General features: G+C 39.9%; 9 protein-coding genes across 10 annotated transcripts; 5 read left to right on the top strand and 4 right to left on the bottom strand.

Annotated features, from left to right (window-relative positions):
• Positions 1-7,572: 7,572 nt before the first annotated feature.
• Positions 7,573-10,505, top strand: LOC102699271 (SUN domain-containing protein 1-like). The gene is made up of 2 exons (XM_015838230.2): positions 7,573-8,720; positions 9,609-10,505. Exons 1-2 carry the CDS (start codon positions 7,680-7,682, stop codon positions 9,918-9,920), a joined length of 1,353 nt encoding a protein of 450 aa, XP_015693716.2. The 5' UTR covers positions 7,573-7,679; the 3' UTR covers positions 9,921-10,505.
• Positions 10,506-12,110: 1,605 nt separating this feature from the next.
• Positions 12,111-14,830, top strand: LOC102705018 (cell number regulator 5). Of its 2 annotated transcripts, none has more exons than XM_015837812.1 (4): positions 12,111-12,416; positions 12,775-12,967; positions 13,465-13,691; positions 14,423-14,830. In XM_015837812.1, exons 2-4 carry the CDS (start codon positions 12,796-12,798, stop codon positions 14,570-14,572), a joined length of 549 nt encoding a protein of 182 aa, XP_015693298.1. In that variant the 5' UTR covers positions 12,111-12,416; positions 12,775-12,795; the 3' UTR covers positions 14,573-14,830. The 2 variants fall into 2 exon arrangements, with proteins under 2 accessions (XP_015693298.1, XP_006644037.1); XM_006643974.3 differs by having other exon boundaries at positions 12,112-12,416; positions 12,794-12,967.
• A 421-nt stretch (positions 14,831-15,251) lies between these two features.
• On the bottom strand, positions 15,252-16,781 carry LOC102704746 (putative serpin-Z12). Its single transcript, XM_006643973.3, has one exon. The coding sequence runs from the start codon at positions 16,779-16,781 to the stop codon at positions 15,429-15,431; it is 1,353 nt and encodes a 450-aa protein (XP_006644036.2). The 3' UTR covers positions 15,252-15,428.
• Positions 16,782-18,595: 1,814 nt separating this feature from the next.
• On the bottom strand, positions 18,596-22,508 carry LOC102704461 (26S proteasome non-ATPase regulatory subunit 14 homolog). The gene is made up of 6 exons (XM_006643972.3): positions 22,313-22,508; positions 22,015-22,192; positions 19,807-19,888; positions 19,291-19,467; positions 19,037-19,204; positions 18,596-18,921 (listed from the first exon to the last, which is right to left on the bottom strand). Exons 1-6 carry the CDS (start codon positions 22,437-22,439, stop codon positions 18,730-18,732), a joined length of 924 nt encoding a protein of 307 aa, XP_006644035.1. The 5' UTR covers positions 22,440-22,508; the 3' UTR covers positions 18,596-18,729.
• A 956-nt stretch (positions 22,509-23,464) lies between these two features.
• Positions 23,465-28,097, bottom strand: LOC102704187 (N6-adenosine-methyltransferase non-catalytic subunit MTB). The gene is made up of 7 exons (XM_015832699.2): positions 27,928-28,097; positions 25,463-27,151; positions 25,266-25,349; positions 24,883-24,987; positions 24,662-24,770; positions 24,036-24,187; positions 23,465-23,935 (listed from the first exon to the last, which is right to left on the bottom strand). Exons 2-7 carry the CDS (start codon positions 27,128-27,130, stop codon positions 23,789-23,791), a joined length of 2,265 nt encoding a protein of 754 aa, XP_015688185.1. The 5' UTR covers positions 27,131-27,151; positions 27,928-28,097; the 3' UTR covers positions 23,465-23,788.
• Positions 28,098-36,770: 8,673 nt separating this feature from the next.
• LOC102703908 lies at positions 36,771-42,238 on the top strand. The gene is made up of 13 exons (XM_006643971.3): positions 36,771-36,883; positions 38,174-38,425; positions 38,557-38,599; positions 39,372-39,398; positions 39,487-39,585; positions 39,930-40,120; positions 40,311-40,482; positions 40,557-40,676; positions 40,759-40,875; positions 41,254-41,274; positions 41,453-41,511; positions 41,631-41,721; positions 42,155-42,238. The coding sequence occupies exons 2-13, from the start codon at positions 38,187-38,189 to the stop codon at positions 42,230-42,232; spliced, it is 1,257 nt and encodes a 418-aa protein (XP_006644034.1). The 5' UTR covers positions 36,771-36,883; positions 38,174-38,186; the 3' UTR covers positions 42,233-42,238.
• A 4,282-nt stretch (positions 42,239-46,520) lies between these two features.
• LOC102703624 (peroxiredoxin-2F, mitochondrial) lies at positions 46,521-50,150 on the top strand. The gene is made up of 5 exons (XM_006643970.3): positions 46,521-46,795; positions 46,921-46,950; positions 47,895-48,053; positions 48,573-48,667; positions 49,808-50,150. The coding sequence occupies exons 1-5, from the start codon at positions 46,601-46,603 to the stop codon at positions 49,911-49,913; spliced, it is 585 nt and encodes a 194-aa protein (XP_006644033.1). The 5' UTR covers positions 46,521-46,600; the 3' UTR covers positions 49,914-50,150.
• Positions 50,151-52,620: 2,470 nt separating this feature from the next.
• On the top strand, positions 52,621-55,657 carry LOC102703344 (uncharacterized isomerase BH0283-like). Its single transcript, XM_006643969.3, has 6 exons — positions 52,621-52,834; positions 52,918-53,148; positions 53,226-53,522; positions 53,957-54,118; positions 54,950-55,033; positions 55,306-55,657. Exons 1-6 carry the CDS (start codon positions 52,805-52,807, stop codon positions 55,411-55,413), a joined length of 912 nt encoding a protein of 303 aa, XP_006644032.2. The 5' UTR covers positions 52,621-52,804; the 3' UTR covers positions 55,414-55,657.
• A 41-nt stretch (positions 55,658-55,698) lies between these two features.
• LOC107303823 lies at positions 55,699-56,448 on the bottom strand. The gene has a single exon (XM_040520228.1). It carries the CDS (start codon positions 56,174-56,176, stop codon positions 55,919-55,921), a length of 258 nt encoding a protein of 85 aa, XP_040376162.1. The 5' UTR covers positions 56,177-56,448; the 3' UTR covers positions 55,699-55,918.
• Positions 56,449-65,252: the final 8,804 nt, after the last annotated feature.

Raw genomic sequence — 65,252 nt, 5'->3', positions numbered from 1 at the left:
TGACATCTGCAAGGTGCCTCATCTATAATCGCAGCTTTGTCTCTAATTTTTTTCGCCTTCGGCTATATGCGACTACATCAACTACCATGTCTACAACGACCATGACTACCACATGATCGACTACCTCGACATTACAACAAGTCATCCTCGACAACTCCAGTCAAAAGCGTACGTGTCCTCGCTATCTTCTATGACACTCCCGCTGTGACTATGGGAGAGAATAGAGGAGAGAGACGAGAAACGACATAGAAGGGGATGCGAGGATGCAGTCAATCAAGGTGGAGGACTAAGACGATACAGAAGGAGACGCAGTCACCAAAGTGGAGGACTATCCATTAGAGATGCAATCGATGATGGAGAAACAAAAAAAAAGAAGATGGTGAAACATAAGATTTCAAATCCAGTTGTAATCGTTCGCTTTGCTCCCGTTACGACTGAGGGGGAATGTTAGAGATATGGATACATACGGTTAGAGATAACAGAGTCCAATATAAACTCTAAAGATAAAGATAAAATCCTAGAGAGATACGATAGAATATTTATCTTGTACTTCAAGTTTCTATCTCCTATGTACCCTATAAATATACCCACGAGGATCAGTGTAATATATAATAGAATACAATAAATCACAACAGATCATAGATTTCTCTTCCGTTCGATATTTTCCACACCCCGCACACGCGTGCGCAATTGTATTTGTTGTTTGATGGACGATGAGCACTCCCTCTCCTAGGTGTGGCTATCATGAGCTAGCTAGTTGGTGGTGCTGACCGGTTTACGAGTCGACGGGGCCAATGATTGTGTCCTCCACATCCGCCGCGCGCTATACGCTACGCTACCTTTGGAACGCGCGCACGCGAGGATTATGTGCCAACGGTAGCGTATATAGTGTAGTAGTGGTCATCGATCTCATTGAGATGAGCAGGGAAGAAATACTACTATTCTATATAAGAGCATCTCTAACCGCTCATTCGTCCTATGCTCCATCCTAAAAATATCCTAAAAATAGAGGATGAAGAGTAAAAGTTGAGCTCTAGCAGAACATCTATCCCATTATCTATTTTTGGATGTCATCCATATTAGAAGAGAGAAACTCTATATTTAAATGTTCTCTCTTCAATCCTCCAAATAAATAGATATGAAAGATGTCATATATACAGATGATCTGCTGAAATACAAACAGATATGAAAGATAAAAGTGTTTTAGATGATTATCCAAATAAAGATATGGATGACTAAATTTAGATTAGCTGTTGGGATGCTCTAATAGCGTGTTTGCTGCGCATGCAGACGCAATATAGATATTCCATTCAATCTAAAATTAATAAACCTAGCGTGTCTAGATTCACAGTACCATGAAACATTTTTATCTGATTTTATATTTTTTTAATTATTGAACAAAGTAAATAGGTCCATATAAGTCTTGTTTGAAATAGCTTAAGATAATAAAACCCAACGGCTAAGAAGTCGGCTTCCTAAAATCTGAAAAAAAATAAGTTTTTTTTACCAATTGACTTCTATTCTTAATTTTTTTAGTTCTATGACTATGAATTTTAATTTTCAGAAGCTGAATGTTATTTAAAAAGCTTTGAGCTTTTCAAAAATTCCGTGAGAAGTTATATTCATTGGAACATCCATAAAACATGATCATGGTGTGTGTCCTCACCAAGGACCACGGCTAGCGACGAGTGGGTACGTCTACGACGACGCGTGCGGGGGGCACTTAGCTGCCAAATTAGACAAGCCAAACTGTACGTGTTTTCCGGTTTTTGTTCAGCTTGTCTGTCTTGCTCCCGCAGGCAAGCTATGTTAATTATATATATAAGCAAGCTGCTTGCATTGTTAGCGTTAGCTAGCGTGTGCGTGGGATTGTCAGGTATCCTATGCTCTTCTGTCTCATGGTCATCATCAGGGGCCTGGAGATATATGATGCAGTGATCACACGCTAGCTGTCCATATGTGTGTCCAGGGTTTGATTTTGGGTTAATTATTATGTATCGATCGGTGGTGGCATGCTTTTTTTTAGAAAGATAATGGAAGGTCGGGTGACTGTGGATTATAAAATCATACTACCTCCATATTTTTTTTATATGACACAGTTGACTTTTAGACCCACGTTTGACCTTTCGTCTTATTCAAAAAAATATATAATTATTAATTATTTTTTTATAATATGATTTATTATTATAGAAACTTTAAGTATGCTTTATAATTTTACATATTTAGATATAAATTTTGAACGAGACGAATGGTCAAACGTACATTTAAAAGTCAACGGCGTCATATAAAAAAAGTATGGAGGGAGTAGCATATGGTTAAAACGAATATAAAGATAAAGATAAAACGTTTATTTAGAGTTCATGAGAAGTTATATAATGGTTGTTTATCTAGTGGCATGTAATTGTACGTAGTCATTGAATTTCTTAAATTAGGAAACAAAATCTCCAAAATCTGCAACTAACCAATTGATCGAATTTCACTCACATCACTATTGATGAAAGACACCAATCAAATTAATTTGGAAAAATAATATCGAAGAGCCTAGGCATGTTTAATAGTACTCCCGGGTTTAGCTCCACCAAAAAAAGAAATGAGAGAGTTGGCAGGATTGATTGAAAAAATGAATTAGAATGAGTAGAGCGAGGTTCGAACTGCTCTACGGCTCCACTCTACAGCAAGCCTCAAGCTAAACTTATGTCAAATAGACCCGAGCAGTATATCAGTGGGGCATGTTTGGTACGCTAAATTGGAAGGACAAGCTTGTCCGCTTTGGTTCGATTGTTTTGATCAATGTCAACTGATCAGTCAATTAACCCATTCCCAGTGGCTAGATTGGGTTAATTCCTCAAACGGAACAGCTTAGCAATCGAAACATGAATGCCTGCATTTAACGCCGCCCAAAAGGGAGACGAGTTATTTATCTATATGCCTGTTTTGGCAAAATTTGCTACAGGGCATTGAAAAAACATGTAATTAGCCGGTAGATACCATAGGATCACGAATTTACTGCAAGGGCAGCATAAAAGTGTGGTAATTAGCTATAGGGCACTCCGGCCAATTTTTTATTATTTTTCGAGTCAAAAATTCTGAAAAGACGAGATTACCCTCGGCGGCAAACCCATTATGTCGACCGGGTCCAGTCAAACCAGACCCAGTTGGTCTCGGCGCCACATCACACCCGAACCCTAGCCTACAGGGGCAAGTGAACAGGTGGCGACAGTGGCAATCCAGCGGCGATAAGGGCGCATAACGGGTTGGCCACCAAGGGCAATCTCGTTATTTTTAGATTTTTGACTCCGAATAATTAAAAATTGGCTGAAGTGCCCTATAGCTAATTACCACACTTAACTTTTGCGATGTCCTGCAGTAAATTTATGATCTTACGGTGTTCATCGACTAATTACGCGTTTTTTCGATGGCCCCGTAGCGCCTATTTATTTTGTCAAACGCCACGGCACGTCGGCACGTATGTACCATCGATCGATCGCGCACGAAACGGGTGTCCGTAACAATCAGTTTTGACCCGTAAAAGCGAGTCAGTGAAACCGCCTACTACAAAAAACCGCGACATTTTCCTGCCTGCGAGATTGCTCGCCATCTTGGCCATGTCCGGTACGTAAGTCGACATGCGTTGCCTGATTGATTCTCTTGGAGCTAGTGGTCGCTCCTGCATACTCCCTCTGACCTAAAAAGAAATAAAAAAGAAATAATGAAGAGCGCTTGATCGTCCATCTTATTTAAACTTTTAATTTTTTTTAAAAAATAGTCATACGTAAAATATTATTTATATTTTATCATATAATAAAAATAAACATATTAATTATAGTTTTTTAAATAAGACAAAAAGTTAAACATTATATATGAAAACATAAAGTTGTCTTATTCTAAGACGAGGAGAGAGTACACAAACAAGTTGTGCACGCACAGGCACAATTGTGTGTACAGTTGCACATTTCGTGGTTCGTCCCTCGGTTCACACAAGTTGCAGTGGATTATCTTATTGTATATGAGTAATGTATATCTTTTCTTCGTTACTGCATATGCATATATTTATAAACTAAATTTTAAAGTTAGTTTCGAGGGTTTTTATTATAATTTATTTTTGGATTTTGTTTTTATATCGGTAGAAACACTTATGTAAGTTTTACCCATATATTTCTTTTTAATTATTAATAGGCCGTTTTCGCTTATGATTAATATAAGCCAAAATAAATTTGTGGTCCTGTTTTTTCAATGTGGGATTTTGGATTTTCAAGAGTAGGCTTAGCTAGATCATAAGCCATATATATTTTTTAATTAAAAATTCCTTATATGAACTTACTAGGATAACAATTTTACTTTGTATTAGTTAAATTCATCCATTTATATATACTATAGACAACTATCACAATTTTCTTATAGATAATCATTTAATTCTTTAATGCCAACTATCTCTGGCACTACATACGTGTTATGTGATGATAGATTGATAGTAAGTTACCTATACTTTGCAACGAGAAATTAAGTTATAATATATTATTGATTATTTTATGAGTCTTAGAAATTGATCCAATCGATAGACCGAGTAGACAATAAAAACTTTATTAGCACAGTTTTCTTCTTGAAGATGGTGTGGGGCGGCATAGTTATACGTTGTCATTTAAGTTTGGCATTGTCTGGTTACACGAGAAAAAGGAGAGCAGATGGTGTGTACAGTTTGTAGTATAGATTAGTAGTAGTAAGAGTATCCCTAATAGCTCATTTAAATTTGATTATCCATATTTTTATTTAGATGATCATCTAAAACAGTTTTATCATTCGTATCTCTTTGTACTTTAACAGATCATCTATATATAACATCTTTTATATCTATTTGGAGGAGATCATCCAAACATGAATGTTCTCTTTCCTAATATAGATGACATCTAAAAATAGATGATCTGATAACCGTTCTGTCGGAGCTTAATTTATAGTCTTCATCCTCTATTTTCAGAACAGAAGATGTGATAGATAAGCTGTTAGAATGCTTATATGTACGGTTACAGGCTGACAAGATCAATCAAGGATTAAACTATGTGATGCCATTTCCAGTTGAGTTTAATTCATCCATGACTTTGGCTCCAGTCTGACGAACTTCTTGCCGAGATTGGAGGTGATTTTATCAGATCGGATGTATACGATGGAGATGGTGACGTCCATCACAGGCTCACAGCTATCAGTCTCGGGTTGCGTTCGGGTGATGGAATACCTAACCATTCATTCTTTTTCCGTACTTTTTCCGTAAGTACGTTTTCTGAACGGCTCAATATTGTGTTTTTTAAAAAAATTATAGAAAAATTGTTTAAAAATTATATTAATCTTTTTTCATTTTTAATAATTAATTATGTGTCAATCTATTACTACGTTTTTCGCGCCAGATTACATACCTTACGCCGACGAGAGAGAGAAAACACTATTCATCCGGTTCATTAGTTGACTTCATCCATGATCCAAAGCATCACCTGGCTTTTTCCAAATAATCCAAACAACATATTTTAAAAAAATATGAATAAAACTTTTGTATATATATTTTTAGTGACCTGAAGCCAATACTGAAAAATAAACTTCGATAAAAAAATCTCTAAATCAACTCTAAATTTTAAATTTTAAAATAATACAAATTTTAGTTTATAAGTAAAAGTATATAAGCAAAGAAAGATGTAATAGAGGATCATATGGATCCATGGTTTGACCTTTTATTCCTTTCTTTCCTTCTTCAGTTCCATGCTTGGGCTCGAAAAGGCCGTGATTGGGCCAAGAACCTTGTTGGTCCCAAAAGCCTGACAGAAAATACAACAAGTCTCTCTCTCTCTCAAAAAGGAAAAGTTTCGTAAAAATGTTGCTTGTGTTGTGGATGTAGCTGCGGCGACGCCTCGAATCATTCTTCTCCCTCGCCGCCAAGTCATCTCGCGATCTCGACAACTTAACGGCTGACGTGTTTGTGCAGCCAACGGCCATGCCTCCGCCGTGAAGGATGGCGGCGGCCGCCGCCGGCGACGACGACGAAGGATGATCACCTGAGAAAGCCCAGCAAGAGATATAGCCCAAAACGTTACAACCTGAAGGTCAGTATCGCAGAAGCTTGCCTTGTATGGGCCCACGAAGAAACACAAACAGATTTTTTTTTTCAGCCTCAGCAATACTAAAATTCAAATCATATACTACAATATATAAACATTTCTTTGCTAGTTACAGTAATTGTAATCCTTTCATTGGTCGCTAAGCCAAAACCTAATCGATTCAAAATTTGGCAACCAATGACTGAAAATAAATCATTTGATCCAACGTTAGTATTTGCTAAAAACCAATAGATGCTTATATCTAGTCTAGAATGAAGAGACTATTACGTATTTATCAGCTAAATTTGGACGGTCTAACTTCGGTCCCATGAGATCAAGTTTTAGTTGAGAAAATCTAACACATGATATTGACAAACACTTAATTCTAAGAAATATCATTGACGAGTATAAATTCTATAAAATAATATCATACAAACAAATTTATCTAAAAAATATTATCGTCGTTAGGGTTCCGACAACATTGTTCCGTTAAGTGATATAGTACGAACAATGTATTTAACGACAGTAATGGATAGAAACTCTAACGGCGATGACATCTCTTAGACAAATTCGTTTGTACGATGATATTTCTTAGAATTTTCGTCAATGGTATTTTTTTTAGACTTAGATGTTTGCCAATAACATTTTTTAGATTATCTCTTTTATGAAGCGGTAGCACCCGTCTCTAAATTTATCAATATAATCTACTCATTGACTAGGAGATGATATATACATTACCTCTAGCATATATCCTCCAATATAAATAATTTCACTTTGTTTGTTTTCTATTAATCCACCTCATCATCATTTGAGCTTAGATAGTAGCTTGGGAGAATTGCTTAGAGACTTAGGGGTTATCTCTTGGCTTTTAAAAGAAAAAAAACCAAACGACATATTTATAAATAAAAAATAATTGACGGATAAAACTTTTAGAGGAAAATACATTATAGATGTGTTCATATTGATTAAAAGTCAAAATTGAAAAATAATCTATAATAAGAAAACATCAAAATTTACTCTAAATCTAATGTTGAAAATGTAAATTTTGGCTTATAAACATAGGCAAAAGCAAAAAGATATGGTAGTTTATTTTCCAGACTTACCTTTAGATCTTTACGAACACATATATAAACTTCTATTCATAAATTATTTTTCATTTATAAATATATCATTTGACTTTTATCATGAAAAAACCAAATAATCACCTTTTATACCACTTGTTCCAGAGCAAATCACCCTAAAAAATCATAGGCATATGCAAGCAAATTCACCAAAATCTCCTCTACAAAATTCATCGGTGAAAAAAATAACAACTACTCCATAAATTAATCTTGTTTGCAACTTCCACCTCATCCTCCCATCCAGCACCTGCTCATGTGCACATGTGAATGCGATGGCAGCACAAAACCCGGGCCCCACATGTCAGCGACCCCATCACGCGCCAGAACTAGCGTCCCCTCCCCTCCCCTCCAACTTCTTCCTGCGCCTTCTCCTCTTCCGCGCCCGCTCCATTCGATTTCGATTTCGAATTCGCCCCAAAAAAATTCCCCACCGATTCGCCGGGAGCCCAACCGCCTCTCCGCTGCCGGCCGCGCGGATCCCATGGCGTCTCCCTCCCTCGCCGCCGCCGCCGCCGCGGCCTCGCCGCTCACGTCGCTGGACCCTAGCCCCAGCGCCTCCCGCCCCGCCGCCGCCGCGGCGGCCGCGCTGCGGAAGCGCCCGGTCCTCCTGCTCGAGCAGCGCCCGCACCCGGCCACCCCGCCGCTCGACTCCTCCTCCGGCCCTAGCCGTCTGCCGGCGGCCGCGGGGGCGGGTGTGGCGCAGCCGCTGCGCCGGAAGAAGGGGCACACGTCGTCGTCCCGGCCGAGGTGGCAGACGGCGCTCAGCGTCGCCGCCAAGAACGCGGTCCTCCTCGCCGTGCTGCTCTACGTCGGCGACCTCGCCTGGCGCTGGGCGCACCCGTCCCCGCCGCAGCCGGTCGACCGGGCCGCGCTGGCCGACTACGACGCCCGCGTCGCCGACGTCGAGGCCTCCCTCTCCCGCGCCTTCCGGATGCTGCAGGTGCAGATTGAGGCCGTCGACCGCAAGATCGACGGTCAGGTCGGCACCGCCCGTGTGGAGCTCGCCGCGCTGCTGGAGGAGAAGAGGCTGGAGCTCGAGGGGCACCTTAAGCGGCTCGACGCCAGGACCGACGAGCTGGACGACGCACTCGCCGGGCTCAAGCGGATGGAGTTCCTCCGGAAGGACGAGTTTGAGAAGTTCTGGAACGAGGTCAAGGAGACCCTGGGTTCGGGTTCCGGTACTGAGGTTGACCTTGATCAAATTCGCGCATTGGCCAGGGAGATCGCCATGAGGGAGATTGAGAAGCATGCGGCCGATGGGATTGGTAGGGTAGACTACGCCGTGGCGTCGGCCGGGGGAAAGGTTGTCCGTCATTCCGAGGCCTATGATTCTGGGAAACGTGGTGGTTTCCTTTCTACAATTCTAGGTGGAGATAGTGCTAACCCACAGCAGAAGATGCTTCAGCCAAGCTTTGGAGAGCCTGGGCAATGTTTTCCTTTGCAGGGAAGCAGCGGGTTCGTGGAGATCAAGCTGAGGAAGGGAATAATCCCTGATGCAATTACACTAGAACATGTTTCAAAGGTAACTTTCTTGAAAACCTGCTTACAGAACTATAGCAAATTTGCTTCCTTGCATGTTCGATGGTTATTCTTTTTGTAGTGGCCATCCAAATTCTGTGACTCGATGTCGGTCGAAAACTAAGTTAGGTTTACCTGAAGGGATGACGATGAGTAGAACGAGACGTTTGTTAGGAAAGGCTTATGAATAAGCTTGTAGCATTTGAGCTCATTGTAGTGTAGCGAAGGTGACTCCAATTTAAGAATTAAGAAAGGCACTCCGTGAGTAAACCATTATAGAAGATTACTTGCTCATTTATCTTTATTAGCATTATAAAGCTTTTATGTTTTGTCTGCAACTAGTTATTGTTCCATATATCCATGCTTTATGGTCATTGACTCATCTTAATCATATACATAGAGTACCCACCGAATAGGAATCATATGACAACAATGCTGCTGCTTGTATGAACGTTCTCTTTGTTGTATGTTTGCTGGTCATTGAACAAGACACACACTGAACATCTATGTTAAATGGGGGTCGAGTGTATTGTGATCTGGTGTGTGTCATGTCTCTTCCAGTGGCCAATGATAGGCTTCCCTTGCTCATGAATAAGTACTCTTTCTAACAAATTTTGAATATTTCTTTAGTAAACAACCTCAGGATTGAACTTACTTTTTCTTTTTGTAGTTTGTTTCTAAAACTTTCCGCAGCATCTTATGAAGTAACTTCAAAGAAACTCATCTTTTTATGAATGACCAATCTGGTTGATCACTTCTTTTCATATGCCTGGCTTGAACCAATGGAAATCTTTTATCTGAATATGCTCCCATTGAAGTCTCATACAGTTGTCTAGAAGGGATTTCCTAATAAATTCACTTGATTTAGTTACTTGGGTTGCATGTCATGCAGGATGTAGCATATGATATGTCCACTGCACCAAAGGACTGCCGGGTGTCTGGATGGTATCAAGGGACACCTAATGAGGCTCATTCAGGTCATGCTGCAAGTGCAAAGATGCCTGTCTTGACTGAATTCACGTATGATCTAGACAAGAAGAACATCCAAACATTTGATGTTACAGCACCAGATGTAGGCATCATCAACATGGTCCGACTAGATTTCACTTCAAACCATGGAAGCTCTGCGCTAACATGCATTTACCGCATCCGAGTCCATGGTCATGAGCCAGTGTCGCCAGGGATCACCATTTCTCAGTCCTGAGATGGGAATCCTTTTGTTTCTATCTTTTGTAAGTGTTTTGGGTTTAGGGATCTCCTTGTGCCCTTGCTAGCTTCAGCGTAGGATGTTATCATGTACACTCTGTAAAGGTAATGATTGTTTGCTGCAATCTTCTAGTCCAATGACATCTTAGATACCATGAGTTAGACATTAAACATTAAGTTCGTTCCATCAATGGATGGAAAATTGCGTTGTGGCCAGTAAGATTATTTGCAGGGCTGTTGATGGTTGTTTCTTGTTTGGGCTTGATTAATTTGAAGGTCAAGCAAGTGAACAACAAAGGACATCTTGCAAAATGGGAACTGGGGATGGGCTGAGAAATCATACTCAAATGTATTTTTATTAACAATTCTCATATAGTCTCCCCGAGCTTGGAGGGAAGTGGACTCATCTGGTTGGGTGTAGGCGTTGCTAGTAGCCACATTATTTTCGGTTCAGTGATAATGTTCTCAAATCTGTAAAGTCTGACATCAACTCCCGAGTTAATCTCGCCCCTAACCTTCTAAGATCGATTTCTGTGGTTTATTTGAGATATTTCTTCGTTCCTGGAGTGTAAAGTACATTGTTTTTTTGAAGGTAAGATATTTGCATATGCTCGTGATTATAAGCTAAAATTTAAATTTAAAGTTAATTTTAGATGGTTTTTAATTATAGTTTGCCCATAAATTATTTTTTATTTTTAATATGTCGTTTCTCTTATGGTTAATCTCAGCGAAACAATGAGGCTCTACAAAGAAATAAGATATGGTCGGAAGATGGTGAAGCGTGGACTCGGTTTGCAATTACTTAGTCAGACATTATCTATAAATGTGTGTGGCTCCCATTGTTTTACTTTTTAAAAGAAAAAAATAATTACAAACATAAACTAATTTATGGTTAACACTTCTATATACATGTCTAGAGGATTTAAAATAAATATTGTAAAATAAACTATGATGAAAAACCATAAAATTAAGTCTAAAAGTAAATTTTAGAATTCAAATTTTTGCTGATGAGTAGTGTTTGGATTGGATTAAGCTTAGCAAGACTTGCCATCACATGAGCCCAAATGCCCAATGCTTTTGAGCTAGCATGTACTTACTTCGTTTCAAAATATAAATATTTTTAGGATTCAAAATTTTACCGTAATATAAGTATTTCTTAACTGATTCATATGATTTCAATCATACTATAATCCCAGAGCCGATCGTATATCTAGAAAGAGAATATAATCAATTAAAAAAATTGATCACCGAAGTGACTAAAATGATATCTTAAGATATATCCTTAATCTATAATAAACAATATTCAATGCTTATATTTTAAAACATAGGTAGTAGCTTATGACCTGTTACTAAAATTTAAAATTTAAAACTTAATTTTAGAGTTAATATCTAGATCATGTTTTAGTTTTCAGCGTTAGCTTCTAAGCTATTAGTCGTTCTACGGCTTATCATCCGCTATAGACCAAACACTAGGGTTGGAAATATCCTTTTTTAATCTATCGTGGGTTTGCTGCAGCGAGAAACATTTGCATATTTGACATCGAAAATTTTGTAGGGAATCCTTTATTTAAAAGAAAATGAAATATACGTACGTAGACATATATATGTTTTTTTTTTGCTCCATTCGTTTTCAACCGAATGATTTGGAATTTTGTATGCACTTACAGTACGTCGTACGTCTAGAGGGAAATGGATTTAGTGGTCATAGAAAATTAGAATTTTCAATCACATAAAATAAAAAGAAAAGTTAGAAATTCCAACTTTTATTAGTGCTCTGTACTTGAAAACTACTACTACGTGTGCTCATCTATTTTTTGTAGTTCGTGTAGAAAAATAAAGTTTTTTAGCCGTGAGTAAGAAAATGCTCAAATGACAAGTACTCACTCCGATCAAAAATATTTATCGGTTAGGACAAAATTTAGTCAATCATCTAATATTGTGATCATCAATAATCTTAAATGATTAGTTTAAGCACACAAGACAAATAATACATATAAATTCTCCTTAAGTATTATTATCGTAATATCATAAACTCATTAGATTTTATAAATCCATTATAACATAATTATTTATCAAAATTTCCAAAATTTAATTAGATCTTATTTAAATAATAAATATTTATGTCGTAATACTCCCACCTATTACGCGTCTCGCAAGTACGCCCCTTGTGTGGCTTGGTCTCCGTCCGTCACCTTCCTTTTTCCTCTCCGTTTCCGGCGGAGGCAGCGAGGCGCCGCTCGGCCTTCTCCCCCCCGCGTCTCGCCTCGTCGCGCGCGCGTGTGCCCGGCGACCACGGCATCCCGGGAGGCACGGGGTGGACGCCCTCCTCTCCTCTCCTCTCCGCCCCCGCCCTCTCCCCTGCGCGGGCCGCGTCCTCGCGCGGCGCACGGCCGGCGCGGCGAGCAGGTTTTGAGGTTGAGGGAGAGGCGACGCGGCCGCGGCCTCGTTCCTTCCATCAGCCTCCGCCTCGGGTCGCGGCGGAGTCGAATCGAAGGTATCTATCCTTCCCTCTCGTAGCCCTCCCTCGCCTCCTCCTCGCCGCCTCTCTAGCTTGCTTGCCGTAGTGGCCGAGACGGAGATCCATACGGCCGGGCTTGATTTCGTATCATGACTCCCAAAATTGCAATATTTCTGATCATGACTCAACCACTAGTGAAGGGGATTGCTCATTGCGTTCTCTCAGCCACGTTTTCGCTTATGCTTAGTAAGGGAGGATTCCATTCGAAGTAGCGCAATAGATCACCCCATCTCCACCATCGTTATTGTTATGCCATCAATCATAATTGGGCACGGTAGAAATTCAATCCAGTAATGCTAATACTGCTCATTACAATGCTTCTGTGTCTGAACAGCCTTCCGATTCTGCCGCAGGAATGGCCGGAAAAGGGAGCTATGTTCCGCCTCAGTATGTACCTTTGTATGGCCTGGATACTGAGGAGGACAGCCTTCCTGCGGAGGAGAATGATGCTACGCGCCACAAGTTAAGCCGGGATCCTACACAATGGTCTTCAGGCATCTGTGCTTGTTTTGATGATCCACAGAGCTGTATGATACTTTCTGACCCGTGAATCCTTGATTTCAGAAGGAAAGATGAAAGGTGCTATTTGGTTGCATGACAGGATATATACATAAGAAAATAAACATTACACTATACCTAGCTGCTTAGTTAATATCATTTTTTTTACTACTATTGGGTTTATCATACTACAAAGCATGGCATGTAAGAAATAAAAGGGTTGGATAGGAAAAAAAAAATTTTTTGATGGTCAAATTGCCAAAGTGGTTTTTCAGCCACATGAGGCCTGCTATGTAAAGTAGCTGTTGCATCACCTAACCGCCTAGTACTTCTGCTTCATAATACTTCAGTCTTGAGTGACCTATTGCAGTATTGATGTACTTATTAGCACATTCAGGGTTATCATAAGATGTATAATCAATTCAATATGATAGTTTTATCAGAAAATATGAAGTGCAGCCTGCTGAAAAAAGTCACTTCACTTTGAATAAACAGGAAACCTATTATTAATTTATGATTTTTGTAGGTTGTATTGGTGCAATTTGCCCCTGCTTCCTTTTTGGAAGGAATGCTCAGTTTTTGGGATCTGGAACTCTTGCTGGATCATGCACTACACATTGTATGCTTTGGGGCCTTCTTACAAGTCTCTGCTGTGTGTTCACTGGGGGCCTTGTATTAGCAGTTCCAGGGTCTGCCGTTGCTTGTTATGCTTGTGGATATCGACAAGCACTAAGAACAAAGTACAATCTCCCGGTACGAGGTTTAAACTTGCTCTGTTGATTTATTAATCTTTAATCTTCTCTATTTTTTAACGTTTCTTGGGTGTTACTGGTTAAGGGTTTTTGATTTAGTAGAGACAGCTTCTCATGATATATTATTAATTTATTATAAATGCATTATATTTCCTACTGCACAATTTAATCAATAGGATTTATGGTGAAAATGCTGTTGAAACTAAAATCTACCTCAGACATGCGAGGACTGCATATAAGGTGATCCTTCCACTGTTGCTAGCAGCCTAACATTTTGAGCTCTGCTATGGTGTCATGTCCACCAAAATATTTTTTTAATTACAAGCAGTAAAGTTAGTGAATGAAGCCGTTTGCTGTCAATTGAAACAGCACATTTGCTTGCTCGGTTCAGTATCTTGTGTATAATTTGACTCAGAACCTGATGCAATGATGAAATTGTTAGTCTTACAGTCTCAATAGGAGTCAAACTAGGCTTCCACATGACTACGATCTTTTGAGTGGTAGATTCATTGCTCGTAAATAATCAATAAAGCATAGGAATTTGTGTTTAGTGACATGCATCAGGAACTGTATGGTTTGAAAGCTTACAAGAGCAAGAGCTGGGATAAAGGGATCTGTATGCAGTTGGCTAAATTTGATAGTATACGTCACTAGGGCTATGTGGTTGTTGAGTCATAGCAAGTCTAATTAACTGGTTCTAACATGTTCATCCCACAAATTTTCTTTTTGCAGGAAGCACCATGTGGTGACTTAACGACACACTTATTCTGTCACTTGTGTGCTATATGTCAAGAGTACAGGGAGATCCGTGAGAGAACAGATAGCGGCTCCTCTTTGGCTCCCACTGTGCCACCTCCAACCCAGACAATGGATAAGCCTTGAATGGAATACGGATGAAACATCTCCATCTGAGTTCTGACAAATTTATGGTTTTTGTTGCCAGTGTTTGACATTTTCTTTGGTTGTGCTTTCACGGTAGTACCACGAGGTTGGTTCCATGTAGTTGGTGTAAAGATAATTTTTCGACAAATGAGCAAATCACACAGTTTGCTCTTGTAGCTGTATCATTGGACTGTATCACCATTGTTACGTGTTAACAGTTTTTCATATATTGAGATGTGATGACAAAAGTAAAGAACACAAGAAAAGCTTTCCTCTGGTATGTATTGCGTCATTACTTACCCTTACTTTTATTGTCCATTGCCTTAGTTTCTCTCATATCCTGCCTCTTGTATAATATTGTCTCCTAATATGATGGCCCATAGGCTGTGTTCTTTCTGTAGATGATTGATAAAAGATGAAGGTTTATATAATTTTTTATAGCTATTTAACAGTATAAATGATAGAATTAAATACAACAAAGTTAAAAATCTGCTTTAGAAAATGGAATATATGTTTATGTAGAATTGTTTTAAAAAATATACCATTTAATAGTTTAGAAAGGCTAAGTGTAAATGTCTAGAAATAATCTGGCTAAAAGAATGTGGTCTATAGTCTTCTAATGTTAAACCAACCTAAGTCCTGTTTCGAACGAGAGAAATTGTGTTCATATTTCCTCCAGTTTTGAATTGTCTAGATCACATGATTATTGCACAAATGTTTCATGAATTACTTATAAATTTGAGTTATTCAATTCAAATGCAGAATTACAACTCGTTTCGATTTATCACCTTGTCAGTTCCCAAATTCCAACTTGTATGTTCTTTCTACTTTGATTCACTGGGAATCTGGGATTCATTCACACAGCAAGAGGGTTCATCACATGCCCAAGAAACAGCACGGCGCCAGTGATCTCCTCGACGACGGCAAACAAGAACGGCCGGTCGGCGACGAAGTCCATCGGCGGCCGTGCGCTCGCTTGCTGGCTGATGACCACGGCGGTGGATGCGGCAGCCACGGTGCCGAGCTCGTCCACCTCGATGGTGGCCTCGTGGTACACCCCGCTGATGTAGAGCCCCTTCCCACTGGTCACCATGCCGGAGAAGTCGCCGTCGACGAAGGCTCTGGTCACGCCCAGCTTCATCATGTCCGGCGATGCCTCGAACCTGAACGAGAACTTGAACGTGGGGACCATGAAGCGCCCTACCGGAACCTTCGCCGTCGGCGTGTGCTTCTTGATGAACTCCGGCGTGGTCACGGCCATGTCGTAGAGATCGGTGAGCTTGAGGGCGCCGCTGCTATCGGGGAGGAGCAGGAGCATGTAGAACGCGGCTTGGGGCACGCCGTCGCCGCCGTCGTTCTTGTACGGGAGCTTGAGCGCCGTGAAGCCGGGGAAGGCGGCGACGTGCCGGTCGAACGGGATCCTCGTCGTCATGAACGGCGCACGCACGGCGGTGCCGTCGAGGAGGTGGAACGGCGCGTGGAAGGTCGCCGACGGGTCGAACGGCAGCGACCACGTCCCCTTGAAATAGACCGCGTTGGCGAGGACGACCACCGTGGTGGAGTCGACGGAGCCGGGAGGGAGGACCTCGCGGATGAGCTCCCTCGTCGCGTCGGACACGAAGGCGTTGACTCGCTGCCGCGCCTGCTCGGGCTGGGAGACGAAGTCGGCGAGCTCGGCGACGGCGGCGTAGCGCGACGCGGCGGCGTCCGTGAACTCCGGCGTCAGCGCCCATCCGCGGTCCACCCAGACGCCGCAGGCGAAGGACGTCTGCGGGATGCGGCGGAGCCTCGCGACCAGCCGCGCCGCCGGCGCGCCGTGGAGCTCGTCGAGCGACGACGACCCCAGGAAGTCCAGGACCTCGCGCTGCGTCTCGCCCCGCGCGCCGGCGGCCACCAGCGCGAGCGCCGCGAGGAAGGACGGCGGCGAGACGACGAAGTTGCGCCCCTCGCCGGGCGCAGCCGCCCGGCAGCCGACCTCCCTCGCGAGCGGCAGGCACGACACCTTGGCGTCCGCGTCGCCGCCAGCCTCCGCCACCGCCGCCGCAGGAGCCACGTCGCGTGGGACTGGGAGAACGTCCCACACGCCATGGTCTCCTCCCAAGCGTGCCACGTGAGGGGGCGTCCGGTCAACGCCGGACTCCGAGGTGCGGTAAGGGTGGTGGCGCCGGCCCTGGGCGTCACGGCGGCGAGCTGCGGCGTCGCGACCCATGACAAAGGCGGCGGCGGCTGCGGCGAAAGTGAAACCAGAAACAAGAAGCTCTCGGTCTCGTGGAACAATCCGGGTTTTATGGCTTAGTTCACAAAAATGACAGAAACATGTAATAAAATAAGTCTTGTCGGGTTATTAATCGTGAACGTTTCGTTGTAAATCGGATAGTTAAAAATATCTTAAAATCACGGTACTATTTATCTCTAACTTTTACGAACAAAGTTAGAGAATCCCGTTTTTGCTCGTGGAGGAGATGAAGAACGGGTGCGCCTGTTTAATAGGTTTTCAAGTCAACTACCAGGTGACCGAGAGGGTGTTTAGCTTGACCAAGCCTTGACTCCGGGCGAGTTGACTAACAGCTTATGGCTGGGGATGCCTTGGAATCCTTAGGCATTTTCTGAGCACGTAAGCAAAATGCTCTAGGCAGCAACCACACCACCCTATAAACATGATCCATTCATTTTAAAATATAAATATTTATATTATGATTTGAATTTTTAAGTAAGATATAATCATTTCTATTAATATTTACGGTACTACTTATCACATCAATTAAAACATATCCTAAACTCTTTATACTTTATTCTCATCTATCCTCTACTATTATCTATTTCTCATTTATTAAGGAATATCATAATATTTTTTCTTAACCTTAACCTATACTGAACAACCTAAAAATACTTAATTTTAGAATGGAGATAGCACATAAGTAATGTTTGTTGATTATAGTTATTATCAATTTTCAGCATTGTGGTTGGTCCGTGTAGTCTGAATGCACAATGCTTTAGATGAAATCTTACTGATCTGATGCATTTATTATCATGTTGAGCACAACAGTTTTGCACACTTGAAACCCACTTAATAATCTTAGCCCTGGGCTAATAGCCCATCGATAATGGTGGTTTCAGCATGAACTTAAATAACTCATCATTCATTTCTGAATCAATTTGAGAAAAAGGTCGTTCCATGAATCTAGTGAACAGTGAACACCTACCTCTAGCTAAACCAACTCTCCCTTCTTCGAAGGCTTCAGTTCTAGATCCTTTTCTCTACAGGCGCAACCAAGCATTTTTAGGTTTCGCTAGCTAGGGTATTTTTTCTACCAAGGTAAAAACCGAATTAGGCTTGCAATTAACGATGGCCTATACGTCTGTCGATCGCATCAGGTCATTTTTGGTGTTTGCTGTTGAGTTATGATTCAAATTTAAAATTTATTTGTATTAGTATAATGGTCGATTTCGACGAATCGAACGTCCGTCAGAAGGCTTGGGCTGGAGCGAAATAAGTGGAACCTCTAAGCTCAGACATCTTAAACACATATAATATATTAGATTTACCATTGAAGATACTCGCTCCATTCATGTTTTAATGTACGTCATTTTAACTTTTAAAGTTTAATCAGCTTAACCATTCATCTTATTGAAAAAAAATAGCATATATATATTGCTTAAAGTACTAATAAAAATAAAACAAGTCACAACAAAATAAATAATATCTTTAATTTGTTTCAATAAGACAAATGGTCAAACTTATGTTTAAAATTCATTTAAGTATGGAGTATATATGTTATGATTTGTTGCTTTCGTTTTCTTTGAGCATGAGTTAGGGTCATTAGGGACGCACTCATGAGTCATGAGCACGCTTGTGCATCTTCCATTTATTGTAAAAACAAACAAAAATATAAATATTTCTATATTATTAAACAAAGATAAGGGTTAAGAAAAAAATAGTATGATGCCCCGTTTGGAATAAGAGAATGATACAGTGACTTAAAAATGAGCGAAATCATTAACACTACAGCGTGCACAAGTCGGTGCTGAAAAAACAAATTCATCAAGTCGAACTGTTAGAATCCAAATGCACCTGGCACCAAAAGTTACGGCATTACGGCAGGCGTAAATAATAATTTGGGTGGGTCTGTATAGTGTTGACACACAGTAGCACGAGACTAGAACACAACCGTGTCGAGCATGGTCCCTAGGGTCTGAACTATGTTTGACGACATCAAATTTGAGACATGCTCTTCCAAGTGCTTCTTGGCATCCTGCCGTCCCACATTGGCAATCGCTAGTTTCTCAGGAGGCAGCTCATCCTCCTCCTGCACTGCCTTGTTGTATTTGATGGCTAGGTTCAGCATTTCCTGCACGCGAGAACACACATATAAGTAGCCAACAAGCACGACAGTTTGCAACGTGAATTAAATGGGTCTTCTTAAGGATCAACTATGATAAGGTTGAAAGTAGAATACCACACACCTGAACAGTCTGCTCGTTGGTTTTCGAATGAGTGTCAAACCTCTTCAAAATCAACCCATCAGTCCATTTCTTTTTGTGTAAGTTAAGCAGCATTTTCTCCTCCAGTTCATTTTTGCGGTAATTGATTGCAATGGAGTAGTAATGTCTGTTCAGCCCGTGAATAAGAGCCTTACAACACAAACAAGTTTGAATCAAATATAGAAAATGGATAGAGCAAAAGTTCATTGGCTCCATATTATTAACGAGAACTTTACCTGAATAGATGGTTTGTTTAGGTGTCCAACATTTGATGTTGTCTGTCGTGGTTCCTGGCCAAGCATCATGGTCTGAGGATTAATGAGACGAAACGCATCGATGACCACCTTCCCCTTTACACTCTGTATCGGGTCTATCACAACTGCGACAGCCCTGGGATTTAAAGCTTCAAAACTCTGCAAAGTTCAATTAAAGCTGTTAGACACTAATATTACTTTCAACATGCTAGTGAATGGAAGATCTATGCAGATTCAAAACATGGTCAATTAATGCCAAAAGGGAGGTCCAATCCTTGCAGGTCTAGTTACCACGGATATAGGCATATAGCTACTTAATGACAGTGGAATAGCACAAGAAACATATGGCAACATAAAAGAAACAAAATGTATGCCATCATTGAATTGACATGCTGCATACAGTGCAACTTGTTTGGACACGTGATTATCTCTATTTGTCAAACATGAGAAGAAGTTCTCCTTTTAACAGATCTTATAAAAGGTAGAATAAACAAGCACCTGTTGAGTGTTGATATCAACACCTGAAAGCCAACAACCAAATCCAGGATGGGAGTGATACCAGCCTACCACCATTTCTGGCCTGCAAAGGTAACACAGGTGCCAACAAAATTATGTTAAATATACTAGATCATCAGACAGAAGATGTCAATAAAAGGAAACAGATTTAAAACTATGGCTGGTATTAAACTATTGCTATGCAGACAATTTTCTGGAAATGGGGAATAACAGATTGTAGAAACGCATAACAATTCTGGAAAGTATTTCATTTAGAATGTATCTGCCTTTGAAAGCAGTTTCTAAAATATTCCACTAGCACAAAGAACAAGTAGGCCCAGTACTCCAGTAACCAAAACCAGATCTACAGTTCTACTATTTTACTTACTACACACATTAGAAGTTTAGGACATAAGATGTGTAAGCTGTTCAAGGCCCGATAGAGAAACATATCAAAACAGTCTATCAACAATACATATATGTTAGGCCGATGCAATTTTCACTTGTCCATGGAATATTTTCTGATGAAACTAGGTGCAGATGGCATGAACAGTAACTAGAAATGATTTGCGCATGGAACATTGAATCCCACATGACTGTTGGGATTTCACCAGGATTGATAAACAATCCACGCACATTATCTCATGGAACAAAGAGAACACAAGAAATTTGTTGGTAAGAAACAACTATTACCGTGTTTTTCATCTCTCCTGAACTACGCAAAAACTGATTACACAGTTTCACTTATGTACACAGCACCACCAGGCTAATACAATTGTTTTGCCACACAAGCCCATGCCCAGAATGTACCAAAAACAAAGACCGACTCATGTACTTGTATGTACGTGTCCTGGCCAACATAAACAGACGTGATGCAAACTCTCTCTAGACTCCAGTCAAAATAGTTATCCTAATACTAACAGTACACAGCAAGATTGACTAACAATGACTCCCCTGCATGGGTGTCTGTTTGTCATAATTCATAAAGCAGACGAACACACTTGATCTTAAATACGTAAACAAGTCAGCCAATCAGTAGGTTCAGTTAGTAAATGACAGAAGCATATTTCAGGACTACAAAAAAGTTCAGGCCATATATTTGTGAATTGATAAAACCAAGACATGATGTGTATATGCAATGACTAATTAGTGCCATGGGAATTGTATCTTACGTGTAAATTTTAGAGGTCTGAAGCTGGTAATTACTACTGCTGTTATGTTACTTTTGTCCCCAACTTACTTATTTGCTAGATATATTATACTACTAACCATAGAACTATGATGCACGTACAAGAATATGGTATCAACAACAACAAAAAGGTGAACCAATGGGTCAGTTCTACAAAGTCATACAACCTGAGGATACCATTGTTACCGATGTATTACATAACACAACTGATAGTTTAGCTGCTAATGAACAGAAAGTCGGTGCCTTGTTTAGAAATAGAAACAAAGGCCTTATCTCCAGCATCAATTTGATCATTATTTATATTCTCAAACTTTCCACAAATTATCCAAGTTTGCTCTAGTGGAAAACTTGTCAACTATTCAAAGGATTTACTTGGAAAATTCCTACGTTTATTGAACGGTCAGGCCTAGTTAACAGAACAGTTGTTAAAAAAAGCTAAACATACATCATTACACATCATAGGAACATATTAGGAATCTACAAAACTAGATTCCTTCAGAAGGATTGTATTCGGCCATTGATTCTCTTCAGATGGATCTTTGGATGCAACAAAGAGCAAAAACACACAATTAAATTGTAGAGCTATAGGACCACAGTCTTTACTACCACTGAATTATATTATTGGCTTCCAAATTCAAGCGTGTAATCTATGAGCTGGGTTCTGCCGTTCTGATGACTGCACAAGGCCCAACAAAGGTACAGAAAGAGATAGCTAGTTGTTATATGGAAAACAAGTACACAATCAACAAAGCAGACTAATGTTACTCTACTCTGAGTCTCTGAGCAAGTATAAATCATGTGAGACGTGTTCTAAAATGACCATTTTTTCTAAAGGGAAAATAGTACCACAGCAAACAATGTATGATGTACTTGTGTATACGGATCACTAGAGCAGGTCTAAGTGGCCTGAAAGAGGGGCCAATCCTGCGCAGATTAACACACCAAATCTGAACAAAGAGAGAAGTGCAGGCATTCGACAGATCCGCCTTTTCCTAGATCGGCAGCGGAGCCGGGGGGCCTACCTCCCGGTCTGCTTGAGCATGTCGAGCATGTTGGTCTGGAAGACGTGGTCGACGGCCTCGACGCTGACCCCCGTCCCGCTCTGCGGCATGGCGAACACATCGACCACCCGGACGGTATAGTCGTCGACGAACTCCCCGAGCATCAGCCCCATGACCTCCATCGGCACGCCGGCCCGCCCTGCGCGAAGAAGCCCCTCCCTCGAGTGAGCGACGGGGTAGGTAGAAACCGCCGAACCCTAACCCTAATTCCCCTAGGCCTCGGGGGAGGAGAGGAGGAGGAGAGAGCGACTGGCTGTACCGTGCTTGAGCATCTTGAGGAGCGCGAGCGAGGAGATGTAGACCTGCTCGGAGGAGTCGAGCAGCGGCGAGTCCGTCGGTGGCTGCCCCATCCCCGACGCCCCGAAGATCCGCTGCAGCCGCTCCATGGCGTCGAGGTGGGGGCTTCGCGGCGAGGAGAGTCGAGAGAGGCGGCGAGGCTGCGGCTGCGACGGCGAAGAGAGAAGACGGCTTTTGGTTTGGTGCGGCTCCGCACAGCTTCTTTCTTCCGGCGCACGGCTTGCTCGTGGGCCTCTCGTTTGGGCTCGGTGTACTTCTCTTTGGGCCCGTGGGTACAGTGGGCCTCGGCCCAATGGCCCATTTTTTCCCATGCGAGCCAAGCTCTTTTTCCTCTCGCCAAGCGAATGTTAGAAATTGGTCTACTCCATCCTTATGTATGGAAATAACTTTGTTTTCCACGCATCACACATGAACCAATATAAAAAAGACTTTAACATTTTTTTATTTTATCAAATCTCAATGAAATTATTCCTTACTTATCAATTTTTAAGAGTAATGTAGACTATAAGTTGATGTAGAGAAAAGAGAATGAAAAGGAGGTGAGGTTGGCTCTCATGCAAGAAATAACTGTACACATGCTTCAAGAAAAATGCATTAAACCCAACTGTTTGAGAAAAATATAGGAGATGAAAATTATAGCGAACCTTATAGTCAATCTATAATATAAGCTTATATCTAGTAAATCGGCTTTACTTTTGCAAACTTCAATGCAATAATTACTCAGAAATAAATTTATTTTAGGATTAGGTACCCTCATCTGGTTGTGACAACACCTGAGATGAATTAATACGTATGTATGGCATCCAAAAACAATTTCTTACGAAAACATATGGAAAAATGTGTTATAGATTTGTGGGACCTATAGTTTCCCTTACCGCTATAACCAGGTCTATCGCCACTGTGCGGCAACCATAGGTTTAAAATAAATTTCTGTTAATGTTCATACCGTGTACCATGATAACTGTCGGGCGCGGCAACCATGTTAAATAATGGGAAAAACATAAATTTACCAGAAATTTAAATCTACTAGAAAATGGTACGGACAACTTCAAGTTTCTTCGCCTGCTTCTCTGGCCAAAAAGACCACAGGTGCAGCCAGCATCCTTCCAGCAGCAAATAAAACGATCATGGTAAATAGCATCGGCAGACAAAAACAAGCCGCCAAATTGTCAAAGTGACTTTTATATCAGATCAATGTATCAACAAGACAAATACTGAATGATTCTCTGAAATAGAGTTGCCAAATTGCTGGAAGCTGAACCATCCTGTTCGAGCACTACTACAATAAAGCATTCTTTCTGCTAGACTGGAGTGGCAATGCCAGGTATTAAAGGTACAGGTACTTGAAAAATTAGCCTCTCAAATATGAACCAATCACGGTAACTGATCTTGGGGATTTTCTACCGGGTTGCTTGTTAGTGCCCATTGGCTGCTGCCCTTAGTTCTTCTGTGGGGGTGACTTTGGCCTGAGACCCTCAATCTCAGGTGTTGTCACAACCAGATGAGGAGCCTCAGGAGGAGGATTTCGTCCACCACCTCCCTGCCATACTTTCCCATCCTTGTCCGCGAAGTTCTTAACATATGACTGTAAGAAAGAATGTCAAAAAAGATCATTATATGAGAAACTCATGGAACTCATTGCTCAGGCACATGTGCATAAAGTTGGGTCTTTCAGTTTTTTTTACCTCTTTGTTGAAGTTGGAATACGACAAACCTTTCCCAAGAGTAAGCCAACCTGGACGAATGTTATGATCCTCTCCAAAGAGTTCAAGGCGCCTCTTTCCAAGAGCAAAATGCTCAATTATCCTGTACATGTCTTCAGGCTTTTTAGTTGAGCCTGCATGATAAGGCAAACAATTTGAGGCGTCAGTATACAAATATTTCATTTGTTGTTAACCATACTCAAATAAATAGTATGCTTAGGAATATGCACTATTCAAAATGGCTATGCTTTAAAATAAGAAATGAAGAGAATTCTATATTTCTTCCCAAGCTGCATTCTTGAAAACTATTAAGGACATTCATAAACTGTTCTGTACATATACAAATGAATGGCTAGCATAACCAACAAGAGAGAGGTTCATCTGCTAAGGGGTATTTTGGGGGGCAACAAAATCATGCATAACAAACAGTAGATATAAGAATTACATATGAAGTGACGAACATAACTATTCATAAAGGTGCAAACTGACATTCTCAAAGAATAATGGCATAGACTAAATCTAAGTCTTCAGTCACAAAGCAATTTTAGTACACAAAGCATATATGAAGAATAACAAGCATCTCTAAAACAGAACATAAGAAGCAATACCATCAGTTGGTTCTTCAGCTATTATAATATCTGTGTCAATATTCGCATGGATGACATGTCCATCAGTGCTACGTCGCACTGTTCCTTTTATACCCATCAAGCAATGCTCCTACATAAGGAAAAGAGTGAAACTTCACAAGAAAGACAGAGGAAAAAAACAGGGTAAAAACAGAAGATAGATGTTCTGGATCATGAAGTATTAAAGTCAAGCATAACACTACCTTTGAGTGTTGCAGTATTGTATGAGAATCATGCCGCAGACTGGGTGTTGCATTTTTTTTGTTGGTTTTCACCCAGCAAACATCCTCACATCTACGAAATCCCCACTGGATAAAGATGAGCTTCAGTCAGGTTCCATTTCATCCATGAGTTGAATTTTTACTTAATTTTAGGTGAAATCATTTACAGCTCTTGAATTAAGGGGTATTCAAAGAAAAGTGAGAGTTTGACATCGAACTATCCAGAAGCAACACAAGCAAACAAATGAAATGTAACATGCCTATCATTTTTGTACAGAACGACAGAAGCCTGGATAGCATGACACAGACAAAAAAATGACTATCACTACAAAGAATAATTGCACAATTATCAAAGTCCATCTCACCTTCTTTAAACATTGACGGCCCTGCTCAAGACCTACACCATCACCAACCCAAAGGAAGACAAAGGAGGGAGTATCAGCTATAGCCTGTATGTTCATAAAATGCACAAGAGAACATTAATTTTGTGCATAAATTGAACACCAAAAGAAGACGTCAAATCCAAAAACAAAAGATGAAACAACTAAACAAAGAGAGCAACCTCAATCTTTAAATTCATAATCTCCTCAGCATTCCAATACTCTATGTGATCTGTGATTCCTGGTGCCCGGTGAACATACTCCTCCCATGGAGGATCCACAAGAATAACATCAAACTTCGTACCAAAAAATTCTGGAGAAAGAACATGTTGCCTCAGATCACACTTATAATACATTGGTGGTGAAGCAGACTTGGCAACAATTTCATCTTTCCTCTGTATGAGTTCTCTCAATTTTGGATAGTCCTCTGCTACGCTTGTAAGATCCAGTTCTCTAATGAAATTTTGAGGCCGCATGCCAGTGTCCACAAAGTTCTGTGAATAATCATTCTGTTCACCTCTTGAAGGAGCTTTTCTGGTTGGTCCACTGTTTCTATGTGGTGTCCAACCACCACCAGCAGGCAGTTTGTCATGTGCCATTTCACGACTTTGAGTGCCCAATTGATGAAAACTCAATCCAGACACATTTGTTGGAGCACCTATTCCGGAGCCGATTTGGTTTAGATGAATATTATGACCAGGTCCAGGTCCCATACTTGGAGTGAATCTATGTTCAGCAGCAACTTGAGGGGGGATGGGAAGGTTGGGTGGAACAGAAAGCATATTCACATCAACACCTCGTGCCCCAGGCCACACAAGAGGCCCAGGGAATGGCGGCACAAAAACACCAGGTAAAAGAGGGCCTGGAGAGTGGGGAATATTTGGCCCAATATGTTGCATTGGTCCTGGTGGAAGACCAAGAGGACCAAAAGGAGGGGGCATAATTGGTAATGTGACTCCAACTCTTTGAGAATCCCTGCCATTTGGTCTACCCCTTCCTCCTCTGGAGGGTCTATCACCTTTAGAACCTTGTTGAGGATATTGAGACATCATGTTGCTGCTACCACTTTGGTCTGCTTCAGGATTGGCACATTTATCACCATTTGTTCCAGGTGTTACATCCCGATGAGCTCCCACGTCAGATCTTCTTCCAGAAACAGAGCCCTCTCGTCCAAAATCAAGATTGTTATTTGGTCGGATCTCTATTGAATCAGAACTGTCATACCGACCTCCATAGGTTGAAGAACCTCTAATACTTTCAGATCTACCCCTAGAATCTCGCCGGTAACCAGCTCGCCCATGGAAACTCCCACCATCTAGTCTTTCCTGCGCATTCTTCCATTCAGAGTCATTTGCCTCCTTGGAATCTTGCCACTGACGATTCCTTAAATAGTCCTTAGATCCTTCAGGCTCCCGTGTTTTGTCGGTCCAGTTTCTGTCCTTCCCGCTGTCTAATTTGTCATCTCTGTGAACATCCACTCTTGATTTATCTCCTGTACTATTCCTTCTTTCACTTTCCAAGTCTAGTTGGCGTTGAGCATAGTCACTTTTTTCAACTCCATCATGCAAAATATCTTTTATCTCTACCGTTTTATCCTGCCTATCATCTCTTAACACATGCAATTCAGTTTCATGACTTCTATCCACTGATCTGCTGCTGTCAACAATATTATCACCCATGGCAGAACCCTTCCTCTTATTGTTGTCGGATATTTCATCCTTGCAATCAGTCTCAGAGCCATATGTTCTTGATGAGTCCCAATCATTCTTTTCATCTCCCCTGTTCCTATCGGAGTCCTGATCCTTGGAATCAGGACTTCTCCTTGGAATTTTCGGTGATCGTGAGTCCATTCTGAAATGATATTTAGCCAACTGCAAGAATGCAAACATTGTTATCCCTCCTTCGAATAATACAACTGATCTCAGAAACCTTGGCTAGAAACTTTCAGGTTTCAGTACATAAAAGAATGGTAAAATATATCATATTTACAGCAGATAATAGCATTACAGGATGTTTGTACCAGACAAGTGAGCTTGCGAAAAATAACTAATTGAAACAAGGTCTTCAATGCAAAGGAAGGATATGAAAACATTTTTTTCAGGGAAAGTGATTTACTTTCAAACCCAAAAAGATAGTGCACTAATGTACACATCTACTATGCTCCTCGTCCTCATAGTACAACACTGTATAGATCAAATAAGATGCAAAACTGGAGCAAGATCTAAAATTAAGGTGGCGTTTGGTTAGAGTTTCTAACTGCAAATGGTAATGGAGTAAAATACTCTTAATGGAATAACATTAAGCAACCGAATCCTTGGTTGGTTTGCTGGTATACTGAAAACCATTTCCCTTATTGTGTTTCGAAGGAATACATGTAGCTGTAGTAAGAAGGGAATAGCATAAAAAATCTTACAAATTTTGGGAATGAAGATGATGTGCGTATACAATTTCAGATTTGGGAGAATCAGAATGTGAGATTTATGCACATTGTACACTTCTACAGAATTACAAATATGTGGATACGCATGAACACGAAAAATGAAAAACATCAACCAGAGAAATACAGGAAATCAATTAGATTCTTCCCTGAAATTCTTTATAACAACGTGAACCACCCAGTAAGAAAAAAAATGGTTTAGTAAGGAACCTGCGGGATCCAGTCGTCACGTCAGAGAGGAACTCCTCGGGTGGTGGCGGAGCGGCAGCCGCGGCGTGCCGGCCTTGCCGAGAGGTGGCCAAGCTCCAGACGCGTTACCGGCAGTGGACGGCCCACCTCTCACCCCCGCTCGCCTAAACCCTAGCGGAACCTCCGCCGGTGGGCGAGGGCGGCGGGGGCTGGCGCCGCTGCGGCGGCGGTGGTGGTGCGCCCCGGCACCGCCAACACGCGCTCCCCCGAGGAGCTCCTCCGCGACTTCCGCACGCGGGGGCCTGGGCGGGGGGGGGGGGGGCGGAGCGGCGGTGGAGCGCGTGGGGCGGGGGAGCGGTGGCAGGAGGCGGGGCGGCGACGCGCGCTGGCAGTGGGGGGGAGCCGCGGCGGCGGCGATCGATTCGGGCTGCTCCCTCACGCCGTGTCGGTAAGCTTTAGCACCCGGCCCAGAGCGGTACAGGACTTCAGTTGGGCCTGATCCGATAACGGCCCATCCGAAATAAACGTGTCTGTAAGGGATAAAAGGCTGACAACGGCCCAACCAAATGGCGTGTCTGGATAGCCCAACCAAACGACAAGTGGCCCAATGAGCTAAAAAAATTAAACTTAGTTTATTTAGTTACTAGAGGTTGCCACAAATTTACCCGTGGGTCATCCATATCCATTCCTATACTGAATCAACACAACTTAGGGCCTCTTTGGTTTGGAGAAATTTTGAAGAAATTGAATTTTTTCCTATGAAATTCATATGATCCGAAGAAGCCCTTAGGGGTATTGGCTTCAGGAATTTTTCATTGGTCAGTCCTATACAATGCTCCAAAACGTCATATTATTATGAATGCAATATACGTATAGAAAGTTTGCTTAAATCATAACATAAATATGGAAAAATATCTCATCACATCATAAATCCACTAAAATTCTTAAGTTACATAAGAATATAAGGTAAAATATGAATTATTATATATAAGGGTGTTCATTTAGGTCAAAATGGAGGGTGGTCCACGGACCACTCAAAAACTGCCACACTGTGTTTCAATCGATTCACCCTGTAATTGAAGAAAAGACAAATAAAAGGTCTATTTGCGGAACTTTAGATTTTGAGAAGCAGCTTGGTAGTCAGCTTCTGAGAATCTGGAAAAGCTTCTAAACCCAGCTTCTCCAAATTCTAGATTCTTAGTTCATTTTCCAAAATCTATAACTATAGATTCTCAGAAGTTGTAGACCGTTTGGGACAGCTTCTGGCAGAAGCAACTTCTGGAAAAAGCTGCAGCTGGGAGAAGCTCCCCAAACAGCCCCTTTAGCATCTAATGTTAGAGAAGAGGATGAAGGATGACATTTCAACGTTCACAGATTGAGAATGACATTTCAGCGAAAGTCATTCATGAGTATTCTAACAATGCTCACTTCTGACAATAGAAAATACCCAAATTTCCCCTTCCCTGAGTCTAAGAGTATATCCGAGAGAGCTAATGCTTTGATTCTCAAAATTCTGTATTGGGTTAAAAAATATTGGACATAAAAATTAAATCCTCCTCCAAAAGAAGACTAAAACTAATAACTTATATTAGGACATGTCTATCCCAAATATAATAAGAAAGAGTTGATTTTAGTAATGCATAAATGTTATACGTATACTTGAAAACTTATTAGAGATATGTTTTGTAGCCTAATTTCCAAAATCTAGTTTTAGAAATCAAGGGGATGATTGTTTGACGTTTTCATGACGATATATTTGTAAATAAAAAATAATTTATGAGTAAAACTTCTATATATGTGTTATTCATGATAAAAAAACAAGGCTGAAAAATAAACTTTGATAAGAAAATATCAAAAACAACTTTAAATTTAAGGTTCAAAATTTAATTTTTAGCTTAGAAGCATAAGTATAAGCGAAAAGATAATGTACAAATTTAGACACCTATTGAGTATGCTCCGTGCGGTGATAAGAGGCAAAACGCGTAATATTCTTGATGGCTGGCAAAGTAGTTTCACTGATTGAGTGATTCAACGGCTAAAATTGACCGGAAGAGAAATGGGCCGTCTATATTTCATGATAGCGTGGCGCGACGAGAATGGTTAATCTTTTCATTCGCATTAGCTTAGATTAAATAGATAATACGATGTAACTTTGGCTATAAATATGTACTCCGATACTAACGAATATATAGAGGTGAAGAGAGTAGCTATATTTAATAATAGGATCTAATTTATATATATATATATATATATATGAAAATTAAATCCTACTACCAGGTGTAGCTACTCCCTGCATATATATGATTAAAAATATTTTTATAACTGTTTCTGCTTCCATCCAACAGAAAGTATAGACACTATTAAATCTCATATGAATGATACAACTACATGTATAGAGTTTGTACTTTAGAGAAAAAATATGTATAAATATGTTTCTGCACCTTAGACGTGAAGGGAGTAGCTACACCTGGTAGCAGGATAGAGGCTTCCTATGAAAATTAGATCCTACCACTAGGTGTAGCTACTCCCTGCACGTCCATGGTGAAAAATATTTTCATAACTGTTTCTGTTTCCACCCAACAGAAAGTATATGCACTATTAAATCTAAAGTGAATGATACAACTACATGTATAGAGTTTGTACTTTCTGTTGGAAGAGAGAAAAAATATGTATAGAGGTGTTTCTGCAGCTTACACGTGAAGGGAGTTGCTACACTTGGTAGTAGGATAGAGATATTATATATATATATATAACACCTTGATCAATAATTTAGCTTCTCTGCCTGATATATACGGAGTACATAACATGCCAATCAAAACACAACAAACAAAATCATGCTGCAGCTTGCAGCTGGGAAGCGGCGATCGAGCGAGCTGAGCTAGCATCAGAACATGGCATTATCGGAAAGGTCGATCCAAGCAGGGCCCCGACAATTCGGGGATGAAATCGCAACCAACCAGCGTACGTTATGTCTACCCTAATCCAGCTTTACACCATGGCATCTGAGTTTCTTATCCTCGCATATTCTTGCCCATGAATTCAGGCAAAAAAAAGAAGAAAGTGGCCAAAAAACAGCTGTGGCAAGCTAAGCTGGCTGTTTGACATAAGTCTTTTCGCTTCTAGCTATAAAAAAGTTTAAAATTTCAAACTAATTTCGAGTTGATCTTGGAGTTTTTTCATCGTAATTTATTTTTCAGTCTTAAAATTTAATGGTTAAGAACATATATGCAAAATTTTATTCTCAATTTTGTTCGTTTGCAAGTATACATTTAGCATTTTTCCATGAAAAAACCAAACGATCATCCCTACTATAAATTTCCAACTTAAATACATAAATAAATTTAATATTTTTAAAAGCAACTTAATTAACTGTGAAAAACAAGTGACCTGAATAATATAGTTCAAAATGTTTTTATGAGAATGTACGACAGGCCTCAGGTAGGAAATTTTTTATTAAATAAACATTTTTAGCAAGTAATTTTATTACTAAACTACCAAGGAAAATTTTTCCAAAACTAAACCTTTTGCCACGCCAGTGTTGATGACGTGGCAAGACAACGCTGTCACGTAGTCTGGTCGGCGTGGCAAGACAATGCTATCACACCACCGACAATGACGTGGCAAGCCGTTTCGTCACGCTAATATTGGTGTCATTATCGGTGACGTGGTCAAAAGATTCGTATGATAAAAATATTTTCGCTAGAGATTTAATAGTAAAATTATTTATTAAAAGGTTTAAAAAATAAAAAAAATTCCTCAGATAGCTGCTGCTCGTGGGGATACATGCTGCTACAGCCCAGATCCCAACGGGGCATCATCCTTTCGACTCTTCGCGATGCGAATGGATATGCTCTGATGATTCATCAACCTCTCTTTTTTCCTCTCTGATATATCTTTACGGGTTTTTTTTCATTATCTTCTGCAGTGATACATATGATTTCTCCTCATTATTGTCATTATCAAATGGGTTTAAGAGCATCCCCAACAGCTCATCTATTCTATCCTCTATTCTGAAAATAGAGGATGAAGAGTATATGTCATCCATATTAGAAGATTGAAATTTTATATTGAGATGATCCCTCGCTATCCTCTAAAAAGGTATAGAGCATGTTATATATGGATGATCTAGCAGAGTACAAAGAGATATAAAGGATAAAACTAGTTTAGATAATCATTTAAATAAAGATATGGATGACCGAATTTAGATGAGTTGATGCTCTAAAGCCATAGGATTAAAGTGGCCTTCCCCACTACTGACGAAACTGCATGTATATAAGTGATGGTTTGGAGAAAAGATGATGTTGGTGATGGCATACGTAGACAGCCAGCGCATGAAATTTTTTTCAGAAAATTAGTTTTGGTATCATTTTCATGTGGATCAATCATGTTGGGTAATTGGGCCTACCTTGGTGGACGAACTGAACTTGAACCCCACGAGAACGATCGATTATTAGGTTTATGCGAAGTAAAAAACAAGAACCGGACAGCTCAGGTAATGTCTAATTGTGCATCATTATCATCTGGGGAATCATTTTTATGCCATGTGCTGCTAATTACTTGGATGGCATTTATCATCATGATTGTATTAATTTGTCAGGTCATTTGACATCCTGGAGTACTTTTTTTTTTCTGGTGCAAACAGCAGTTGGTATGTGGATGCTTAAATTTGTGGAGCTAGTAATTTTTTCTCACTTTCCTGCGTTGAATTAGATCTGAAATTGCGATATGGGCATCAAGAGCAGCAATGTTCGTGTCTATCTCGTATGATTGCGATAACGTACTGAACTTATCCTGGTTGGTGGGGAAAAGATCTGAAAATGTGAGAGCAAGCTAGTTAGTTTTCGATGAGAATTATCTGTTTCAGATAGGAACGACAGAGTTTCCAGTGGCGTGAGAAGCCTAGAGCTGATTGGATTGCTGCTCCCTGCTGCTCTATCTACAGCAAGAGCAGACAAATCAACTTATACTGGCCTGTACTGCGCAGTGTTGCTTGGATGGCCTCGTATTTCGGCTCATATTAAGCATAAGCAAACTGGTTTTTACATATAAAAAATAGTACATTGTTAAAACTTTTATATATATACATATTCGTAGCGATCTAAATCTAAATGTTAGAAAATAAACTATGATAAAGGAAAACTCAAAATCAACATTAAATTTAAATTTTTGTTTAAAGCATAAATATAAGTGAAAAAATAATTTTGTAGGAGTAGACGAGTACTCCAATATATATGTTTTTAGATTTTTAAGTATAGATTAAGATTAACAATAGAAGATTATGTTATCCCTCGATAAATAAAAATTAATAGAAATAAAATAGAAGTTGTGTATAAAGCGAGGACAATTTTACATGAAGCGAATGCTCCGATAATTATTTAGTAGTATAAATAATAACAATGTTTTAATTTCTATAATATATTTTAGGATGGAGAGAATACTACCTCCGTCCCATAATAACATCATTTTTTGTTTTTCTGTGTCCAACATTTAATCATTCGTCTTATTTAAAAAATTTGTAAAAAGAACTTAAAAAAATTAGTTACGCATAAAGTACTATTCATGTTTTATCATAAAAATATTAATAAAAAAATTTAAATAAAACGAAGAGTCAAAACTCTTATTTCGGGACCCAAAGACAGTAGCACGTAAGTATAGCCCATAATGACTCCATAACGGTGTACGGGTTGAATTCTGGCTGGAATTCTGTCGGCTGTTCGCTCGTCGTTTCCTCTCAGCTGGGACGCCGCGACACGACATCGCCGCTGCTTCATGCGGCGGCCAAGGGTGACACATCACGCTCCCCTGGCTGTTCCTACCGAACCGTCATTTCGAGGGGAGGCTGGCGAGCTGCCACCCGAGTAGGGCTGCGTTCGCAAGTGACAGCAGTGCGAAAATTTTGTATCTTTATTCGCGTGCAAGTTTCCAAACTACTACACCTAGATAGGACACTTCTTATAATAAAACTATATAAAAGTCTCTAAAAATCAGATTAATTTATTTTTAAGTTTACAAAAATTAATACTCAGTTAATCTTATACTAATAACTTTTCTCATTTTAAGTGCTTTGATTTAACTGGTGGCCACTGTTACAGCCTAGGACTAGGACAAATAATTTCATAACTTGTAAAGATAATTAGGGGTATTAAGGTTGTGTTCGTTTGGTGAGCTAGTCGAGTAAGATTTCTTCTTTTTCTACGCACACTTCTTGAACCGTTAAACAATGTGTTTTTTAGAAAATTTTCTATAGAAAATTTGTATTAAAAAATCATATTAATCTATTTTTCAATTTTTATAATTAATAATTAATTAATCATGTACTAATTTATTGCTATGTTTTTTATGCGGGTTACTCGCCCTTTCGCCGAACATGACCTAAGAAAACATTTTTTGTACTTGAGAAGAGAGGATGAGAGAGATAATGTTGGTAAAAAATACAAGGTATATGATACAATTAGATAGAGAATGTATAATTGATTAGGATAATAAGATAATAGAGAAATTATTATATTTTAGATAAATGATAGTGATAAAAATAATTTATTTTAGAACAGATATAACAATGAGTCAAAGTTTAGCTCGTCAGGCAACCAACCAACTCGTACTAGCTCATGTGTCAAATTAGCCGCTCGAAAACCGCAGAGGGCTTCATTCGATTTGATGGAGTCGTCCACAAGCCCCATTGTTCGTTAGGCATAACAGCGGGAACGAGCTGGTTCCAGCTAGCAAGGATATTAAGATAATATATTTAGGCTATAAGAATTAGCCTACTATATTTATGTATATTGGATGAAAAAAAATATAAGAGCTAGAAAATCGAGCTATAGGAGCACAGACTCTAGTGATTCGTGTGAGAGAGAGGTTGGCAATATCATAATATCAGGTGTAGTTAATTTTTTCACATCTAAGATGTAGAAACATCTTCATTTTTTCTCCCATCCAACAAAAAGCACATACTTTATATAGTTGCATCATTCATATGAGATTTAATCGTATCTACGTTTTCTATCAGGTGAGAGCAAAAACAAATATGAATATGTTTTTGCACCTTAGATGTAAAGAAATTAACTACATCGCGCGCTAGCTGTCGGAGCGTGAGCTCTTCAAGCGGGGTTCCGTGGGACCCTTTTATGAGTTCGGCCCAAGGGTGAAGAGTTGGGGCCCGAAAGCCTCAATGCGAATATGAGAGTGAATGCGAGAATCGGCTCTTCACTGACTGGCTTCTAGGAAGACAAAGGAGAGTTATACAGGTTCAGTCCGTCATGTGGCGTAATATCCCACTCTTGTTGTTTGAGTCATATAAGAGTGAATGTGTTACAAGCTTTCTTTTTTTCCCGTCGAGTCTCTTTCTAAGTTAGCAAGGGGACACCACAACGGCTACAACCCCTATCCACAGCAGCTACATAGGTAATCATTTGGCCCGCAAGTAGGCCCTCGTTCTCCCTAGGATACGCGGCAGCGCCTTGCTTACGCCGCCCTTCCTTCATTCAGTCTCGTCTGTCAGGGAATGGGTGAGGTGTGGCAGCCATATCCTTCCCCTCGGTCCTATCTATCAAGGAGGGTGAGGCACGACAGCCACATCCTCTCCCTCCACTCCAGTCTCTCAGCAGATAGGTGTGAGAGGGGGCACTCCTTAGAACTTGCTAACTTGAGCCGGGTAGCCCCTCTGCCTTCCTGCAGCCGTCCATCGCATTTAATACGACGACGACGGTGGGGGACATACCATCCTTGAAGTGACAGGGATGTTGCTGTGCTGTTAGGAAATGCGGTGCTAGCACGTGGACGTGACGTGCCAAGCACCCCTCTTTCGCAACGAATGTGGTTATGAGGTGTTGAGGCCACGCCTGACGCGGAGTGAGCCCGTCGGCCGCACTCCACCCATCCTAGGGGGTCGGGGTGCCCCGACCTGCTGCTCTTGCTTGTGGCCTTCCTTTCAGGCCGACCTTGGGGGCATACGGTTCTGTCGGGGGCCGACCCCCTTGCCCCCTCCTTTTTGGGGTTCGGTGTTAGACCCACAGTGGTCGCGCGCCAACCGTGCGCAGGGGATATCCTCAGGCCCACATATTCGATAAGTAGGATCTTAATTATTATACGGCTTTGTTGTTACACTAGCTATAGACGATATATTACTTTTAAAATAGTATAATTAATTCTACTATTGACCTTACTCTCGCCGAGCCGTTTCACTTTCAGCTCATCTAGAGCATGTATAATTAAAATGGCATAACTAGACTATAAAATTTATCTCAAATTGCTAACGTGTTGGATGAAATAGTATGAAATAGCATAGAAGCGGACTTTAAATTTGTAACCGGATATAACATATTATGTGACTGAACGTGATCGGTCTGGATATTAATAGTCTAACGTATATCTACCACTAACTGTGTGGATTATTAAATTGATTATAATAAATAATATGATAATTCTAGACATAGCAGTCGGCTACTCGTTTCATAAAAAAAAAAAGCCCTCAATAAAAAGATGTGATTTTTCATTATACAATGAATCTGGACTGTTCACGAATCTAGACAATTTTTTTAAAGACGGACACGGACGGAGTATACCGTATATATCTCTGTCGGAGCGCCTGCGAAACGTGGGGAGCCCGCCCACGTGTCCAGCCGCGTCACGTCCCGCCCTCCCGCCCGTCCAATACACCAACACCGAGTCCACCACCACCACCGCTACTACTACTACTACACCGTAAACCTGCGGTACGTCGTACGTGACTACGTGGCACTCGCCTCGGCGACGCACGCAGCGGCACGGGACGACCGCGCGGGGCGCCACACCACACCACACGTCACACCGCACGCCGAGGCGACGGCGATAAATTCGCGGCGAGCGTTGGAGCGGAGGGAGGAGGGATCGAGACCTAGGGGTCTCTCGGCTTCGTCTCGGCTCTTGCCACCTCGCCGTCGTCTTTCGGAGAGAGTGACGAGCAGGAGGGGGAAGAGAACGAGAGGCAGCGCCTCCGGTACGAACTCGGTCTCCCCTCCTCCTACCTTCTCCTCGTCGGCGTTCGCCGGAAGGTTTTCTGGTCCGCGTTTGTTTTGTTTGGTTTCCCGGGAGGGAGGGGGGAGGGGGGGGGTACGTTCTTGGCGGCGAAGGCGGGATTGGTAGGTCTGTTGTTCGTGCTGTTCTTGCCGGCGACGCATTTGCCATTACACGGCCTCCCCTTATTTTTTCATGTTCATGCGCGTCTTGTGTTCGACGATTTATCCCCTTCGTTTTTGAAGCAATGGTTCGTGGCGATTACTGGATTAATACATGATGTTGTGGTGTTATTTCTCGATGTGTCTCGGACTCTCGGTTGTTTGATGCCTCCATCGTAGTATGGGCGGAGCAATTGCCATGTTTAGGCTTCCTGCTGCAACAATGGTGGAGAGAAAAGCGGGGTAGATTCAGGGGAGGAAGGACTAGGAGAGCACGGAAGCCATGCGCGCGCGCGCGCGCCGCGCACACACACAAAAAAAATTCTTTAGGTTTTTGTTATGCCGTTCGGCTCGGGTTGGTTTGTATGGACAGAGTGGAGAAGAATAGTCCAGAATCTCTAGACCACTAAACACATCCCAAGTCCCTGTCAACAAGATCTCCAAATTCTGCTTTAGATTTGTGCGCTAATTAATTCTGCCTTTGTGCTCCATGTTTTGTGCCGGGAAACAAGCTCGAAAATTTACTTAATTTACGGCTGATAGTTTTTCTTGTTCGTTTCAGGCTACTTCACGCTTTCTGATAAATACTATGAGAATATCCTCTTCTCTACTTTTACTTTCCCACTTTTCTATAGCTAATGACTAATGATTTGGTCGTTTTTTTCCTTTACTTTTGTCTGTGTTTACGGTTCCTATATTTTTGCCTGTTTTTATGGTTGTTGGCTGGTAATACTCTCTGTCTCTGATGACTAGTGATTGCCTATCATTGCACTTTTTTAATCTGTGTGATGGCCAGTAATTTATGTCAGCTTTCTGTCTTTTCGGAAGTATGAAGAGCCGATCCTTTCTGTCCTTTCTGATAAGTTTAGCACTCCCTCCGTCTGATAAAACGAATTTCTAATTTGGACATAACCCAGAAATTCGTCTTTTTCTGGAAAACAACGATATATTTCTTTAGCGGCGAAAGAAAAACTTAAAGTTGTTTTTTTTTTCAGATGTCAACATGATAGCTCTTTATATAAGCAAGTAGTTAGAGTGTGGGTGTGAGTGTGGGAAACATCAAAGTGGCTGTACAAGCTTTGGCATTTTTCATCCTTGAAATCTTGCTTCAGGTTCGGAGCACAGATGGGCATCTTCAGTGCAGCACATCGTCCTAGCTGCCCGTCGGCAGGGCATTGTGCAGAATGGGCTCAAGCCTACCTGAAGTACTGCCTTTGTAGCACGAGGGATGGCATGGCGCTGACACTTGGTCTGTTAAGCGTCATCAGCTGGGGTGTTGCCGAGGTGCCACAGATCATAACGAATTACAAGCAGAAGTCAACAGAAGGCCTTTCCCTTGCTTTTCTGATGACATGGATTGTTGGGTGAGCCATCTCATCACGTTTCTCATGTTTCTCGGAGGTTTACAACTTTATACTATAATACCATAGCTGTAGTTGACGGTTTTATGTGGAATTCAGTGCTTGATGTTCTCTTGTCTTGTGCCATCATGCAGGGACTTGTTTAACCTTATTGGCTGCTTCTTGGAACCCGAGACTGTAAGATTATTTCCACAGCTTCTTAATCATCTACAACAGTAGCTTACCATGTTAAGATGCTAAGACCACTCGCTTTTGCTCTGATTGATGAACGTCTTTTATAATATTTATTATTTCATTTCGACAGTATAATGAGTTGGTATCATTACTAAACATGCAAAAACAATTCATTCATTTTCTGACACCATGATCTCCTTCGACACAGATACACTGTTAGACATACTGAATTAGGCAGCGTTCGGCCGCATGGCTAAGTTAACTTAGCTCTCTCGTTTTCCAACACGCACGTTTCCCAAACTGCTAAACGGTGTATTTTTTGCAGAAAAATATAGGAAAGTTGTTTTAATAAATCATATTAATCTAATTTATATATTTTTTAATATTTAATAAATAATAATTAATTAATCATGTACTAATCTATATTATTACGTTTTTCGTGCCGGGTAAGTTAACTTATCACCCCAAAGAACGAACGTGGCCTTAGTATACTCGAGTTGTATAGTTTTTGAATATAAGTAGATGAGGCGTAATTAAACCCTATTGAAAATGACCATTTACACAAGTGTCCAATTCTAGTCCAGAAAAGGAGTACCAGATATATCATAAATCTATGGATGACATCTATGGCAGATAAATCTTATTTTGTTTGCTTATCGTGTGATATGCTAAAAAAATGTATTTCATGTGATAAAAATTTCTCCTAAGGTTATATTAGAACATTTCTTCAAATCATCCTAATCTAATATTCTAATTATTTCTGTATATTTTTCAGCTGCCAACACAATTTTACATGGCTCTGGTAAGACACCGAACCAGGTTTCTGGATCTCTGCTGTTTCATTTCTTGTTGTGGTTGTTGACACCAAAAACTTGCCTTTCGGAATGCAGCTATACACCATCACGACTGTGATTCTCACTGGACAAACTATATACTATAGCCACATATATCACCGTCTTAAAGCAAAGAAAGCCAGGTCAACTAGCAAGGTGACTACATCAAATATTGCATATTGCATATTATTATGTTCTCAGCCGCTTTTGCATGGACATTTTAACTGCAATGCCTTGTTAACAGTACTGCCACTTCAACCATCATATACTAATTGTACTACTGCCTTGTGTTTGTAAAGTGCATTTTCATTTTCCTTTTCTTGGAAAACCATGAAATACATTGCTCCCTTAATTGCTTAGTCGTTTTAGTCATATGCTGTTTCTGTACCATTGTATTATCCTTGATGAATCTCCTTAAAACTGTTAAGGTTGATTTGGCCGTGTCAGACAGCTTTAACTTCTTTCATCTCTTCAAATTATGTATATTCTGTTATTTGCAGCCTCAGAGGCATCAACGCGCTGATGCTTCATTGAGAGAAAAGCTTTTGGCACCCAAGGTTATTGGGGAAATCAGAAACAATAGCCACTCAGGTGCAACCGTCCCTGTTTCAAGCTCTCCAATTACAGTTAATACAGAAATAATACGACATCGGCATGGCCCAAGCAGCCTTGGAATAGACTATTACTACACGTAATTTCTTGAATCATAATGTTTCCTGATATTCCATCCTTGAAAAAAGTTACCATCCTTCATATGCTTGGATAATTGTTTCATCCATATGGTACTTATTGGCTATTGATAGGACAATAACTTTCTGGTCAAGCATTTGTCCAAAAATGTATAAATTCAGAAGCATTGAGGTGCTTGTTTTGTTTTGCAGGTCAGCAAGATCTCTATCAAGCAGCCCAGTGCCAATGGCAGGCACATGGTCAGCTAATCATCATCCAACAAATTCTCCACCAGAAACAGATGACCATAAGGAATCTTTGGTCAGTGAGTTTACCCCAGCTCAATATGCACCATCTCCTTTAACAAAGAATTCTCTCTCAGTGGTAAGCTAAATCCTGTAATACCTTCATTATTTCATGAGGCTTGAATTGCTAAGACATTTGCAAATTGAATTAAGGTACCGTGGATGGCCCTTCTCTTGGGTATGAGTCTTTTGCACTTTTTGGTTGGAACAACCCATCAAGAGGTGCCAAACGGTGTTGTCATACCTGTTGGGAGAAGGCTTTTACTGTTGGCGGTAAGCTCCAACAGTACATCTAGTTTAGTTCAAAATTTCATAATTGCAGCAGTGGTTGATACATTATAATCTTCTTTTACAGGATGACCATGCAGATTCTTCTCTCAGAGATGCCAGTGGAAGTGGAATCGGAAACATCCTTGGTTGGGCAATGGCGGTGATCTATATGGGTGGACGACTTCCCCAGATCTTGTTAAATGTAATACTTCAGAAAGTCCAACATTTTTTTTGTCTTTTATATTTAGCATAGGGAGAATGTGTTCTTGTCAACTTTGGGGGTGGCAACTGGTAAAACTTACATTTGAAGACGTATCTACCCTTACATAGTGAAACTCATAGTTCTATAATTGCTTTATTTTTTCCCACAGAAAATACTATCTGATACTAAATTATACAGTTATTTTGGTTGATCTTGAAATGTACTACCTCCATTTCACAATGGATGCTAATGAATCTAGCAATAAATGAATTTAAGTCTAGCCAAAAAGTCTTACAAAATGAAACGAGGGAATATGATATTTTCTAGGCAATGAACAGTACAATTTTAATGATATTCTGACACATATCTACTTTGCAGATGAAAAGAGGGAATGCTGAGGCAAGTTCTTCGCCGTTTTTACTGAGGAGACAGATTCCATTTATGATTTGTTTTTATATTTGGTTAAGACAAATAGATCATTTTTGTTGCATCTACTGAACCAACTACTTCTATGTTGGTTTATCTGTAATTATTTTCCTTCTATGTCTAACTCCTTTTGATTTCTAATTTCGTTCAGGGGCTCAATCCACTAATGTTTACTTTTGCTTTAGTGGGAAATGTGACATATGTTGGAAGGTAATGTATGATGTTAACTTTATCTAGATTTTTATGACCTGTTTAATTGTCTACAAATCATACATCAGGTGCACATACTTTTACGAGGTTACTGTTCTCATGCTTGTTTTCCAATGCAGCATACTCGTGAAAAGCTTGGATTGGTCAAAACTTAAGCCGAATCTACCGTGGCTTGTAGATGCTGGAGGATGTGTTTTGCTTGATACTTTTGTATCCTTTCGCAAGCTTTCTACTTTTAGCGCCAATACTTCCTACTTGCTTTATGTTCTTTCACTGAAACCCAAAGGAAGGAATTTATCCACATCCTAGATCTGAACTCATATGTAACTGATAAGGGTTTGTCTGATGCTTAACAATTTTTCAAGATAAAATGACTGATCCTTTGAATTTAAATAAATACTATCGTACAATGCAATAGTCAAATATGATAATCAAATATTATTTTTCTCAAAGATTTAAACTCATTTGCATCTCTCTCCAACATACATGCACCTATTGAATTGATATGTTGCTTCCTGTGCATTTAGGGAACCACGTTATTCTACTTTGGATGTTCCTTTCTGTAAGGTCTAATTTAGAGATTTGAGAAATATTTTAGAATTAGGTGTTCCTTTTGTAAGGTTCCCTTAACCATATATCACAGATTATTCTTCAATTTATTTATTTCCATTATCAGAAGCGACATGAACCAGATGAGCCTGACAATGCTGATAAAGTTTAATGGATAGCAACTTAGATTATTCTTGCCTTCTTGGACATAGCAGGTTTGCCTTGTTCTTTTTCCTTTTCTTTTGTTCATTTTTTACGGTTTCTTTGTGGTGGAAATCCTTATGTATGTTATGCTCACTGTTGGATGTATTTTGTGGATTTCTGTGGCAACAAATTGAACCTATGGAGTAATGAGATGCTACAATTTTCGCCCTTAAATACTTCTATCTTGTACGAGGCAACAGTCTAACACTTTTTTTACCACATATTAAAACTATTACAAGTAATTTAATAGGATCCCTGTCGTTGAAATAGGAATAAAAAGATTAATCTAGTTCTACTTATTTGATGCATTATTGGTCATAAAAATTTGACTTTAGAACAAGAAGAAAAGATGCGATCAAATTATCGCAACTTTGACCATCAAATTTATATTAGGACAAGTTTGTAAATATAATAATTATATGATGGTACTTTTCAAGCCAAATATATGCGTACCATCCTTTAACTAAGTATTTGAGAGGTTATCTATGGTTAAAGATGGAAAGGTTTGACCAAATGTTCATAATCATCAAATATTTATGACTAGAATGAGCAATTGCAACTGTGCTCTGCTCCTTTTAAGATTATTAAAAGGTCAGTATGAAGTGCAAACCATGTCAATATTGATGAGAATTGTTGCCTTGTTTTACAACATACCTCTTGGATTTTCGTCAGCTTTCAGCTATGTTCCTCATCATGGATCCTGTAGGTCTGTTAATAGCCGCTGTTCCGACAAAGGTAAAAACAAGTATGACCTTCTAAACTGTTTTTGTCCTTTATTTCAGAGACCTGAAGGAAGGTGTTTCCTAAGTTGAGCTCCATGAATTTCTGAAAGACTGAAACGGCATTTTGCTTTGAAGGCCGTGCAGTCCGCATGCAGTTATAGCGCGTTACCACACGCAGTTTATGTGTCTTGCTGTCTGTCGTGGCAAAGCCATCTTCAGATCGGGATGTGTCTCATATGGAGAAGCTATAGATTATCGCTATTGTATGGTGGTACCAAAGGGTATCAAGTATCATATGCTTTATTACATGTTTTTGCTTCACTCTGTTGTGGTGATAAGAAACATTATTATTTGTCAGTTTTGAAGTGTGTAAAAGATAATTTTGCTTAAATACTTGCCAGTTTTGAAAGAGTATCCCGTTTTCCGTACGTGTTTGTGTTGGTTTCCCTAGTGATTCGTGAGTTGTAAAATGTTAAAGAGTTGATCGCTTTGGAGTGTACTCACTTCGTCTTAACATATATCTATTTATATGATTTAAATTCATCTCAAAATATAACTATATCTACCTTCTCTTAACCAATCATAACATTTTACTATTTAATTTATTTATATACTTTTTCATCTCAATCAATCACACAGTACTCATTGTTTCAACCTTAATCCCTTTATAAAAGGCCACTATCTTGTTTCAACCTTAATACCTACTCCATCCATTTTGTTTTAACCTTAGTCCATTTATAAAAGGGCACAATTCACTAGAAGAGGCATAAGCGTATATTTTAGAGTTTTACTTCCATCGTTTCTTTTGTACCTTGAGGTAGCAAATCGTTTCTCATCATTGGATCTTGTTAAGTAGAATGTGTATTGGATCTAACGATCAGAAATGATCTGGTACTACGGTGAGGTACTGATATCTTGAGGTATAAAAGACGAGATACTGGTACCTTAAGGTAAAAAAGAAAGAAATGATCTGGTACTACGGTGAGGTACTGATATCTTGAAGTATAAAAGACGAGATACTGGTACCTTAAGGTAAAAAAGGAAGGATGGGAGTATATATTTTTCAGAGTGCATACATTTGGATTTGTATCACGTTCACGTTATATTAGTCTTGTACAAATATTGGTGGATCCAGCCAACGCCGTAGGGGGTCAGAACAAATTTTAAAAAGCTTCAGCTCCCTTTCCATTATCGCTAGCATAAAATTTCAGAGAGTCTTAGCGAGGACGGCTACTTATCGGTTATCTCGAGCCACGTTTGGGGTTGGGGAGCCGGTGATCGTGAGATGAGCCAAATTGTCAAAGATAATTTATTTAACTGCAAAAACTAAAACCCTTAAATTATTACTGGTTCCGTGAGACCGTACCGAAAATACTTAAGTTGTATTTTTTTCTAGAAATATTCTTCTTCAGCTAACTATAGTGTCTGACTGTCTCTAGTGAATATCTTGACTCTTTTGCCCTTGTCCTGGTCGGTTGCCATGCAGGTTATTGGCTTTCACCACTATATTTTGTTATGTATGATGATCTTATGAATTCTCTAATATAATATGCATTTGGTGCATATTTTATCCATGCTTAGTAATTCAAATGTTAAGACAAATGTACTTTAATGTGCTTGTGAGTTAACTTGTGCTATATTCTGAGTTTTGAACAATATAGGTGTGTCAATATGAGCAATATTACATGGGTTCGCTATGATATATCTTTGGTCGCTTACAAATAGGTGACAAGGAGTACGTCTCAGCGGGGAACTCACATGGTGAACTCGATTTTTCTTTTATGCAGGATTGAGTGCTTTGAGTTATGTGTTTATAATGTATGGCATAAATTCCATGGTGCCTATAATCTAGTCAGTGAGAATTTGAAAAGGTCGAATAGCCCTATCTTCTAGCTAGTGGGAGCAAGTTTAATACTCCCTCAGGATATTATCCAGTTATTGTGGACAACGACCGGGTCTTCTAAATATATCTTTAATTTCAAGTTTATATACATATATATAATAAATATTATGTTTTTATTAAAATACTCTTAATGACTCAGGTACATGTTCTCTTAGTGTTCTTAAATTAAATATTTTAAAAGGTGTTAATATTTACCATTATCCAGAATGACAAGAATTATGGCACTATAGTATAGCCCAGTGCTATATGCATATGTCAAATCATCCTAAGTACTTGTATAGATAGAACATATAGGAGGTGATTGTAAAGCTGAATAACACATTTACAAACAAAAATAATTTATGAGTAAAAATTTTATATACATATTCTTAGTTATCTAAAAGCCAAGTCTAAAATATAAATTACGATGAAAAATCACCAAAATTAACTTTAAATTTAAAGTTAAAAATTTAAATGTTGGCTTATAAGCATAAGTAGAGGCAAAAAGATGAGGTTGAGAATACTTAGTTGTTGACAAAACAAAAGAGTGATATATTTTATTATTATATCTTCAAACATTCATTTCTCTTTGTATATATTGATATATCACATACATCAGTGATAAGCCCTTTTTTTAGCTCGTGTGTAACTGACTGCTATTTGGTATCCTACTTAACCTCTCTCCCCACTTCTCACCTGCCCCAACCATTCAATCCTGTGATATGCTTATAACTAGCACACTCACTCTTTTTGACTGTTTTTTTTATAAAAAAAAGCCAAACGATATATTTGCCAACGAAAAATAATATATGAATAAAACTTTTATATAAGTATTCTTAGCGATTTAAAAGTCAATGTTAGAAAATAAACTTCAGTAAAAAACCCCAAAATCAACTTTAAATTTAAGATTGAAAATTTAAATTTTGGCTATAAGTATAAGAAGAAACGAAAAGACAAGAGCCACTAGAAAGCTATGTCGACCAATTTAGAAAGTCAAACCAAAATTCAAATTATTGACAAGCTTTCTTTAAATTTCACATGTTTTGTCTATTATAATAGGAATGCCTAGGGTTGACCAAACTATCTCCGACACTGCCGCGAAACCATGATAACTGTGATTATCATAGCGCAAAACCATAAAAAAACACGATAGTTGTATGATAATCGTGCTCCATTGGACGGATGACTTCATTAGGTCTCCGTGTACCTACCCTGACATCTATTTTATCTGTTATATATCTGTTATACCCTGATACCCACCTGAGGTGTTTAGACGAGGCTAAAATTCTTCTAGTCCATGTCACATCGGATGTTTTTAACACTTATTATAAATATTAAACGTAGACTACTTATAAAATTAATTACGTAATTGAGAGCTAATTCACGTGACAAATTTTTTAAGTCTAATTAATCCGTAATTAGCGCATGTTTATAGTAGCACCACATAGGCTGATCATAGATTAATTAGACTCAATATATTTGTCTCGTGATTTAGTCTAAGATTATAGATGAGTTTTATTAATAGTCTACGTTTACTATTTATAATAAATATACAAACATCCGATATAATAAAGAAACAAAGTTTAGTACTAACAAATTTTCTGTAAATTTAACCTATTTTTATTTTTGATAACCCAACCCCCAACAAACAGGCAGCGCACGCTCGCTCTCCCAAAAAGCGGCAGCAGCAAACCTGATCCCATCCCCCCGAGCAAAGCGGGAGGAGGAGGCGATGGCGTCGGCGCTGGTGAGGAGGGCGACGGGAGGGGCCCCGCGGTGGGCTGCTGTGGCCTCCAGGGGCCTCGCCGCGTCGGTGGGCTCCGACATCGTCTCGGCGGCTCCCGGCGTGTCCCTGCAGAGGGCGCGCTCCTGGGACGAGGGCGTCGCCACCAAGTTCTCCACCACCCCTCTCAAGGACATCTTCCATGTACGCCGCCGCCCTACCTACCGCCGCAGCCGCCGCCGCCGCCGCCGCCGCCGCCGCCGCTGCTGCGCTGCACGCCAGTTCTGTTCTGATGAGCTCTCTCCTCGTGTTTGTTTTTGTTTTTGCAGGGGAAGAAAGTGGTCATCTTCGGCTTGCCTGTAAAGCCCCCTCCATCCCTTCCCTTCTCATTCTCTCCAGAATCTTTCGCTGCTGCTCATGAGCATTATTATGGCAATCTCGTGCGCCAGTTGAGATGTGTGTTGCGTTTTGTGTGGATACGTTGCGCTCGTTGGCACTCGTCCTGATGCGCATTGGGGATTGTAGATTCGTTTCTTGTAGGCTCAGCCCCATCTTTTAGCTGTTTAGAAGCATAAGCGAAACCACTTATTAACTACTGAAAAATACTTTATGGGTGAAACTTTTATATACGTCTTCTCGGTGATCTAGGAACAAAGGCTGAAAAATAAACTAAAATGAAAAAACCCTAAATTTGAGTTTTAAAATTTAAATTTTGGCTTGTAAGCATAAGCATAAGCGAAAAGATCAGACCACGTCGTCTTGTAGTTGTGGTGATTGTGTAGGTAGGTTGGGCATCAACTACTTCTTCAACTTTCAAGATAAATTCGAACATTGGAGGGATATGAAATAGGAAATGCCAAACTTGAGTGGTTCTTTTGCATTGGAGTGAAGAAATTTGGATGCCAGGTAATTGTAACACCCACCACTGAAATGATACTACTACCCATGGCCTTAATCCCTTGTCTGTCTATAGAACTTGTTGTTTCTTCTCTCTTCTCTGGATGACCAGCAGTCTGCAGCAGCTAATCAAACAATTTAGTGAGGGTAATGTAGTTCTGATTATAATAACATAAATTCATGTTCCATACCCACAGACTTCTGTTTTCAGTGTCTGCCAATAAGGCATTACCATTGAAATTCCTACTTGATCTCTGACTCGTCTTTAAGTATTCATGAGGCTTCACGCTTGATAATATTTGTTTATTGGCTAATTTTCTCATCATTCATCCAAAACTATTATATCATGGACCAATTCTCTTTACCTTATCCCATAGTTGACTGTTATCTTTACCACATATTTCAGGGTGCATACACCGGAGTCTGTTCACAGGCACATGTTCCTAGCTACAAAAATAACATTGATAAGTTGAAAGCAAAAGGGGTTGACTCTGTTATTTGTGTCTCTGTAAATGACCCATATGTACTGAATGGATGGGCAGAAAAGCTACAGGCAAAAGATGCTGTGAGTTACCATTCTATATTTTAAATAATAAGGAATGCATTAGACATAAAACATGCATGGTATATTAACATCCACCTTCGTGATTGGTGGATATTATCCACAATATAAATGGTGAATGTTGAATTCCATTGTATTTCCCCCTGCCTCAGTAATTCGTGTTGATTGAAAGCTGCACGTGTCTACCAGTAATGTGCTTATTTCATCATATAATCTGTAAAATAGTAAATTGTAAAGTTAATTTCATGTTTCCCCTGATGTCGACCTAAATTTCTTTATGTTTTTGTTCTGCTTTGTTTAATCTAATTGTTTAAAATAAGAAGAATCAGAAACATTGTTCAAGTGTATCATAACTATATATTCCATACTTTAAAATAATAAGGACCAGTGTAGCATAATCTTTTACCATCTTGGATGTCTATTATATGTGAATGTTTAGGCCCATAAGTTCATGTCAAACTTGCTCATGATTACACAATGTTCATATTTTAATCTTTTGTGCTTTTGTAATATTGATTCCAGATTGAATTCTATGGTGATTTTGATGGGAGCTTTCACAAAAGCTTGGATTTGGAAGTAGACCTCTCTGCTGCTTTGCTTGGTCGCCGCTCCCACAGGTCAATGAGTTCTACTTTTGTTAACTTGGTTGATGTCCTTAAAAGTTCAAACTGCTACCTGTTTTGTACAATTACAATTGAACATAAAACACCGCTATTCAGTTATCTTTTGCTTTGTTTATTTAAATTGTTGAACTAAGCTTATTACTTACTCCCTGCGTCCCAAAATAAATCATTTTTTCACTTTTCACCGATAATTTTTGACTCTTTGTCTTATTCAAATTTTTTTTTGCGATTGATATTTTTGTTTTTATTAGATGATAAATCATGAATAGTACTTTACGTGTGACTAATTTTTTTCTAATTTCCTGAAAAATTTTCAAATAAGACGGACGGTCAAACGTTGGACACGGAAACCAGAGAATTGGTTTTTTTTGGGACAGAGAGAGTACATAGTTAGGTACTATAAAAACAACATACCTCAAGATGGACCTCATGTCATTGGTGAAAGAATACAAACTTACATAGTCCTTTTCCCTGCGGTAGCTTACCTTGCATCGCATTCGCTATCATATTTGAGCCTGTTCCTTTCTGTTAACCTTCCATGAGTCATGACCGTAAAAAATCAATTATTTGAAGCTGCATGCACATGCCTACACATGATTAAGTATGAGTCTTATTCCTTTGGTTTCCAATGTATTGTGCTGTTTTTGTGACAAAAATTTCTTCGCTGAGGCTAATACCTCTTGAAATACTCCAAGAAGTGAATGCAAACCACTTCCTAAGTGTGGCACTATAGCATGCCCTTGTTAGCTGCACAACTATCTATAGGTATGTTTGAATTCCAAACAGCAGAGCTCAGTTGCATATTTGGAACATAATTGTAGTTCATCAGGTGTATGTACTGCATGTTTGCTTCAGCAAAGTTGAATATCATTGAACATTGAGTCATTGTTCAACTTCAACCTATTTGTGTGTTTCCCTTTCATTTGCAGTAAATACTAGTTAATTTAATAACACACTGCATGCATTTGGCTAAGCTTGAAATGCCACTTGATAATCTCCATGGACAGCTCATGCTGTGGTAGACTTTATTTGAGAATGTAACTTTTATATCTCCCACTTAAGCGATAATGAATTTGAATTATGACTGGTTGATGGAGAGATTTTCCTTATTTGAGATTTTCCTGTCCGTATTAGGTGGTCAGCATTTGTTGACGATGGGAAGATCAAGGCTTTCAATGTTGAGAAAGCGCCTTCTGACTTCAAGGTTTCTGGTGCCGAGGTGATATTGGATCAAATCTGATCTAAGTAATGAAATTTTGGACAAACAAAAAAAAAATCTGATCTAAGTAATGAAAATTTGGACATCTTTTGTTTGCCCATGGAGCATCCATGCTTTCCCGTAGTGAAATAAAGAATACCCAACTGCTCGAGTGTCAGTGTAAAGATGTCAGTCGAGCCGTGCTACTTCCAGTTCCAGGACAATTGTTCGTGTTACAAATCAACCTGCCGTTTAACATGCTTATCTGCATTGGCTTCAGTTCTACTTCTAACTCGATTACCAAATTGCCCTTGACTCATTGTAGCTGGTCAAGAAAAAAGAAGGCGTGATGATGAATGCGGCTCTTGGTTTGTCATGGGAGCCACCCCATTTTTCAGGTTGACTACAAGTCAGGGACAGATTTTTTTTTTTGGCACCTAGGTGCAATAGCATCTATTACATGCATGCGCCATAAATAGTTTCAGATTTTTTTTAAAAGATTGATTGCATTGGTTAGGATGATTTTAGATGTTTACACAAACGTGCAAGGTTAATTTCGATCTACAACTACAGAAACAAAAAATAATAAAACCAAACAGCGAACATGGCTCACAAATAAAATGTTGTTTTTATTTATTGATGTGTAGATTGAATTTAAACTTGTTTTTTTTTGTAGAATGTATTGTATCATTATAGTCTACTATCTCCATCCTAAAATGTAAATATTCTAAATTGTTTAAAAGAGATTTAAGGTTGAGAAGAAAATACTATGATACTCTTAAGAATGGATGGGAGGATGGTATGAATAGGGGTGACAATTCCCCTCGTGGGGCTGGCCCCCAGGGACCTACCCCTCCGGTTTGGGGCTGGGTGGTGTTTTTGTTCAACGGGTGAGTAGGGTTGAGGCCTAGGCATTTTCCGGGAGTGGGGCCAACATGTCACCCACAGGTACCCATAATATACATCGTTACCTAAGAAATAGTCAAAAGCTAGTCTAAAGTCTTAAAGTTAAGGCCCAGTTAGCCTATTAGGTCTTTTAGTGTAGACAACCACGTAAAATCCTACCCTACCCTAAAAATCTTTCCCCATACATGCATACACCCCTTCATAGGCATTGTTGCATGCCGTCAGCAGCCATCACGGGTCAATGCTACTCTCGACGCTGCCATCCGCCACCACCTGATAAAATCGGTCAGCGCTGCCATCCATTGGTTGACGAAGCCGATCAACACACCCATCGTCGCTCGACACGTCACCGTCAATTGCTTGAGCTCTTCGAGGATGTAGGTCCTCGCTCACCCACCGGGTACCCTACTAGTTCAGGGTTGGGGGATGATTTTCCCCGACATGGTCTGCAGGGCTGGGGGCGAGGAGAGAAATTCGGGGGCGGGGGCATTCTGCCCAACCCGGCTAGGGCCTACCCCATTGCTAATCCTAGGTATGAAGAATTTAGAAAAGAAGGTTATTGGTGGGACGAGTAATATTCTCAATAGTGTTAGAAATGTTTAGGGGTTATTGTTTGTCTTTTTAATGAAAAACCAAATGACATATGTGCAAATAAAAATAATTTGTGAATAGAAGTTTTATGCATGTATTCTTAGCAACCTAAAAGCCAAGGAGAAAAAATAAACTAGAAAAAAACATCCAAAATTAACTCCAAATTGAAGGTTAAAAATTCAAATTTTGACTTATAAGCAGAAGCATAAGATAGATGCCTTAATATTTTGGTGCAAGATTTAAATCCTAAATATGATTATACTTTAGAATTAGAATAGAGAGAGTACCTTATCAAATTTTATGATATTTTGTAATTATTTACTTCATTCGTTGATTCCAAAATATAAATATTTATATGATTTAAACTTTGTATCATAATATAAGTATTTCTATTCTAATTTTCATTATTTCAATTGTTCCAATAATTCAAGAGTCAATCAGATGTTTACAAAATAATCTAATCAGTTTAAAATTCAAAAATTAACCACTGAAGAGACTAAATGAAGAGACTAAAAGAAAATCTTTGGTATTTCTTTAGTCTTTGCAAAACAGACTAAAAATGTTTACATTCGAGATAGCATATTACGGGCATACAGTTAGGTGTGAAGTGTAAATAAAAACTTCCCGTACATTTCAGCATGTAGAGAAAGTGTAGGCAGCGGTGAAATCGCCACACGGAAAATCTCTCACCACGGGTTGTGGCTGGAGAAGTCGCGGCGGTGGAGAGGGTTGCTGGGGATCGAGTGTTGGCGGGGGCCAGGGATGGAGCGTCGTCGACCAAGTGCTGGAGGCGGAGCTTCACTGGCGACATGCACGGAATGATGACGGCCGCGGCGATGTGTGCGCGTGAGAACGGTGGCGGCGGAGCATCGCTGGGAGCCATGGATGGATCCTCAGGCCGGAGATGGAGCATCGTCGGCGACGTGCAAAGAACGGCGGCGGCGCGTGCGTGAGAACAGCTGCGGTGGCGTCTGCGTGAGATCAAGAGCTAGGTCACGTGGGGCTTTTATATCGGTAACAGATACAACCCTGCGATATCAACTTATTAGTGGGCTAGAGTTAGATCCTACGGTATACAATTACGACCTATTTGAAACAAACGCAACTAATGTTTTGGGTTTACGGTATGATCCGATACGAGCTAAATTGGATCAGACCAAATAGCTTAAGTGTAAATAAAAACTTCCGGGATATTTCAGCATGTCTGAAGGAGCAGTGTATTTGAAGACAAAGTGGTTGACAAGTGTCCACGAGACCACGAGGAAGAAACCGCCAATCTCCATGTCGTCACTGCTGATGAGTGACGACCATAGGCTTCACCTGCAGCAGCACGACGGCCCGGCTGCGCATTCGCCTCGACACGCGCGCGAATTCGGGGCAGCCGCCGCCGCCGCCACCGTCGTCGCCGTCGCAGACAGAGCATCTGGTCGGCGGAAATGGTAAAGAGCGCCATCCGATACGCCGTGGTTAGTAGTCAGCGACACTACCCTACCCTCCCTCCCGCTCTTCTGTTTGTTGACTATGATGCTGACGAGGCGGGCCGTCGCAGGTGGACGCGTTCGCGGCGGAGCCGTTCAAGGGGAACCCCGCCGCCGTGTGCCTCCTGGACCTGGAGCGGGAGGAGGAGGAGGATGCCGACGAGGGGTGGATGCAGTCCGTCGCCGCCGAGTTCAACCTCTCCGAGACCGCCTTCCTCGTCCGCGAACGGCCGCCCTCCTCCGCCGCCGCCGGAGACGCCGGCCCGCGGTTCCGCCTCCGCTGGTTCACCCCAGTCGCCGAGGTTCGCTTCCCCCCTCCCCACCCACCCGTCTCCATCATAAATCGCTCGATTCTCACACGCATCGCCGTCGTCTTCAGGTGGATCTCTGCGGCCACGCGACGCTGGCCTCCGCCCACTTCCTCTTCACCGCCGTCCTCGCGAAGCACCACGCCATGGTCGAGTTCGTGACCAGGTCCGGCGTCCTGACCGCCAAGAAGGTTCCTGCTCCGGCGAACGCCGGCGTCTCGGGTGAGAATAAGCTGTTCATCGAGCTAGATTTCCCCGTGGTTGATCTCGTGGAGTACAACTCCGCGGAGAAGCTCTCGATTCCGGAGACTCTGAATGGCGCACAGGTCGTCAGTGTTTGGAAATCATCAACCGCCGGTGACCTCATTGTACTTCCTCTCATCCCATATCCAAAATTTCATACATGGCACTCCAAATGTTGCCTTCATAGCTACATTTGGATATTGCCGCATCTTATTTTTTTTTAATAATCGACAACGTTAATTGAATTATACACACTTTGATCACTACTTTTAGTAATAGATTTGTAAATCCTTGGAATTCTCTGTTATGAAAGTAATACAGAATGAGTCTTACAGTGTGATTTTCAACCTGCAAGGTTGAATAATGTAGATATTACTATCTGTCCACAATTAAACAGCAGAGTCAACATTGGCGATTATTAGAGAATGAAGAGAGTAACATCCTTGTTCAAATATCAAAATGTAGGTGAAGAACCATGGCAATGCTACTGTTACGATTATTTCTCTAAACTGAACAAGAATGTTGTTGAACTAAGAGATTTTGGCATGGATTCTTTCAGGTGGAGCTTTCTTCAGGAAAAGAGGTTGCGGATATTATCCCTAACATTGATGAAATTAAAAAATGTGATGGAAGAGGAGTTATTGTTACGGGACCAGGACCTGCTGGATCTGAATATGACTTCTTTTCACGTTTCTTCTGCCCAAAATTTGGGATAGATGAGGTGATGCATTATTCTTTCCACCCAAGTTGTTTATGTAGAGATTGAGGCTTGTAACTAAGCATTGGCCATTTTAGTATTCATGGTACACAGAGATTTGAATTTTAAAACATAATTTTGGAGTTGATTTTGAGATTTTTTTTTTCATCTTAGTTTACTTCACAACATTTATTTTAGACCCTAAGAACACACATACAAAGAATGTGCTTACAAATTATTTTTAATTGCTAATAATTTGTTTCTCTTATACTTATTATATATGGTAGTACATATTTTAGTATTCATGGGTACACAGAGGTATTCTCTACTCAGGATGTTGTCAATCTTGCTTGTCTCAATTTAAATTGCTAAATAATCACAAGATATTTTCTTCCATTAGAGTCATCTTTTGATACATCATACATGATAGTATATGATTACTGTAAATACTTACTGTATATAATATGGTGTTTCTACTTGAAGTCTCGACAGTTCTGGTTTTTGTATACTTTAGAATCTTCTTATCTCACTCGATGCACCATCCTGAGATTAACTGACATTGATGCAATGATAACTGACATAATCTCATCAAGGAATTAGAATACAACAGAATATGAATTAGAATATGCTGTACCATTTGATTATCAAGGAGTCAACATGTGAATTTGACCTCTTCTTTGCTGAATATCTGAAACTACTATAATTTATTTATCATGAATACTTAAGCCAGCTCCAGAAACTATAGCTTGATATTATCCATTTAAATAGTTGGATAACGATTGCATGTATCATCCCTTGATTATTCAGAAACTGCTGGTAATGACCTGGCAAGCATCTCTGTAATTTTTTTTACAGGACCCTGTCTGTGGAAGCGCACACTGTGTTCTGGCACCCTACTGGGGTGGAAAGCTGGGGAAACAAAAACTGACGGCGTTTCAGGTATGATCCTTACACGTAAATATTTACTTATAGCCGACAATATACTTATCCGAAAAAGATAGTAGCTTCGTAGCTTCAAACTGTCTCATCGTTTTGCTCATCATTTCGCTTATAATAATGGAAAGGCATGCTTGTAAGTAAAAGTATAAAAACTTTCACATTCGTGTTCATATCGTTCTAAGAACACATACTGAGAATCAACTTTAAAATTAACTTGTAAAATTCGAAGTTGTTGCTAAAACGATGAGTCTGAAACTGCCCATGATCTGCAGGCTTCGCCAAGGAGTGGAACACTGTACTTGGAGCTGGACGGCGAGAATAGGAGAGTGCGAATTCAGGGCGAAGCTATCACCGTGATGACCGGGACTCTTCTGGTGTAGCATACACCTATCTGCTCTTGCTATTCTTCAGAGAACAACATGTTGTTCGACTCATACCACGATCGATTCTATACAAATGCTGTTAAGTTTGGAATAAAAAGATCATGCGATCTGTGCGTGCGGTGTGCAAGTGCGTGTAATCGAAAGAAATAAAAAGGTCATGAGATCTGCAAATGTTCAGTAAAACAATCTGGAACTCAGAAACTGCATCGTGTGAAGAAGCAAGTGCATTTTGGTGATCAAATTGTGAAAGTTCCAAGGTAAAATGAGAAGAAATAAAACATGAGAATAAGTAGCGAAAGAAACGATTTTTTGTTGAGTAGAAACTCGATGGGGACCAAAAATACATGGAAGACATCCAAGAATCACCTCGTATATTTACATATCTGATTTGAAAAGAACAGGAGATACAACACATATGCCTCGTTCAGTAAGAACCCGAAGAGAGGAACGCAAGAATAGATTTTTTTTCCCCCTTTCTCCGGCGAAGGGGCGACCGGCGCTCTTAAGGCCACATGACATCCACGGCGATCCTGGACATGGCGCCGAGATCCTCGAACGACTCCTCCTTGGGCTTGCTCTTCGTCTGCTCCTCCGCCTCGCACCTCCTCGTCTCGGCCGCCGGCCGCTCGCCGGCCTTGGCAGCCACGGCCACGGGCCGGAACTCCCGGAGGCTGTGGCCGCGCATGTACCAGTCGGCCGCCATTACGCTGGTGCTCTCCCCGCCGAGCAGCTCCGACAGCAGCAGCACGATCGACGCCATGGAAACCAGCAGCACTCAAAAACGGCACACAGAATCGCCTCCCTCCCGTTGGGGGATTCGCTCCAGCCTCACCTGCTGCTGATGATGATGGGGACTAACAAATGGCGGTGGCTAGGGATTTGGATGGATATGGCTCCGGCGGGTGGGTGGGGCTATATATCGGCCGCGAGTCCGGTGGGCGGGCGTGTGGTTTTCTCCGCCGCCGCCATGAATGGGCGCCGGCTTGGTTGGTTTGTCAGGTCAAGCGGGTGGCGGCGCGCGCGGGGTATGGGTGTGGGTGTGGGTGTGGGTTTTGGTTTTGGGAGGGAAACCTGCGTGCCGGTGGGGCAGTGGCACCCAGGAAAACGGGCCGCGCCAGCTGCTGGTTTTCTCGTTGAAAAGTTGCCGATTCGGCGTCAATTTTGCCTTGTCGGCCGGGGACAGGTCAGTGCAGGCGTGGCCGTCCAGGTCCGGATCGCCGTACGTAATACAGAGGGATATTAGGGCCTATTTGGATTTAGTGATTTTTAGTAGTTCCTGGTGTTTACTAGCAGTCTCTAGAACTTTTCTGTAGTCCTTTTTATTTGGGAAGAGAGACTAAAGTATCTTGTTATAAAGTAAGAATACTATAGTACTCCTCAAATGCTACCTCCTCCAACTTCCACCGACGGGATCGGCTACCACCAATGGAGTGGGGAGATGAGGGGACGGGTGGGCGGGGGCGGCACGCTTCCGACAGGGATGGCGCTGGACGGCGGGCGGACGGGCGGGGACAGCACCGGCGGACAGGGACAACGCGCATCGGCGGGGGCGGCGCCGGTGGGTAGGCGAGCGGGCAGGGACGACGTGTGGTGGGCGGGGCCGGCGCCGGCGGGCGGGGACGACGGGTGGGCAGACGACGCCGATGGGCGGGACGTTGGCCGGGACAGCGGCGGGCGGACGACATCGGCGGGTGGAGCGCTGGGTAGGCATCGGCAGAGGGGAGAGAAGAGGGGCAACACGTGGAAAGAGGGAGAAAAATTCCCTAAAAATCCCTTCCAAGAGACTACTTATTTTTTAGGGAAGGGACTTTTTTAAGTAGTCTCAGGATTTTTTTATCTAAATATGGTCTTAGTATTTGAGGGTAACAGTAAATCAATAATATAAACAGTTCTTACATATCATAGAAAATATTTTATTACTGTAGCAAATGCTGTAACATTAAATTTTAAAATATAGCATATGCATATTAATATATTACTGTAGCCCATGCTACGGGCGTGCAGCTGGGGACAGGTTAATTTTGCAACCGTGCAGGCGTGCAGCTCCAGCTGCAGGCTAACCCATTGACGGACGGCCGCGGCGCGGGCGCGTACCAACAAAAAGGGATGGTGGTTTTTCGGCTGATGTACGGTCTACGTTACGTGCGGCATCAATTATCCGGGTGCCGGTGCCGTTCAACCATACAAATTCAAACAGTACGACTTTGGAACGATCGTCCATCATTCACGTAATAAGATCATTTTTCGTTTTTTCTTGTCTAACGTTTGACCATTCGTCTTATTTAAAAAAATTTTATGATTAATATTTTTTCTTACTAGATAATAAAACATGAATAATAGTTTATGCGTGACTAATTCTTTTAAGTTTTTATACAAATTATTCAAATAAGACGAATGGTCAAACGTTGGACACGGAAAAACGAAAAATAATTATTTCGGGACGGAGGTAGTATTGTTTTTACTCGTACTTTCAGAAGATAAAGTTTTGAATTTTCAAGTAAATTTTATATATTTTTATCATAATTTATTTTAAAACATTACCTTGCGTGGTATCAGTTTGCCACCAGCCATAATGATGATTAGTCGTTCGTGCCTCCCTCATTTGGGACATGTAGTGATAGGCGTATGGCGGTAAGCTGTCCCGACACCCTCCTCTGCTCGTTGAGCGGGGTCGGACGTGACATTTTTACTTTTTTCAAAATAATTTTAATAAATAAATTTGTACTAAACCTTGAAGAAAAATATTTTTATCTTATAAACTGTTTGGTCACGCTAGTATTAATGGCGTGATAAACAACGCTGTCATATAAGTTGTCTGGCATGGCAGGTTTGTCACACCATCGATACTGGCATGGCAGCGTTATCTTGTCATGCCAGTGAAATTGACATGACAAGCCTACCGCGCCAAACACTCCACGTGATAGGTCTGTACGATGAAAATATTTTTTTCAAGGTTTAGTAATAAAATTACTTATTAAAATAGTTTACAAAATAAAAAAGTTTCGTCGGGCATCGAGCTAGCCAACGCCTCACCTCTCGAAAGAAACCATTCAGGACGTCTCCTTTTTACCCAGGCCGTTATCGCACTAAAAGTAAACTAAGAGGAAGAGAGCCAAGAAAATTAACTCTAAATTTAAGTTTTATATAGTAATATTGGGTTATAAGTATAAATGGAAAGACGATCGGCAATGCCATCCAAAATTATACAAAAGCACAGGATTTATTTCGTTCACTGGACTAATAGGGTTCCTTTTCTTTACAAGGAAAATTTGCTCTTTTGCTGCATACTGGGCGGTATTTGCTCTTTTGCTATCCCGGGTGAATCCGTGAACGGCATCTGGCACAAAGACCACACGTGACATGTCACACGCATATGTGTGATAATAAAAGTCTAAAACATAAAAGAGCAATATTTTGTCACCAACTTATGTGCACGAGAGCCTTCGTAGTGCAACACATGTATCTAATCACCTGCGCTGCCGGGAATTGAACCCAAGTAGGATCTACCGACCAATTTGGACAAGTTAATTTCTGCACACTGATTCGATATCTTAGCGGCATTAACATTTTTTCTCCCTCTGTTTCGTATTATAAGATTTTTTTTCAAATTCAATTTTCTTTCAGATTAAGTAGGTTTATAGAAAAAAATTGCAATATTTTTAACATAACATGAAAATAATATGAAATATGTCCTGGTTTTATTTAATAATACTAATTTATTGTTATAGATATTGCTATTTTTTCTATAAACTTAACTTTAAAATGTTAAAACACTCTATAATATAAAACAGAGGACATACGTATAAACGAGAAACATGATTAATATATGCTTAATTCAATATTAATTATTAAAAGGAAAAATTTTATCTATTTGATTTTAAAAAATAACCTCCATATAGAAAGCTCCATATGCTCTTCAAAACAGACACCCTCAATTTTTTTCTCACTTATGCTTATACTCATAAGCCAAAATTTAAAATTTTAAACATAAATTTAGAGTTAGATTTAGAGTTTTTTCATCGTAGTTTATTTTTGAGGTTTTACTTTTGGATAGCTAAAAACAATTATATAACATTTTTATTTATAAATTATTTTTTATTTTTAAATATAATGTTTGACTTATTGCTTGAATAAGCCAAAAGATGGGCACAATACTTTGTACTAGCTAAATGTCTTCGATTGTCAATGTTATACAGTAATTACAGGGACTACGTACCACTTTTTAGTTCTTATCTGCACTGAAATTCCACATATGTACGTTAAACTGTACTGTCAAGTAGTAGTAAAAAATTAGTTGAGTAGATTTCGAATGTCTCTTTGCACATGCAAATGTGTAATAGAAAATAAAATCCAGATTTTAGCAATATTCATCCAACCCCCTATGTACATGCAAAATAGTTTTCTTTAAAAAAACACTTTTTAGGACCTTCCGCTCCACAAAACGAGGCTATGTTTAAAACTAGCTTAATATCTTAGCATTATTAACATCATTGATCAAAGGAATTATTTTTTACTTTCTATGTCACAAAATAACTACAATTTTAGAATTAAAAAGGCAAATTACTAGGGAAGAAGAAATCACATAGATGTCTTTGGGTAAAAAGTTGTTGAAAGTGAGAGGGTGATTAAGAGTAAGGTGAAGAAAAATTTGAATGATGGGTGATTAGAAGGAAAAGTAAAACTCTCTTCATTTTCAAATTCAGGCATTTTTGACAAAATCGCACTTACCAAAAATTAATTAATTAGGGTCTCTATTTTCTGCTCTACCTATATTAAAATACGTTGAAGTGATATGTAGCGAGTAATGGCTTAGAGCATGACCTATATAGATGTCATTGCTAGTGTCCATTTCACTTTTTTCCATCACGTCCATCTAAGAACGAGGACACCATTAAGGGTACATTTGAATCACATTAATAAAAAAAAGAAATAGAAAAAATATAGGATTCTGATAGGAATGTAAGTGTAAAACAGATGATTGCAAAACACACGAAAAACGTAGAAATGGTTGTTTGATTGGACCATAGGAAAAACACAGGAATTTGAGAAGAGATAAAGACTTAAAGGATTTTTTCCATGAGTTTCTACCTCTTACTAAATTTCCTTCAAAACTTGTATGAGAAGAGTCATTTTATATGAATTTTATAGGGTCTATTCCTTTTATTCAAAGGGCTTTGTAGAAAATTTTTTATAGAAATAAAATTCTCTAAAATTTTTATGAATTTTCTTTGAATCAAATAGGCCTAAGTACGTTGGGGCAAACATGTCAAAGGCATTGTATATAGTCTAATGAGTTTTTGTCTGCCAAAATCAAATTATCTATAGCATATTTAATACATAATAATTTATATTTTTGTATTTGTTACATACAGATTAAACATAAAATTCTTCTACCAGACAGATTGCATGTAGGTCATGACAACAAAAGCGTGAGTCGGATACCGCGGCACGAGGGGTAGATTCTTTTTAAAAAATATTTATTTCTTCAAAAACCGTCTAGATTTTTTGCTTAAGTTTTAAAAATCACCGTCATAAGTTTCAGATAATAGTTTGGATAAACTAGCTTCTTATCGGCTATACTTCTCGTAATTTTAGGGGTTATTGTTTTTTTCTTTTAAAGAAAAAAATAAACGGCACTGCGATAAGAAAACTTTATCATCAACTTGGTTACCAGCGTAAGGAAAAAAAAAACGAAATGGTGAGACAGCCGTAGCATGGACGGCTCGCGGGCCTGGGCCTGTGATTCCGCGGCTCAAGCAGGGGCCCGGCTCACGCACGCGATCGGGTTGGCTTGGTGAGCGCCGCGAGCCGTGACGTGCGGATGGGGATGCAGCTGTGGATGGGTGGATACGGATGCAACACGCTCGGCTCGGTGCCTCGGTGGCCTGGCCGGCTTTGCTTTACCAGCGGCGGCACCGCGCACCGGAATAGGCAGGGCAGGAGACCATGGCTGTATGGCCCGATTGGGTACACGGTTTCTCTGGAAGACGAGGAAGGCTGCGTTCGGCAGACAGAGTATTAGTTTATTTATCCCTGGCACAGTAATGTAGTAATTGATTATTATATAATTCATTAACTATTAATTATAAAAAATATAAAATAGATTAATATGATTTTTAAAACAACTTTTTTATAGAATTTCTTTTATAAAAAATGCACCATTTAGCAGTTCAAAAAGCGTGCGTGCGAAAAACAAGAGGGGCTTAGTTAACTTATACCCATAGCCGAACGCAGCCAAAGAAGAAGAAAAAGGCCATCATGTTGTTCAAGCTATCGCACCCTATTTTTTTCCTATCTAAATTGATTTTAAGATTTTTTTATCGAAGTTTATTTTTTTAGTATTTGCTTCTATATCATTACATATAGAAGTTTTATTTATAACTTATTTTTTGTCATTCAATATGTCGTTGCCATAACACCCCTCGTCCTCGTTTGTGGAATGCCTCACACATGTTTTCTTTTTACCCTGACAAGAGCGCCGATATTCTTTCTATCCAAATATCAGATATCTAGCTAGAAATAACAGTAAGGTTGAAAGCTACTTCTTCAATATTTGAAACTCTAATTTCTCTTATATATCTATGGTTAATTTTTTTGCGGGCGCTCAAAAAGAGTTCCATGTGCCTAGAGTAAGGAGTGTAAACTATGTATTTGTAAAAAAATAATATAATAAAAATTTTATATACATATTCTTAGCTATCTAAAATCGAATGTTGAAAAATAAACTTTGGCAAAAAAAATCTCAAAATCAGCTATAAATATAAGATTAAAATTTAAATTTTAGCTTATAAGTGGAAGAGCAAAGTTATGGGGCGTAAGTAGTAGGGATTTGAGACTCTAGCCACATGTTGTATCTGTCCATGTATGCAAATCCATATGATTTTACTACTTACTCCTGACTTTGTCTTTCGACAGACAAAAATGGTGACAACGCACTGCTGCGGAATCATGAGCTCGGCGCTTGCTTGGATTGAAGCAATTTTTTTTGGCCTACCAAAATTTTTGGTAACTTGAATAGTATCACATGTATATTTAGATTGCTACCAACTTTTATCCACGCTAATACGAATTATACAAGGCCAAATTTAGTAGTATCAAAACTTAGAAATATTTTGGTAGGACAAAAATTGGCATCAATCCAAACAACCTCTCGGCGCTGACAAGTAAGCCGACGTCGACGCACATGACCTACTCCTCCTCCGTTCACCGTCATTCTTTACTCACATCGCCATCCATCTGATGAGTACGATGGACGACGGCGAAAGACAATGAGCAGCTACGGACGGCTGAACACACGCACTGATGAGATGGAATCATGTGTGGATGAGCCCAAAAGTTTGAACAGCTTTTCTAACGGCTTTCTGAATTTTTCCCCTGCCCTAATGCAATTTATCATCTCCGGTGAAATTCATATTTTTTTGATGGAGCACTGATTTGTGAACCATACATATAGGTCTTGCTAGTGTCATGAGACGAACCGGGCAAGAGTAAGTGGATGTATTGTAAGGACCATCTAAATCTATGGGTTATGTTTATGACTGTTTTTGTGAGAAAAATAACTCTATTATATCGTGTGTATATAATTTAAGTCATAATAGGATACGTGAGGTTCATTCTATTTTTGCGGGTACGTTAAATGTCATTAATATCAGGATGTGATGGGGTATTTTAGAATAAATAATTGCCTCTTCAAATTGAAACTTAGTTGTTAATCGATAAACCCATTTAATTTCATTTACAAAAGTTGCTTTCGAGGAATAAGGAGAGTGATGATGATTAGTACAAGACATTTCCATCAGGGTTGAAGAAAATATATTTTCTTTTCGGCGGCCAACAAGTCATTGTGCACTAAAATGGTAAAATTTGTTTGTTTGACAAATTGCAAAATCAATTAAAATAATCTACAACAAAATTTTATAAAAAATTAAAATATAAACTACAAAAGGTTACACACGAGACAACTAGACGTCCTGAAATATAGAGTGAGTCACTTGACGACTTTCACATGAGCTTGACTTCCAAAAATATAACCGTGGTTATTTTAGGTTTGTTTAGGGGGGAAAGAGACTCATCCGCATCTTCGATGTGAATTAACATGTCGGAGGCAGAGTAATTAGCGAGGTAGTGCATAGAACATTCATGATTGTTGGTTTGTCATGGCCTTGAAAGCAGGGATGGGGACAACTAATAATAGTCGACGGAGACGGCATCTTCCAATGCAAAACACCGGGGATTTTGACATGGAATGTATTGATGATGTATCATTGCATCGAGCCGGTTTCGATATGCTATTTATTTCCCTTTGTTTTGTATTTATTTTATTATTTTTTCTAGAGGAGTTTAAATCTGATCGTATTTATAGAAAATATAGCAATTTTATAACACAAAACAAATAAGCTATCGAAACATATGAATTATTAAGCGTTAAATCTAATGAAAATAATTTAGCATGGTAGATAATGTTACATTTGTCTATAAATTTAGTTCAACTTAAAAGAGCGTTGCTATTAAAAAACTTAAAAACGTTTTATAACGTGAGGCGAAGGAGTAAGTAGCTAATCATCTCTTTCTCTAACTATTCAGTGAGAGACACTGATGTGAGCCCGAATGGATCCACTCATCCACCCACAGGTACGAAAATAGCAACGATCTTGTCCCAAATGTAGGCACAATCCGACGATCTAACTCGCTAGCGTACTCCGTTCAGGGTTTTCACCTATCTCGATTATTGTCACAGGTATTCTCTCCGTCTCAAAATAAACTAATCTTTTACTTTTTACCTAAAATATTTGAATCTTTGTCTTATTCAAAAAATTACGATAAAACAAACCAATCTTTTATTTTTTTACCTACAATATTTGAATCTTCGTCTTATTAAAAAAATTTACGCTTAACATTTTTGTTTTATTAGATGATAAATCATTAATAGTATTTTGGGTGTGACTATTTTTTTTTCAATTTCTTGAAAAATATTAAATTAGACTGATGAACAAACGCTAGATATAGATTATCAAAAGTTTACCTTATTTAGAGATGGAGGTCGGAGGGAGTACGATGATACGTCGATAACAATAACCGCGGTTTGATTCAATAATATCTTGAGAATTTGAATTTTTTAAAAAATAAATAAATAAATAAATAAATTTATGGTGATATATCACGATAATCGTGAAATATCGTGTGTTTTTCACACAAAATCATGATTGTCGATATTGCAAACCCACTGTGATTATTGTCTCAAATGGCTCGATTATCGTTTTCACCAAAACCACGACGATAATAGTTACCTTTCGCACAATAATAGCTTCCTACCTATGGTTTGACTCGTAAAGTTGTGATGATTTTATTTAAAAATTTGAATTTGTATTAGTGTAATTTTTGCGCGATTATACCGCCAATAATTGTATTGCGGTTGATGCATGGCTTATGAAACGATAATTGAAACCCTGACACGGTTACCTTTTTCATTGTGATGAGGTACAGCCAAACTATCGCGAAAACCGACCGTTGCTCGAGTGGCTAACCGCGCGGGCACACGAGCGGCCTATGTGAGTTCGATCCCTGGATCGCAACTCACGCGTGTCACCCGGGAATTTTCCCCTCAGGCCACCTCCAACAATGAAGATGTCTAAAAGACAACTTCTTCGATGTTCTAGCTCTTAGCAAATAACTTATAATAGAAATGACCCCACAATTTATTCTTACTTGATATTGAAATATGTGCAAGAGACTATCTCTTGATTAAGAGATAGATTTTATCTCTCTTCTATTAAAAAATATATAGTATATCTTATAGATAGCTTATAGATACTCATTGAAGGTGGGCTCACACGCGT

Source organism: Oryza brachyantha, chromosome 1 (genome assembly GCF_000231095.2).
Source record: "Oryza brachyantha chromosome 1, ObraRS2, whole genome shotgun sequence".
Taxonomy (NCBI): Eukaryota; Viridiplantae; Streptophyta; class Magnoliopsida; order Poales; family Poaceae; genus Oryza; species Oryza brachyantha.
This window is presented reverse-complemented; position numbering and strand designations above follow the sequence as displayed.

Coding starts and splice junctions, on each gene's coding strand:
- LOC102703908 (XM_006643971.3), top strand. CDS start 38,187: ATGGGCATCTTCAGTGCAGCACATCGTCCTAGCTGCCCGTCGGCAGGG. Junction 38,426..38,556: donor CTGATGACATGGATTGTTGG/GTGAGCCATCTC, acceptor GCCATCATGCAG/GGACTTGTTTAACCTTATTG. Junction 40,677..40,758: donor GAAGGCTTTTACTGTTGGCG/GTAAGCTCCAAC, acceptor CTTCTTTTACAG/GATGACCATGCAGATTCTTC.
- LOC102699271 (XM_015838230.2), top strand. CDS start 7,680: ATGGCGTCTCCCTCCCTCGCCGCCGCCGCCGCCGCGGCCTCGCCGCTC. Junction 8,721..9,608: donor CACTAGAACATGTTTCAAAG/GTAACTTTCTTG, acceptor CATGTCATGCAG/GATGTAGCATATGATATGTC.
- LOC102703344 (XM_006643969.3), top strand. CDS start 52,805: ATGGTAAAGAGCGCCATCCGATACGCCGTG. Junction 53,149..53,225: donor GGTTCACCCCAGTCGCCGAG/GTTCGCTTCCCC, acceptor CGTCGTCTTCAG/GTGGATCTCTGCGGCCACGC. Junction 55,034..55,305: donor AAAAACTGACGGCGTTTCAG/GTATGATCCTTA, acceptor CATGATCTGCAG/GCTTCGCCAAGGAGTGGAAC.
- LOC102704187 (XM_015832699.2), bottom strand. CDS start 27,130: ATGGACTCACGATCACCGAAAATTCCAAGGAGAAGTCCTGATTCCAAG. Junction 24,988..25,265: donor GCCGTCAATGTTTAAAGAAG/GTGAGATGGACT, acceptor ATCTTTATCCAG/TGGGGATTTCGTAGATGTGA. Junction 24,188..24,661: donor AGCTGAAGAACCAACTGATG/GTATTGCTTCTT, acceptor CTTATCATGCAG/GCTCAACTAAAAAGCCTGAA.
- LOC102703624 (XM_006643970.3), top strand. CDS start 46,601: ATGGCGTCGGCGCTGGTGAGGAGGGCGACGGGAGGGGCCCCGCGGTGG. Junction 46,951..47,894: donor TGGTCATCTTCGGCTTGCCT/GTAAAGCCCCCT, acceptor CACATATTTCAG/GGTGCATACACCGGAGTCTG. Junction 48,054..48,572: donor AGCTACAGGCAAAAGATGCT/GTGAGTTACCAT, acceptor TATTGATTCCAG/ATTGAATTCTATGGTGATTT.
- LOC102704746 (XM_006643973.3), bottom strand. CDS start 16,781: ATGGGTCGCGACGCCGCAGCTCGCCGCCGTGACGCCCAGGGCCGGCGC.
- LOC102704461 (XM_006643972.3), bottom strand. CDS start 22,439: ATGGAGCGGCTGCAGCGGATCTTCGGGGCGTCGGGGATGGGGCAGCCA. Junction 19,205..19,290: donor TAAACAAACCATCTATTCAG/GTAAAGTTCTCG, acceptor TTGTGTTGTAAG/GCTCTTATTCACGGGCTGAA. Junction 18,922..19,036: donor CCAACGAGCAGACTGTTCAG/GTGTGTGGTATT, acceptor TCTCGCGTGCAG/GAAATGCTGAACCTAGCCAT.
- LOC102705018 (XM_015837812.1), top strand. CDS start 12,796: ATGGCCGGAAAAGGGAGCTATGTTCCGCCTCAGTATGTACCTTTGTAT. Junction 12,968..13,464: donor TTTTGATGATCCACAGAGCT/GTATGATACTTT, acceptor TGATTTTTGTAG/GTTGTATTGGTGCAATTTGC. Junction 13,692..14,422: donor GAACAAAGTACAATCTCCCG/GTACGAGGTTTA, acceptor TTCTTTTTGCAG/GAAGCACCATGTGGTGACTT.
- LOC107303823 (XM_040520228.1), bottom strand. CDS start 56,176: ATGGCGTCGATCGTGCTGCTGCTGTCGGAGCTGCTCGGCGGGGAGAGC.